Source organism: Medicago sativa, chromosome 4 (assembly GCF_051527215.1).
Source record: "Medicago sativa cultivar Bolivia chromosome 4, Bolivia_mono, whole genome shotgun sequence".
NCBI lineage: Eukaryota > Viridiplantae > Streptophyta > Magnoliopsida > Fabales > Fabaceae > Medicago > Medicago sativa.
This window is the reverse complement of record NC_140752.1, coordinates 27,811,071-27,883,159: the sequence shown is the minus strand read 5'-3', so window position 1 is coordinate 27,883,159 and position 72,089 is coordinate 27,811,071. Positions and strand designations below refer to the sequence as shown.

Here is a 72,089-nt window from a genome sequence, read left to right as displayed (position 1 = left end):
AGAGAGAATTTGGAAATACAGAAAAAGAAACTGAAATACAGAAAAAGAAGAAGAATTAGCGTGAGGGAAGAGGGAAGAGGGCTTTCGTAATATTATCTGTTTGGGAAATAGTAATTGGGGAATAGTAATTGTCAAATAAAAAATTAATAGGAAAGTAATGAAATTGATGCGATGCATTTTTTTAGATGTAATTTGTTACGGGTTAAATATGAAATAGTTGTTTCGGAAAACAGAAGAGATAAATATGAAATAGTTGTAGGGCCAATTTGTTTCGGAAGTAGAGATAAATATGAAATAGTTGTTTCGGAAAATAGAAGAGATAAATACGAAATAGTTGTTTCGGAAAATAGAAGAGATAAATATAATATGATCAATGGCTAAAATTGAATGGCGCCTAAATGCGCAAGATCCAATGGCTTAGAAAAGTGGAGGAAAAAATGGGGGGAAAAATTAGGTTTAGGGTTAGCTTTACGGGTTAAGCTTTAGTAAATAAGATATATATTAATGAAATATATAATTTCAGTTTGTTCATAAACACTTAGGGACAGGTGCCAAAAAGAAATTAGGGTTTCAAATCGCTGATGTCATGTAATATTAAAAAATTGATCATTCAAGAAACTTAACATGGTCTCATTAAAAGTGAAACCATGTTATCTATTATTCAAGATTGTAAGAGGGAGAGAGAAGGGTAGAACACAGAACCTTCCTTATTTCCTAGTTTTGTGTCGAGTATATAGGGAATGAATGCCACAAACTAACAATGATTAAAGAAAAAGAAAACAGTTTTGGGAGAGAAGACAAAATAAAAGGAGAAGGAAGGCACCCTCTCTTTCTCTCTTTTTTTTTTCCTGTATTTTTTCCTCTCCTCACTTTGTATGTTACATGCTTTGTATATGGATATGAGAGTATCGATATATATATAGGATGCCAATTTTTTTGTTTTGTTTCGGTGTTAGTTTTATTCTTCAAAATAAAATAAAAATAAAAAATAAAATAGGATATGCCAAACCAAACTGCTGTTGTCTTTTTTATTTTTAGCTATATGCATGTACTTTGGCACGAGCAACTAACGAAGAAACAAAAATATGTGAGAGCACAATGTACATGGATTCTCAAACAAACCACAGCAGCATAGGATGCCAAACTATGAAATGTACATTTGTTTGTTGTTTTTAAGTGGTCAAAGCCTAGCTGTATTCTTTGCTGGAAAAATGAGAGGGTAGTGGGAACGGGGAAGGTTATTTGGTCGCATACTCCTAAAGAAAATATACTTGTTTTCCAATTATTAATTTTTTCATTTGCACAGCCTGTTGAATAGCTCCATAAAGCTATGACAGTTAGATGTGGCATCAACATGAATTTCAAGTTAGGTAGTTGTTTCGTAGTAAGTGTAATAGGGAGTATCATTTAGTGCAGATTGCACAGATCACACTCTATAGTTTAGTCTCTAGGCATCAGTTTTTGAGAAATAGGGAGTATACGCTGGTGCAGGTCTTATGAGCCGTTTTTGGGTGAATTTCTGTTACTATACAGGTCTTATGCATTGTCTTCTTTGATGTAACTATCATTCTCCTTAACTTTAAATCAACAAATTTATGCAAATTGCACTTAAGAAAAATGACCCTTAAACGTTGTTTTTTTCATAGATCAATATGAAAGGGCTTGATGGTAGAAGTCAGCAACAGATCAAAAAGGAAGTCTTTGTAGTAGATTGTACAAGAAGAAGAAAATGGAGGGAAAAGATTATGTTAGAAAAGGGTCTGGTTCCATGGCTGGAGATCATGTCATCAAGCTACTTGTACTTGGTAGGTATGGGTTTTAATCATATTTACTGTTTATAAATATTTGCAACATAGACAATGCATTATCAAATCTTGGTAATTTTTTTACAAAATCAGAGTTATATGGTCAAACATGCTAATTGCCAATGTGGAAAAGACATAGTGTAGTGGGTTAATGCTAAGGGTGACCCCTTGTGGCTCGCAATGAGTGTGTGTTGTTCTTGTTGAGCAAGAGTTTAACATGATCCTTGTTGTCCTGTTCAACAGGATTTTGTTGCTTGCTTCATCTTTAGTAAAGGTAAATTCTACTCTATCTTTATATCTCAATTTTTTTAGTGATTATTGGATTTGGTTCAGTCATTTATACCTAAAATTTACTTTTACTTTGTTTTTGTTCTCACATTCCTTCTAAATACTTGCAACTAGAAGATGTTTGTTGCTTCAAGCGAAGCTATGAAAGATGGTGTTGCAAGCCAAAAAGATTTTTGCTGCAGTAGCTTGCTTAAATCCCCTCATGGCTAGTTTTTTTTTTTTTTTTTTTTAGATTTTGGTGGAAAAAGTGATTACTAGGTTTAGTTAGGATATTTTATTTCATTGTAATGTTATCCAAAATTGTGGATCAACATGTTGATCCAAATATAGTACTGTGATTTGCTTGGATGATGTAAAGACACTTGTTAGTGATTTCTAGATTTAATGTGGTGGATTGAGTACAAAAACTCATAGATAATCCACATTTTCTATTCTATTCCAATCAGTAACATTTTTTAGTAGATCCACAATTTTTTAGCCTAGATAATTTTGCGACACTTTTTACAACTTCTCAAAAATGATAAATGCAACATTTTTTTAATTTTACCGGTGTTACAAAAAGTGTTACATAATGTAACATTTGCGACACTTTTTGATTGTTACAGATGTACTATAAAATGTAACTAAAACACTTTAGTAACACGAGTTTTGCCTAACAATTGTTCAAGTGTTACTAAATTTAATTAGTAACATTTTTCTTGATTTAGTTACAATATTCAAGTGTTACTAAATGTCATTATTGTAGTAGTGTCACTTCTTAAAAGCCACAAAGTTATTGACTATTTCCAATTAAATAAAACAAAAAAAACTTGTCTGTCCAAGACGATGCAAATCAGTACATAGGCAAATCTCTATATAGTATAATGAAAATGCTTCCCACTTGTCCATCTTAAAGGAACCTTATGATAATTACTAATTACACATTTCTCAAACTTCAGCACAATAACCAAACTTGAACTCATTTTCTCTGCTCTTGACATGCTCAAAAGCGACTTTTCTCTAAAATAAAAAGGAAAAAATAGTAAGAAACAAAGAAAGTATAAAGAACATACAACCCTGTTAGCATAATATAAATCAAGTTAAAATCATCCCATTCTGATGTTCTCCAAATGATTATATAGAAGTCACATATTTGCTAAGAATTGCACAATAGACTTTCCGCCTCATAATTGTTTTTTTAAGCCAATCTTTGGATTCCTTTTAATGTAAAAGATTGATTTTCAAAACCATGCACGAATAGCAACTTTAACAAAGGGAAAAATGGTTAGGTTGAAGAACCTGTTATGTTTGTCTCTCTCTCTCTCACTCTTATCTTCCTCAGTGGCAAATTATAGATGACTGTTTTTCACATGTTAGTTTTGAATGATCTCGGTATGAACAAATCATTGACCAAACTATTTATTGTTGCATCGTAACTTTTCCTTGATTGTCCAATCATAGTGGATATGAGAGGGAAAATATTCTTCAAAAGTAAAGATGAAGAAATAGTTTGGTTTCATCATAATACCCAAATGATTTAGGATCTTTGTTATAAAGAAGGGGAGTTGATAACTCCAATGACATGACCACCAAATTCCTTATTTCACAGAAACACTTTTTCGAAACATTTTCTATTTGCACTATTTCTTGAAATACTTTCAAACTTAATTAGTTCAAAGATTATCGTATAACTTTGACAAATCTGAGTAAAATCACACTTTTTTTGAAAACTATTTTTAAAGACATTTTCGTCAAACCTTATCAAAGAAGATATTTGTCTTAAGCCTCCAACGACCTTTAAAGTTAACAAAATAATTCACATAAAAATCTTTTCCCACAAATACATTTTGAGAAACATTTTCCATTTTGACCATTTTCTCAAAATAGTTCAAAATGCTAAGTTAAAATATTTCTAGCAAAATTTTGACAGTGTCCTTTGTTTATACAACGTTTATCACATCTTTAATCAACCTGTATAAATTTGCTGATAATATTTTCTTAAAATCAATCAGTGCATTCAAGCACTCAAAACAATTAACATAAACTTTCAGAAGTCAAACCTTGAGTTCGATTCTGACACCTTTTGATAAATTGAGTAACAAGAAAGTGTGTACCCTCCCATATATTTGGGATACTAAATCCCCAAACCTCCTAAAAACATTAAGCCTATATAGCATATAGATAGATATGAAGTCTTACCAATTGATGATCTAGCAAATGGTTTGTTCAACCCATCAAAGCTGCACTTAACTCTAATTTTTTTTTTTCCTATCAAAATATGTGGGAAGGAATATAGGGTATGTATTTCATCAATGATATTCCCTCAAAAAAAAATCATCAATGATATACATGTTTGCTTATTTATTAAAAATTAAATATTACAAATGAATGATAATATATCGCTTCAGATATACTCTGATCATCAGATCACTATCTTCGACAAAGTTCCATGATTTAAGTCAAAGTTAACCTATTACATATAGAAAAGACAAAGCATGAAATCAGCTACTTGGTGAATAATCGTTGGGTAAAATCCTTTGGAAACAAATGATTTTTTTAAATGGAATAAACACATTTGAGATTGTCACAAACAATAGGTACCCAATAATATCCATGTAAGTATTTTAATTGTTAAGCTAAATTACTGATTTCTGTTAGACTTTGAAATGATGAAAACTATAAACTAAACATAAACTTTTTATGTAATCTAAAAAATGTTTGTTTGTATTTGGTTGTTTAAAAGGGTTTCTCTCTATTGTTTCCAATCATCGTACAATCTCTTCCAATGACCTTGCATATATTATGCATTGTCTCTACCAACTAAGTTAAGCTCACGAGAGCTTTTAATTTGTAACATCATTCTCACCGAATGAAACGATAAAAGACTCTCTTTAGTTACCTTAGAAGGTCTATTTTTTTCTTATAGCTTATAACCTTAAGAATCAAATAAAAATAAATATTTTAGCTTAACAAACCAAATACGTTTACCTGGATATTATTGTATACCCACCATGCCAGTCCTTAATGTGTTTATTCCACTTTTCATTAAAAAAAATAAAATAAATTGTTTCCAAGGGATTTTCCCATCGCTTCTTCACCAAACAATAGTTGGTAACATGATATTTTTACTTTTCAATGTTAGATTGAGTACTTCATGATCGGTTAACTTCGTCATTAAATCGATGACACTTTGGTGAAAATATTGTTCCATGATTGGAATACACTTAACATGTATGAATTATGAAATACATATTCAATCTTTCTTCAACCAATCTTAGCCAAAATTTTATTTTCCAAAGTTAACTGCAACTTTGATGGATTGAATAGGAACCCTTAACATGATTTTGTACGCATCAACCAATATGCTTTCATATCCATATACATAAGTTTTTATGAGGGATATGCCTTTAATATCCCAAATACGAGTACACTTTCTTTGTATATCTACCCGTTTATTAATATGCATTTTTTTTAAAGAGACTAAAAGAATTAGAAATATATTAACAAACCTTCTTTCGTAGCACAATGCGCATCAAAAAGAGATCTTTAAATGTAATCTAATATGATATTAAAATGTAATCGAATACGATATTAGCTCAAGTATTTTGAATTTGAAATCTTCAAAGAAGAATGTAACATAATAAAAGAAAATGAAGAAAAAACATACTATATTTTTCCTATTTATACAATGATATAAACAAACACATATGTAAGGCAATGATATAGACAAACACCATCATAATCATAAAAAAGAAAAACACAATTGCAAAGGGACATACACTCTTTTAAATTTAAACTGTTAAATTATAAATGTTAGACATTTTAATTTCTTAAATTTTAAATGTTAGATACTTCGATACCTTAGTTGTAAACAACAGAAACAATCGAAAGTATCTACATTTGTATTTTAAGAGACAAAAAATATTTGTAATTTAAGTGACCAAAATAGAAGCGAAATTTTTTAAAGTGGCCAAACAATTAATGTAGTGTGTATGTAACTAACAAATTAAAATAAAATAAAATAAAAAATAAACTTAGCGATCTGAAATCTAAAAATAACTTAAAGGATCAAATATAAAATTCAGCCATTTTTTGCTTGAGTTTTTTATACTAATTCTTATTTTTGTAGAAAAATCTTGCTGAAACTTAACCAAATTTATTAACATAATTCCAACAAAAATTAGCATCATGAGATAAGAGCTCGACAACAAATTCAAAAGTTAGCATCATGGTATACAACATTATAACACATATAATTTCAGTTTGTTCATAAATACTTACTTAGGGACATGTGCCAAAATGAAGGGGTTTCAAATCACTAATGTCATGCACTATTAAGAAATTGAATAATCAAGAAATTTAATATGGTCTCATCAAGAGAGAAGCTACGTTATCTAATCAATCAAGAAAATCAAGCAGCAATTATAAGATGGGGAGAGCAATTATAAAACACACACCTTCCTTATTTCCTAGTATTGTGTTGAGTATATAGGAAAAGAATACCACGAAACTACAATGTTTTAAAAAAAAAATATAGTTTTAGGTTTTGAGTGAAAAGACAAAATAAAAGGAGAAGGAAAGCTCGCTCTCTTTTTTCTCTACATTTTTTATTCTTTGTTCTTGTATGTTTTTCCTCTCCTCACTTTGTATAGTGAACTCCTATTTATTGCTGTTCTCTTCTGCCTTTTATAAGAATATGAGAGTAGCATAGGATGCCAATGTTTTTCGTGTTAGTTTGATTTTTAAAACAATAAATAATAGGATGCAAAACCAAGCTGCTGTTGTCTTATTTGTTTTTAGTTTTCAACATTGAAATATCTATACGCATGTGAGTAACCAACGATGAAACAAAAGCATGTGAGAGCAAAATGTACATTTTTATTTTTAAGTGGTCAAAATCTAGCTGTATTCTTTGCTTGGAATTGGAAAAAAGAGTTGGTAGTGAGAAGATTATTTAGTTGCATACTCCAAAAGAAAATATACAGTATTTGTTTTCCAATTATTAAATTTGTCATTTCCATTTATTTCTCTTCCAATATTGTGTTTGCAAATATTTTAAGATTCAATTGCAAATTGGTTCATCAACACACAAACTAACAATTTCAGTACCATGCATTCAGTTGACTTGCTAAGCAACACTTAGCATGTAAATGAATGGATCCATGGTCCCTCCAAGTATTAAGAACATATTCTAAGTCATTAATCTCTTTCTCTTGCAGCACATATGATACAATGAAACAAGATGTATAACTTTTAATTCGTGATAATGAGAAATATGTCAGCATATACCACTATAGTGTTATTTTTATGTGAACTACAATGTTGTCAAAATCAGGATTTTGCTTCAGGTCAAAAGAGAAGAGCAAAATCGACAATCGTAAAATTACAACCAAAATCGATGGATTTTACTCAATTACTTTTGTAGAATCGATATAAGAAATTTTAAAATCGCAATCAAAATCGATGGAATTTACCCAAAAAAATAATGCTAAATATATGTTATAAATGGTATATAGTCATAAATGACTTAGTTTATAAGAAAGTGTAAAATCGCAATCAAAATCGATGGATTTTTCCTATTTTGAAATTATACTATAGATTTTAGTCGTTGAAGGTGAAGAAAGTTGCAAAATCCTGGATTTTAGGATTTAAGTCGGGATTTTGACAACAATGGTGAATTATATGATATAAATATGGTACATGGAGATGAAGAGAGTAGAGATATGGAGTTAGTTAAAAAGAAGTGAGGGGTATTGTTTGTTTGTAGATGAAGAGTCATATCTTATAAGCCAAACTTATTAACTAAACAAGTAGAATTTAATAATGACTAATGAGGTATAATCAAGCTCAATTATCTTCCGCGTGAGAGTTGATGTGCTCACAAAACACTATTTTGTTACAAACTGATGCTCCTTGAACATCTAGCATCAATCTGAACAAGATGAGTTACTGTACAATTCTCATTCATTTTATATAGACGATTTTTATTTAATTTGATTTGTGGTAAATCCAAGTTTTATATATTTGATAGGAAAATACAGTTGGATTGCATAAGTACGATCTTAAAAAAATTATACAAGATCAGCATGAACAACTGAGTTTGCAGCCTCCAGAAGTTTTCATGTTCGAGTGCACATTTTATTACATGACTGATCTCCTGTAAAATCAGATGCATATATCCATATGATTGCAGAGGAAAAGTATTGATAGAAAACAAAAACATGTGTTCAACTTTTGCATAAGATAGAAAATCTTCTTTAATTAATATTGTGACTAGATTATTTCTATTTATAAACATGTTATAGCTTTTTTGTTGATGTTTAGCTAAGTAACTTTAAAATTTTCCATTGAACTAAACATGTTTTACCTTTATTTTCTCAACTTGTTTCTCCATAGACTGCAAATTTTCGGAAACTAAATATGTTTTTTTTTATATATATACAACATGTGAAAGGCTTATTTTCACAATAATATAACATTTTTTCTTGATCCAAGCCTGTTCCACAGCTAAACACCAACAATAATAAAAGGCTTATTTTCATTATGGTAAGTACATTTTTTTCAAACAAAATAGGGTGGAAAAGCAACATGTGAAAGTATCGACTTTTGTGGCAGGTAAATCCTCCACAAACAATTAAGTAGAAAAATATTAAAAATAATACTAAGAAAACTGGTTAAATATGAAGGTGAAACAGACTCTCACCCCAATCACTTAAGCACACGATACCACACTTGACCTAAAAAGGAACATCTAACAAGAAGGTGACAAGCTGATTCTACAGACTCATTACATAAAATACAAGAAATACCGTCAAGGTCAACTATGATTCTCCTTAAAAAGAGATTCTAACGAGTTGAAGTCATATCCTAAAGCAGCTTCCAAGAGAAAACAACTAACAAGTTTGATCTGATTATGAAGCTCTATCTACGCCTAAATACCATTGATTTAAGGAAAAATTAATTGATCATGAAGGACTCATAATCGACTACGGAGAAGAAAAAGGATTTACCAACTACTTGATCAGTGAAGAACCGTTGAATAAATTCTTTTTAAAGAAAAGATTTTTTAATAAACAAAAGAGGAATAAATACATTTGGGATTGTCACCTATAGCGATTCCAATAATATCCACGTAAATGTACTTCCATTTTTTAGTTAAAACACTTATCTATGTTAGACTCCAAGCTAAAATTTAAGCTAAAAATATACCTTTTAAGTCGGTTAAAGAGAGTTTTTTCATGTTTTGGTTCAAGAATGATGTTGAAAAATTAAAATGAGTTTTCTCCGTTGTTTCCATTTAACAAATTAAAAAAAAAAACATTAGTGAATGTTATCTTCCAATTAAAATGTCTTTGGTTTGAAAATTGGAAACAGAAAACCCTTTCAATTTTCAGCATCATTTTCACCAAAACAAACACCAAAAAACTCTCTTTAGTTGCTTAAAAGGTTACTTTTAACTTATAGTATTTAGTCTTAAAATATAATATAAATAAGTATTTTAGATTAACAAACTAAAACACTTATTTGGATGTTATTGGGTGTCAATAGTAGGTGACAATTCTAAATGTGCTTATTCCTCTTATGATTTTAGAAAATTCATTTGTTTCCAAATAATTTTCTCCCTCAATTCTTCACTAACGAGTAGTTTGTACCATCCTTTTTCTTTCTCTGATTATGAGTACCGGTGAGTACTTCATGATAGGTTAACTTCAACTTCAATTGACATAACTTTGGCGAGGATAGTTTTCCATAACCGAACTAAATATGTTATCATTCATTCATAATAATTTTATTTATAATATACAAATAAAATATATGAACTATAAAATACATATATTTTTTTTGTTTTGAATCATATAAAATATGTATCTTATCTCCCTCTCACCCATATTTTGGCCAAAGTATTTTTTTTTTTTTTTTGAAGAAATTTTGGCCAAAGTATTATTTTTTCAAAATTATCCACAGCTTTATCAGATTGAATAGAAAGTTTTACCGTATCATGTACTCATCAACCAAGCTTTCATATCGATCAATATGATAGGACTAAGTTTTTAGGCTGGTTGGTGCCTTGGGCCATGACTGACATCTCAAATATAATTTCTCTATTGTTAATTCATTTGTTAAAATGCAATTCAATATGATATTATCCTAAGTACCTTAGAATTTGAAACCCTCACCGAAGAATGTAACATACTAAAAAAAATGAGGAAAAACTTATAATAATTTAACTATCCAAGAGGAGAGTCAGGTTAAAAGAGGTAGAGGAAGACCTAAGAAAACTATTAGAGAAACCATTAGAAAAGATTTAGAGGTCAATGAGTTGGATCCAAATATGGTCTTTGATAGAACATTATGGCGGCATTTGATCCATGTAGCCGACCCCACTTAGTGGGATAAGGCGTTGTTGTTGTTGTTGTTGTTGTATCCAAATAATATAAATACAATTGAAATTATAATTACTATCTTTTTCTACATGTGAAAGGAAATGAGAAACAATTGTCAAACACTCCTCTAATCAATAAAACAATTGCACTGCAAGGGCACATGCACTCTTATTAAAATTATAATTTCAATTTAGTTCATTAAATAAGAAATGTTAGACATTTAGTTCCTTAAATTTTAAATGTTAAACACTTTTATTGCTAAGTTACAAATGACGGAAAGACCATAAGTGTCTAGTGTTTGTAGCTATTTAAGAGATCAAAATGTACAAAATTTGTAATTTAAGGAACCAAAATAGAAAGAATGTTTTTTAAACTGACCAAAACATGTAGTGTTTGTAACTTAAGGAATCAAAATGAAACAAAAACTTAGAGAAACAAAGTGAAACTTCAAAATAACTTAAAGGGTTAAGAATAAAATTTAACCTATTTTTGTTTGTGATTTTTCTAAGTCTTATTGTTAAAGAAAAATCGTATTATAATTTCTACTCTTTTTCTTGCAAATGCACCATCTACATTCCTAACATAGCAAACCTTGTGGAAACTTAACTATATTTAGGCATTATCTCAACAAAAATCAGCATCATTAGATAAGAGTTTGACAACAAATTCTAAAATTATTTATTCTATAAGAAACCTTGTTCAATTTTAATGAAATATGGTAAACAACATCAGCACACATATAATTTCAGTTTGTTCAGAAACACTTCCTAAGTAGCAAGGACCAAAGGGTTTCAAATCCCTAATGTCATGCAATGTTTAAAAATTGAGTAATCAAGAAACTTAAGCTTTGGTGCCCTTAAAATATAGAAACTTGGTTACCTAAATAATTAAGAAAAAACAAAGTTGTTTTCTTAGAGAGAGAGAGAGAGAGAGAGAGAGAGAGAGAGAGAGAGAGAGAGAGAGAGAGAGAGAGAGAGAGAGAGAGAGAGGAGAGCAAATTAAGCACACATCTTTGAGTTTTTTAGTTTTGTGTTGAGTAATGAAAGAATACTTCAACCTAACAATGAGAGTAGCATATATAGGATCCCAAACCAAACTGCTCCTGTCTTTTTTGTTTTTAGTTTTCTATGTTGAAATAGCTTTAGACATGTGCTTTGGCATGTGAGAGTAACTAACGAAGAAACAAAAGCATGTGAGAGCAAAATGTACATGGAATCTAAAACAAACTAAATCAGCAAAGGATGTCAAACTATGATGTACATTTTGTTTTAAGTGGTCAAAGCCTAGCTGTATTCTTTGCTTGGAAATGGAAAAGGAGAGAGGGTAGTGAGAAGGTTATTTGGTCAAAATAATGGATAGAGGAGAAATGATATGGATTTTAGGTACCGTTTCATAAATCCATGAACTATTCTCGAACACCAATTTCAATGTCCATTAGACGGGATCCAATTAAAGTTAGAACAAAGTTATGTATAGACTAACTTACAGAAATTGACACCGTCGAAAAGATTCAAATTTAAGACCTTGATATAAACATACTCGGTATCCCAAGTCACTACAATTATATATTTTGGTTAAATTCTTCCTCAAATGTGTTTTCTTTTAATTTGGTTTATAATCAAAGATTCCTTTCTTAAGGATGACCGATATTATCATCATGTTGATTAGAAATTATTTTAGTTACATCTACAATTAAAAAAAAAATACATTATTTCAATAATAACCTTCAAAATTGGATGAGTTAATACCTTCTCTGTTTTCGGATAACTTAGATAGTTGACTAACTGCCAGACATAATATGACACGTTAAACAATCAATCTTGTCAAGTTTTAAAAGTGTTTTTATTTTTTTAGATAAACAATAACCCACAAAAACAAGTGGAAAGACTAGAGTTTGAACCCTAACCATGACATATGATCTTGCAATTTTGGTATTTTTATCATTTAATTTTTTTTTTGGTTACTTTTATCATTTAATTTAAGACTTGTGGACGTTTCAAAAGTGTCTTCACTCAATTTTACGCAAAATGTTTTAGATTTTAATTTTAGTAAATAAAACACAAGTAAATCCTTGTTTTTTAGTCCATTTTTCTTGATCCTACAATGTGAGTCAGTCAAAATTTCAATGGTATTTTGTTAAAAAGTTAATGAATATCCAAAAATTACATATAAAAAAAAAACTACTAATTAATTTAACAAGGGTTGATCTGTACAACGAAAATTAAATACTAAAAAAAAAAAAAAAAATCTTCCATCGCAAAATCAAATAGGGAGAAACAACGACAAAACATCAACAGATAAATCTCTTTTGGCTCTGTTTGGTAAAAATAGCGGATAGCTGATAAGCTAGTTGATAGCTTTTAGCTGATAGCTTTTAGCTGATAAGCTAGCTGATGACTGATAAGCTAGTTGAAGTGTTTGGTAAAATTAGCGGTTTAACTAGCTGATAAATGTAAAATGACATAAAAGGGTATTATTAATTCAAAATATAAAGTTTATATAACTTGATATTTAAATATTCAGGAATTCTTAATTCAATTTTGTTTTTTAAAAAGTAATTGAAATTTATAAATTTAATATATCTTTTATATTGTAAATTAAATTTTATTCACTAAAAAATTTATTTAAGTATAATGAGGTATATATACTTTTTTGTCAACGGAGGTATATATATTTTTTGTCAACAACATAAGGCAAGAGAGATAAATGGAGGTATTTTGTCAAAAAAAAAAAGATAAATGGAGGTATATATTGTCAGCAACATAAGGCAAAAGATAAATGGAGGTATATATATTGTCAGCAACATAAGACAAGTGAGATAAATAATAACGAGGGATGTATTTGTCAAAAAAAAAAATAATGAGGGATGTATATTTATTAGGGAAAAAAACGAGGGATGTATATTAGGGAATTGTAGGTTTGAATTAAATTATAATAAAAGGGTAAAAATGGATTTTCGATAAAACAATTGGGGTAAAAGTGGAAGAAAATATGAGAAGCTATAAGCTATAAGCTCAAACGCTACTTGAAATAGCTTCTGAAAAATAGCTTATAAGCTCGTGAAATAAGCTATAAGCTCATGGTCAAAAAGTGTTACCAAACAGAGCTTTTTTTGTCAAATGAGCTTATAAGCTAGAAGCTAAGAGCTAAAAGCTCTTTTTTAGTGTTTACCAAGCAGACCCTTAGATCAGCGGTCATGTTTGAGAATAGATCTTCTCATATGTAATTTGAATAGATCATTCAAATTCACCCAATCTAAACTTGTCACGTGAGTCTCTTTTATTTTTATTTTAAATTTCGACTTAATGCACTTCACTTGTGAAAATTGCAAATAAGATTTCCTAGTCAAAGTTTCATAATAATCTTACACAATAAATATTTGAATTGGAAAGAACCTTTGTCTAATCCTATTATGAGTTTACTCTTTTATGTATTAACCTAGACCTAAAAGGTGCAAAAATGCATTACATTTCCAGAATCCAAGCATAGCACTCCCATCATTGCTACAGAATATTAAAAACAGCCTCTTTTTGGTAAAGCTCATCTCTTGGTTTTGTCAAAAACTTCAATAAATCTCTTTGGAACTCCATATTGTTCAACCAAATGCCTTCCCAGGTCATCAATAACTCCACCTTGAACCATAACCTCAAACCCCTTCTTACCTGCAAATAAATATTTTCAAATTTTAGAGAGACAATACAATAAACACATCATTTTATCATATGCAGCCTATGGAGCACTGACACGAACACCGAAAGTAATATGAGAACATGGCATAATTGAATTTAATTACATGTGTAGGTGTCGTGTCGTGCGGGGTCGGACACACAAAAGTGTCCGTGCTACAGAGTATGCAACTAGAGAATCAAACTTTACAAGTCATAACCCTGAATGTCATAAGGGGGTGTGCGGTGTCTGGCCATCATCCTAAAGTCGTTCAAACAAAATATTGAATGAAAAAGCAATTGTTGTTGGTTCACTTCATCCTTACTCACAGATGGAGTGAAATACATTGAAGACTAAATAAATAAATAAATAAAATAAAGAAAAAAATAAATCAGGTCTCTGCTTGGTTTCAGAAACTAGTTTCGGTTTCATGTTTTCACTTTTAACTACAAAAATAGCCACATCGTTTTTACTCTGTTTCAGTTTTTTAATAGTTGTACAGAAAACAACAATTTTTTTTTTAATATTTTCACTGTTCAGGTACAAAGATTTGGGGGAAAAAAATGAGAACAAGGTAACAGTTTTATAATAAGAAGCAAAAAATGGAAATAAAAGCAACTTTTTTTCTCAAACTTAACAAACCCCTAACTTTTTGTTAGAAATCACAAACACAGCAGTATAGAAATAAAAGAGAATAATGGGAGAATTGAGATGCAAATGTGAATATTATTTATGAAGAAAAGGAAACAAGCAGAGGGATGAATATCCCTTCTACTCCAGAGATTGGCTCCTTCAGAAAATAGACTATTCCTTGCCTCTAACAGAATGTTCCTTCAATACCCTCTCTCATGAACACCACTGCACCCTTAACTCCATATAACAGAAAAATCAGTTCACACACTCTCCCACTCTTCTCTATCTCTGCCACCTCATCACTCCACTATTTCTTATTTTTCGGAACATACACACTGCAGTCTTTAGGCTTACCCTGCTCGTTCCCAACTACTCATCTAAGGGCCCGTCGCTTTCACATGCATGTAAGCAGCATCCTTGGTTTCGTTCAATTACATTCATAAGGAAATCAATAATTTTTTATCAAAATAAATATGTAGTAGCCTCTGTCTATGTACATATAAAGGACACCAGAGTTCCACACTTACCGCTTATGCTCCCAAAAATGTCTTTTATTAAATCAGCTTAATATTTAAAGCAGCCTCGTACCCTCTAAATACTGATACTAAGAAATAAAATACCATGCAACTACTAGTCTAGTGTCATTTATGCAGAAAAAAAATTTACAGCCCATCACACTCTCAATACTAAAACTGAGAAATCAAATGTCATGTGTGCAACTGGGACTAATCTTAGTGTGATTAATGCAAACAAAATCAAACACAACATGATGTAGTTGAATTTAAACAAAGGGAAGCAGCATCTAACAAATATCTGGTAGACAATCCCACATTCCTTAACGATAACATCATAACAAGATTGGTTAAAAAATAAATAATCATAACAAGTTTTCTAAAGAAAAAAAAAAATAACAAGCGCACACTAATATATAAAACTTCCAATTTTAATATGGCTAAGAAATACCTGGTAATTCTCCAACAGTGGTACTGCAAGCAAACTTCTTCTGAAGCTCTGATGCTAATGCGTCAGCATCTATAAGAAATGATTCCATGCCGGATAGTTTGGTTACCTTCTTGTTGCCTTGCCGCCTTTCTGTCAGTATCTGAATTGTTTTTAGTGCACCTTTACGAACTACAGATTCGTTCCCTCGTGTCACAACATGATGAGGTTGCATTCGGTTCACAAATGTTTGCCCTATATCTTTCTTGTGAATTTCTGTAGGATATGTAGTTCCTTTTTTAATAGCCCCCTTGAATAGTGCATCACATAACATTGCATCTAGAATCACAAGAGATTTATTTGTTGGTTTCACAAGATTTTCTTTTTCAACGTATGCGAAGACAATATCAGTGGCTTCAGAAGCAGTATAAAGTTTGCCCGTATCAGCTCCTACAGACGAAAAGATGGGATTGACATGTACACTTGGCTTGTAGATTTCAGCCACTTCCAGAGTTTTGGATGAACGGGTTTCATTGACAGATTGGCCACTGGACTGATCAGGTTTCTCCGCTGGCCTTTTTTCAGGCTTAAAGGATGAATAATCAACGTGTTTTCGGTTAACTGAAAATAGCACGACTTCTCTTTTATGCTTGTCTTCTTTCACAGATATCTGTTCAAAATCCAAATCTACGTTAAGAAAGAACCCAGAAATTACATTGCAAATAAGTTCAATGCAAGAAGCTTTACTAGAAGAGAACAGATAATAAAACAAATTTAAAACATCCATAAATTTTGCACACAACGTACACAAAACGGAGATGCGTTTTAAACCTATTTTTATGATTCATTTGTGGTCTGATGCAAATTATATTTACAGCATAATAATAGGACCCCAAACAGAAATGAAAAATTATATTGAATTGGAAGATACAACTCCTTACAACCAGAGAATAGTTTTTGTTGATTCACTAAACTGAACCGGTAAAGAGGAAAACTGGCGACGAAATAAAGCTGTGCTCCTTGGAAGATGATGAACAATATCGAAACAGTAAAAGATAAAGCCAGAGAGAACCAACAGTTCTACACGTCCCCAAAATCACCCAAATCACATGTTAATTCTTACAAGTTACATGCCTACCGAAGTCCATTACAACCCCAATTAAACTCTCTTTGATTGCCGAATCAATTCCCACCTATGAAGCACGGCCACTTCTCGGATTAGGTGTGTCCCAAAGTCGGACATGTGTCGTGTCCGACACCAACACATATAATTACACTGAATTATGTGATTTTCTCAAATTATTAGCGGTGTCGGTGTGTCGGTGTCCGTGCCGTGTCCGCGTCCGTATCAGTTCTTCATAGATTCCCACCCACTCCCCCTATGCCGTGTGTCCTACTCTGTTATATTGCATTCCATTTTGAGTGAGTAGTTTTCAATATTTCTCATCCTATCCTCCTGAAGGTATGTCTAACAGAGCAATCTATGGACATGGATAGACTTCAAAATATCCAACTAATAGAGACTATTTTCAAGATTTCATCAACCCCTAATATACTAAAGGAAATATGAGAAATAAACATCCCAAATTGAATCACTTATAAGTTGATTTCAGCTATCATAACAGATATCTCATCAACAATATCGAAAGCTGGGAATAATTAGAATTCAATCACGAGTTTGCTATTCATTTTCTTTCATTGCTACGAAGATAATACTCTGTTATAAAAATCCAATTGATGCTTTTCACATTGAATTAATGGAGCACATATTTATTCCAATTCTTCATGACATATTCTAAAGAAGCAAAATGTTGCAAAAATTATTTCTTTTATAATTGTGGCCTGGCTTACATATCTTAAATCTAACATGCTGAGGAAGTTATTTCATGAATTGTTTCAAGCTCCTATCTCAATACTATAGCAGAAAAATGTTATTCCTTTAACCATAGGAGCTTAGCTTACATATCTAACATGCTAAAGAAATGATAATTTACAATGTTCCCAAAAGCTACAGTTTAGTTCATCCTAACAGAAGCAAATATCAGTTGTTAAGCATACAAGGAAAATGGGACAAATCAACAAATTCAGAGACTAGGAGAAACCTAAGACAACAATTTTGATATCAAAATTATTAGGTCAAGAATAAAAAAATATTCAAAGCAACAGAGTTTGCCGAGCAAGATCCAATTTACAAAGACTACAAGTTGGAAGAGACCTGTCTCAGCTCAGCACATTCTAGATTTTAAGTTCATACACATAAAAAATTATCCAGTCATTATTTGCGAGCTTCTACTTACCATGGTTATCAAATCAAGATTCAAAACATTAACAAAATGGCATTTTTTCTTAATTGTGAATCGAATTTTATTACGAATCGTAAGATACATTGACAATAAAAATACGTCATTATTACGAATCGTAAGATACATTGACAATAAAAATACGTCACCAAGTAAAAAAGCAGGTAACATAACAAATTGTAAAGTTGACCAAAAAAGTGATTGGCTGCACTAAGTTTAGGTGGTGATTGATTAGAATGAATTGAATGAATCTGGATTCATCATAGTGAATCGTGATTCACCATACTGAATCGTGATTAAAGATGGAATTCATTTATGTCCAAAATCCAAATAGATACACACTAGAGAATTGTATCGAATGAGTTCAATTTAGTATCAAATAGAGATACAACGTGCATGTATCATAAGATACTAAATACCATGCTATTTACAATTCTACTATCCTAGAAAATAGAAGTAGATGACATACCAATCCAGAGGAGGCTTTTGCCTGTAACCACTTAGCTAACTTCTTGTAGGATGACTTCTTGATGTCTAAAGTTATTCCTGAAGGTCTACATGGCAATACATGGTTTGACCTACAATGCCCAAAAATAAATAACTGTTATATTATCAGTGGACGTAAATTTGAAGGTCAGCACTTACTAACTACTCCCTCCGTCCCTTAATGTAACCCCCCTTTGCATTTTTCACATTTCTTAAGAAAGGTTGTCAATGTAATTAATGTGTCTGTTTTATGTATTAATATTACTAAATTGTCCTTTGTTTGTATGTGTATTAAATTTGACTATTCATATTTGAAGACAAGTTAGTAGTATTAATTAAGGGTATGTTTAGGAAAAAAGTAATAAATGCATCTAGTAATTTGAAAAGGGGGTTACATTTAGGGACAAAAATAAAATCAAATGGGTGGTTACATTAAGGGACGGAGGGAGTACAAGTGAATGTACAATACAATCTGAAATGAATTTAAGTGGAAGAAAAAAAATGCTAATTACACTAATGCACATTAGTAGGCACTGAATGTAATATGCAGCAAGTATTCCTTACTTATCATCAAATGACAATAACTTCCTTTTACATGATATTTATAATTATAGTCAAAGGCTAACAGGTACACCTACGACGCTTTTGAAGAATACAAAAATGGAAATTACTAAATAAGAATTACAGCTTTGTATTTTTCTCATGTATAACTGCCGTACATTCCATTACATACTACTCCCTCTGTCCCATTATAAGTGAGCTTTTTGCTCATTTCACACATATTAAGAAAAAGTGTACAAGTGAAAGAGAGAAAAATAGTTGAGTGTCTTGTCAAGTATTCGTGCATTTTCCATTATCATAAATGCAAAGTAGAATGTATTGAATTGAGAGTGATGAATGTAGTATCAATTAGAGGTATAATTGGAAAAATAATTAATGTTGTATTGAAAAGTGAAATGGGTCAATTTTTTTGGGACAATTTTTTTTTGCAAATGACTCACTTATTATGGGACGGAGTATTAATTTTTAAATTACTTAACAATGCCTTAAAACACTCATTAGCAAAACCCTTCATTATATTCAATGGTAATAGTTTTCTACTTTTCTTAATATACTAATACTTTTAAGCACTTAAAACTAAACTCATTTCATACAACAATTTAATGTTTGTTCAGCCATACTATCCAACTGTTTCTCAGTATAAGCATAAACAACTTGAATAATCACTAGTTCACTACCAAAGCTCCCATGACCTCATTCAATTAAAAGTGTGCTGCACTGTTGTCATATTATGGTGAATTGTGTTACTGAACCAAATTTTGAAAGAAAAAAAAATATAAAAACCAAGCCTAACATCAAACAAAATACTGATTTGCAGGATTGCAGAATTTTTAGGTCAGCGAAAATTCCAGAGAGAGGGAGATTTAGTCCTACCATAGAGTGCTTCCAGGAATGGGAAGGAGGTCTTTATCCTTCAATGTTGTATGCAGTGCTTGCAAAAGGCACTTGTCTAGAAGCAAATCTACATCTGAAGTTGATAGAGTATGTTGGTCATTCGGGTCATTAGGCGAACCACTATCAGTTAACTTCAAATCACCCACGCCAGCAGTTGCCTCATCTGCCATATTTTCATTATTGTTTTGTGTTGTCAAAGCATGGCTGGATTCAGCTGATAACTCATTTGCATCAAGAGATCCCTCCGCTTCCTCGCTTTTCGTGTTGTTTTGTTGGTCAGTTGATGTCTCACAAGCAGCCTCAGTCAAATCAGAACCATCAGACGGCGATGATAATAAAGAAGGATGCCCAAACACAACATCTTCCAAAAAACCTGCATTAGGTACATAGCGGCCCTCAACTGATTCCCTACAAATTCATCCAACAGTAAAAATAAATAAATTAATAATTTGAATTTCTGAAAGATTTGTAACACTGTCTAATTGAACAATGTTATCGATTGCAGATGGCGGACCATGGTTGAAAACCATATTTCCTTAAAATAAAATTTAGGCAGCCTTATTTGTTATAAAACACCATGGCGCCACCATCCTTGACAAATTTGCCATGGTGTTTATAAAAAAATCTGCTACCGCAGTCTGCCATGGCCAATATTTGACACCTCCATTTTTTGAACAATTAAGATCTAGTAATACTTGCCAAAGCAAATCACGATAATGATGAGTTATTCTCAATGCTTTTCCACGCAATCCGGCTTTCAATGCTTCAGCGCTGCTCATCGTGGTACTCCCAACCTTGACAAGAATAAATGCAACTTTAACATACTTCCAGCTTTCAAGCATCAATTTACAGGAAACAATCAATGTAAATAATTAATACCGCAATGGGAGCAGGATTTTCGGGCACTTTCACCGCCCATGTTTCCCCAGCCGCAAATGATGGAAGACCTTCAGGAGGCACAAGTATACCAGGGAACATCAAATCAGCTCCACCTATAACATATCGAGAAACCTCGCCACCCTTGAGTATGAAAGCCGGCAGCAGCTCAGGGACCATCCATAGAGCATAAACTACAATGACACATTTGAATTGATGAGTTTAGTTCTTAACCTATCTATCCACTCTATGAAAAAATCTTGCCCTAGAGCATAAACTACAATGGTGCCATTCGAATTCAATATTGAGTTTAGTTGCATTCGGTTATGAATCTTAGGACAATTAGAGAGTTTGTTACTTTCTAGGAGCCATAATTTGCTGTATATATAGATATAGATGGTAGATATAAACTACCACAGAGAGAAATGAGAGAACTCTCATATTGAATTTCATTACCCTGAGCAAAAAGAATGACTCGGTTAAAATGAGGTTTATATCTACCATCTATATCTATATATACAACAAACCGTGCTACTACGAAATAAAAAAATATAAAAAAAAAAAAAAAAAACTCTTAACAATCATAACCAAATGCACATCTAACTCTTACATCCGTACTAAACACATGGCGAAATTTTCATACATCTGTTTCTCACCATTTTCTCAACCGCAAGGATCTTTATTACTTTAATATTTAAACATAAAGGAATTCTATTCATTTTCATTTCCAAAAATAAAAAATACAAAAGCCAAAGCTACCTGTTGGAAAAATATCTGAACCGCGACCATCAATGTCGAAAAACACAGGAAAACCTCCCTCAACAGCATACACATGAACCCGGGTTTGAAACTTGGCCACTGTTATCTCCGTCTGGTATATCAGCGTTGATTAATTAATACAAAACACGAAAAGACAAGATCTATGTAATATTGCCATAAGCATCCAAGCACTTCTAAAACACTCCTCTATAAGTCATTTAGTCAGCTATCAAAAAAGACGAACTGAATCACTTAAATACTCAATTAGCTATCACATTAACACTTCAGATTGAAAGCGCGTCCAGTGTCAAACACGTGTTAATGGTTGACACTAAAACGACAACAACACATGTGGTTACATTCAATTGCTTTCATTTTCATAAAATATTTATGTCATCTCCATGTCTTTGTCGTCTCCACTGTCTATGTCCGACAACACCGACCGACATAAGTAGGTAAATAGTCATTTGGTCTCTAAATGTGTGACGCGTTGTCACCATAATCTCATAATGTATGAAAATTACGAACACATCCCCAAGTGTCTCTTTTGATAATAATTTTATGGACTAAATTAACTAAATATAATACACATTGAGAACCAAAATGAGTAACTAACCATACACACATTTAGGTATATTTTTTCAATCCTAACACATTCAAGTACTATTATTGGGTAAAATTGATGTGGGTCCTACACTTTGAAAATGAGTTTGCAATAGCACTCATAAGTTTCACCAAAAGGGTACCAATATAACTCATTCTTACAAAATCGGCTTGTAGCAGCTACGTGGCACTTGGGATTCACCCAATACTATACTACGTGGCGTGCATCAAAGCTCACGATTATGATTATGATTATGAGCGATTAGGTTAGAAAAAAAATGGAAATGAAAGAGAAAAGTAAGAGGATACCTTAGGAGGAAGTAAAATATCTAGGTCAGAATCAGAAGCTCTTGGGAATTTGTCTTTAACGGTTCGTTTAAGCTTTTTTCTGTCGGCACCGGAAAGTCTCTGTTGAGATTTTGCTTCCACCGCCTTCTTGAACATCTTCTTCAATATTCTCAATTCTTCCAGTCACACTCTCTGCGTTTGTGATGATGATGCTGGTACGAAGAATACGATACACGAGGAATATTGCCAATACGTGCGTGCCTTTAACCCCGAGAACAATCTAGATGTTTTCCTTGTATTGTCAAATAAACAAATTGAAAAATAAAAAATAATAAAGGTTAATATGTCTTTACCCCGTAATTTAGACGAGTTCCGGATTATCCTGTAAAATCAAAATTTAGATTCCAACTCAGTAATTTAATATTTTTTCGTTTCAGACCCTGAGGCAATCTGACTGGACAAAATGCTGACATGGTATGCTGAGTGGCGCGCTGACTTTGCATATCTGATTATGTGACTAGCTGACTATATAATTAATTTTGTTTTATATTTTTTTAAGAGCACACGTGGCATTTTGCCTATTTTTTTAAATAAAAAATATAAAAGAAATTATATTAATTTAAAAATAAAAAATAATTTTAAAAATCTGAAAATTAATTTTCGAAAATAAAAAATCGTAAAAAACAATATATTTTCTAGAAAAAACCCGAATTTTCTAAAAAAATTAAAAATTCTGGAATTTAATTTTTAAAATAAAAAAAACAAAATTTAGAAAAACAAATTTGAAATTAAAAAAAAGTTCAGATTATTTTCGAAATAAAAAAGTTTTTTAAAATTTTTTCTACCAAAAATAAAAATTTTGGAATTTTTTATTATTTTTTATAATTCAAATTAAAATATGAAAATAAAATTTTGAAAATTATATTTTTTTTTGTTGTGACCGGGATTTGAACCCCGGACCTTGCATATTGTATGCATTGTCCAAACCAACTGCGCTAAGTTCACGAGGACAAAATTATATAATCTGAAGAAAAAAAATCGATTTTATTTTAATTTTCAAAATCTTAATTTCAGATTTTTATTTATTTTTTGAAAATAATTCTGATTTTTCGAATTTTTAAAATTTCAAAAAAAAAATCTGATTTTTTTTCTGATTTTTTCAATTTTGAAAAAAAGAATCTGAATTTTTTTCTATTTTTAAATTAATATAAATGAAAATAAAAAAATTAAAAACAAAATTAATTATATAGTCAACGCGCTACATCATCCAAAAATGCTGACTCGGCGTGCCAAGTCATCATGTTTGCACAGTGACATGACCTCGGGTCTAAAACGAAAGAATCTTCAAATTACAGTGTCTATTTCGAAAAAATCTTCAAATTACAGGGTTGGAATCTAAACTTTTTTTTTTTACATAGGGTAAAGCAGAACTCGCCCAAATTACAGTAGATAAAGACATATTAACCCTAATAATAATCTACCCGAATGAATTAGGAGTGTGCACTATAGTTCAATTTTGATTCTAAAAGTTGCAATAAAAAAACACGTGATTTGGTTTGGTTGACTTTTAAAATAAAATATAAACCAACCTAAATTAATTGCGTTGAATTAGTTGGTTCAGTTTTGATCAAGAAAATAAAGTTTTTTGTTTCTAACGTTAAACTCAATTTAAAAAGTTAATGCAAACCATATTTTCAACAAAGTTTTAAATTTCATTCAATATTACCTTTTCATTTCCATCCAACAATATAGACCAAATTATAAACACGGACAGAACATAATCATGTTCTCTAAAAAATACAAAAGACCGACTTGTTATAATTAAATAATTTAAAGAACTTTTGTTGTAATTTAACCAAAAATATTTTATGTTAGTTTAAACTCGTGAGCACAATAGATTATTGAAAAAGTATATTTTTCTTTTGAAGGGATTATTGAAAAAGTATATTATTAAACATATAAATTGAATACTATAAGCTCAAAATTTTGTTCTCTCAAAATAAAAAAGCTCAAAATTTTGTATTGTTAAACGGTGACTAAATATTTACTGATACGTGAGTCGATCAAGAGATTGGCTCAATAGATGACATCAAGCAACATGAAAATTGTTGTTGACACATTGCATAAGGCTGTGTCACACATGTAAAATACGTTTTTGCCCCTTCGGCAGTTAACTGCCGAATTATGAAACCGGCTGCAGTTAACTACCGAGGAAAACTTCGGCAGTTAACTACCGAGGAAAATTGAAAACTTCGGCAGTTAACTGCCGAGGAATCCTCAAACCCCCGTTTTTTTTTTTTACAAAAACCATTAATTTTTTTTATTCTTTAAACCTAAATTTTCCTTAATTAAATTTAATTCTTTAATCCTTTTAAGGAATTAAACACAATTTTTTTTATGATTTCATTCATGTGATTTTGTTGCCATAAATGTAGAAATATGAGAGATGAATAATATCTGCAATCGGTAGTTAATGGACCTAAAATGATAATTCAATAAAAAAAAATGCAACAACAGAAAACGTTACAAATGATAGAATAATTATATTTGTAATTATTAGTAATTAATTATAATATTTAAGATATTTTTTTGTTGTTCACAGATTATAATATTTCAGATATTATTCATCTCTCTTTCAAATAATTATATTTGTAATTATTCTATCAATAATACCTTTTTTTTTTGTACAAATAAAACCACTTTTCTATTTTTTTTAAAAAAAAACATTTTTTTAATTAATAAACGTGATTGAATATGTAGTAATTCTAGGATCTCATATTTTTTTATTTATGGCAACAAAATCATATGAATGAAATTAACAACTTTATAAAAAGAATCGTGTATTTAATGGCAACAAAATCCATATTTCTTCATTTATGACAACAAAATCACATGAATGAAATCATGAAAAGAATTATGTTTAATTCCTTAAAAGGATTAAAGAATTAAATTTAATTAAGAAAAATTTAGGTTTAAAGGATAAAAAGAATTAATGGTTTTTGTAAAAAAAAAAAAAAAAAAAAGGGGTTTGAGGATTCCTCGGCAGTTAACTGCCGAAGTTTTCAATTTTACTCGGTAGTTAACTGCCGAAGTTTTCCTCGGTAGTTAACTGCAGCCGGTTTCATAATTCGGCAGTTAACTGCCGAGGGGGCAAAAACGTATTTTACATGTGTGACACAGCCTTATGCAATGTGTCAACAGCAATTTTCAAGCAACATTGCATTTGAGTTGAAATGAGTGGTACATATAAACACTCTATCGTCTACATAAATAATCAAATTGGAAGAGTAAGAGGTAAATCATGTGATAATTGTGTTTCTTCTCCTCTATTAGTCGTTGTTGGCTTGATGAAGAAGTTTTGATCATACTTTAACTTTCGATTGGGTTGAGTTAATAATTGATTTAATTTGGGCCTAGCTAAGAACACTATGATTATTGACCTTGAAAATTGCTTTTCTGACAATGAAAACTTCCTATTGACACAAATAAAATACTAAAATGCCTCCAGCGGTTGTTAAGAACCGCTCAATGATACGCCGACAGTCAACAACCGCTGGCCACCAGCGGCAGTTAACTGCCGTTCACACCAGTAAACTAGATCAGTGTTGTCTGCACTCTGCACTGGTTATCCAGTAGAATTTTTCCTGTTTTTGCATCCAATTGCAAATTAAAGTAAAAAACCAGGATATGTCGGGAAATTAAAACGTACGTATAAACTAATATTTAACAGATAAAATTAAAACGCAAGAAATAATATAAAGGTATGTCGGAAAATGTCATAGAAATACCAAAATGTACGGAACATGTCATAATTATACATCACATTCAAAAAGTACATAAAAAAAGTCTAATCATAATCAACCCTGCTGCCTAGCATGCCTCGGCCCCCTGCGTCGCCTGGCAGTCTGATACGTAAGGGCAGGGCGACCATTATCGGCTATCCGCATCACCTCATGGACAATCTCCTCTTTAGTCATCTCGGCTTGCCTGGCCACAATATCATCAGCTATATGCACCACATCCCGAATGATCGTCGGTGTGTCAGGCATCTCCCTGGCATGCTCCTCCTCTATGATCTGCTCCACGTTAGCCGGCCTGGGAGGAGATCCTTCATCAGGTGGGAGAATACGAGGGTGAGAGACTTTGGCATACCAAGCCATGTAGCCAGGCGCATGATGCCATGCTCTCTCACACCCATCTCCCCAAGCAGTGAATAACCACACCTGAGCGTCCATCAACACAGTGGTCAGCAACTGCGTAGGCACCTGAACGACAGAAGACGAATGTCTGGGAACGTCCTGTGTTATACCCTAATTTTGTACCTAAAAATACTAGCTCAATTCTTCTTTTCTTGCCTTTTAAGTCATTTGAAATTGTCTCTGATCAATTGCATCTTTCGATGCATCTTATTTCAATATTGTTTGCAAAATTCATGAAAAAGGGCATTATAGTCATTTCCTATGTTAGAATTTCTTTCAATCTTTGAAAAGTTGTCCCTGAGTCCTTTCAATTGGTTTGAATGGATTTTTGTTCAATTCCATGTCAAAAATCATTTTAAAATTGCATCTGAGTCATTATAAGTCAGTTTAGCCCCTAGGGGCATTTCAGTCATTTCATGTGTTGAAACCCTGTGTAATTTCCAAAATTTGTCTCTGAGTCTTTTAATTTTGCTTGCATAAACTCTTGCTTTAATTCCATGTCAAAAAACCATTTTAAAATTGCAGTTGAGTCGTTTTGAGTCGTTTTAGTCCCTAGGGGCATTTTGGTCATTTCACACAAAATTTCGACAGAGAGAGGTTACTTTGAAGTACCTCATTTAAGTAATTGGTTCATTTTAGTCCGTTTTGTTATTTTTAATCGTTTCACTTTACGTTTAGTCAAATTTACCAATTTTTAGTCCAATTTTATTTTTAATTTTTTCAAAGTCCTCAAATTTCTTATAATTGCATCCAAGTCCTTTTTTGTTTCGAATTTATTTTTAAGTTCTTTTAAATAATTGCAGAACAGTCCATATTTTGTCCCATTTTATTTTTAGTTTTTTTATTATTATTTGCAAGATGGTCCTTTCAAGTTTTCCAGAATTGCAGAATGGTCCTTTTGTCCAAGTCATCAGTCCAGTCCACGTGGCAGTCACACACAGGTCCAAGTGTCAATCTATAAAAGGGGAGCAGTTATTGCACAGTGCCAACACGAATCATTACATGCCAAATCACCAAAAACAATTCCCAATTTCTCTCTCTGATCATCAAAGATCAAACACCAGAAAATTCCAGAAATCACACGAACACCATGAATGTTCATCCCCTTTTAAACCCTAACTGAATTTCCTGAACTCAATTCGACCTCAATTCTTCACCAATTCGTGTCAGTTTCACCACAAACAGATTAAATCCAACAACAAATTCACAAGATCGGTTCAAATTCTCAGAGATTCTCAGAGATTCTATAGAGAATCATCATCACCGAATCATCACCTTCGCAATTCAAGCAAAGATTCGTCAAAGACGAATTTGCAATCACGAAGGATTTGGTGAGGGAAGAGAAGAAGAGGATCGAAGCAGAAACGAAGAAGAATCAAACACCAGAAATGTTCGAGAAACGAAGAGTGAGAAGACGAAGAGAACTTCGATTTATTTTCGAAGTTCGAATCAAGAAGTTCACCAGAGGCAAGAAGAAAACATTAGATCATCTTCTCACCGTCCTTTTACTCGAATCTCCAAATTCCAGCAGGTAAATCTTCAGACTCTTCTTTCTCTTTCAAAATCCCATACTCTATCGTTTACGAATGCTTTTCATGCTTGAATCAGTGTAGATCGAAGCATTTCAAACCGTTTTCCTCAAAAAAGTTTCAAAAAAACCGAAACGTTTCGAGACCGTAAAAGTTTAAAACCAAATCTGTTCGAATCAGTGTAGATCGAAACGTTTCGAACAATTTTCTTCAAAAAGCATCGAGATCGAAACGTTTCGAACAATTTTCTTCAAAAAATATCAAGATCGAAACATTTCGAACAATTCTCTTCAAAAAATATCAAGATCCAAAACGTTTGGTGTCCGATCTACACTAATTTGTGGTTTATTTGTGATTTATGGCTTGAATCCATGTTCGTTGTGAAAAAGAACGAGTGAAAAAACATAGGAAGACGAGAAAGGATGAGAGAGTCTGAAGAGAAGAGAGAGAAATTAGGGTTAGAAATGATTTAGACTGGTCTCCCTTACTTTTATATTGGAGTGAACCGAATTGGTTCATTCGAACCGGTCTGGTTCACTCCTGGACCATGTGTGTGCGCCGTTGGATCTAGGGTTTGGGTCTTTGGATCAATCTTGTGGCTCTTGTGGCTTCCAAAGACCCGAATCCAGTTTGGGCTTGGGCTTAGGTCTGCGTAGGCTTTAGTTTTTTTGCTATTTCTACACTGTTTCTTGCTTTATGCACCACTGCCTTGCCTAAAATTGTTGTAAAAATTCCTAAAAGTACTATGTGTTTTTCAATGTGTTTCTTGATGAATTTGTGACCTTATTTTTACATGTTAAAATTGATGAAAATATGTGTGATGATTCCTTGATTGATATCTTGTTTTTTTGTTAAATTTGTGTGAAATTTTACTATGATTTGGCCACAATACTTTGACATATGATATGAGTACTTGATGTGTGGCTTTGTGATGAATGTGCCTCTGAACTTGTGTTTGTCTTACTATCTTGTGAAATGATTGGTGGATTTCTTGTTTTACAAGTCATGCAATCACTTTAGTGTATGAATAAAGTGTCAAATATGCCTAAGACATATCATAACTCTCGACTTGAGTGTGTTCTTCTAGTCCTCATATTATTGAGGGGGATAAAATCTTTAGAAAAGTTGACATGATGTGAGGATCATGGGTCATACACTCGTCTTGATATTGTGTTAAGTTTTAGGAATATTTTGCCACTTCTAGGTTAAAATTTTCATTAACTTTTGTCAAGTTTTTTTTTAGTAATTCTTGTGCTTATAATTTTCATGCTATAATACCCTATGCTACTAACCACTTTACTTCATGTCTCATACACTCTATAAGCATACTTCATTCTTCCATTTTAATTTCATTTCTTGCACTTTAAATTCCCATATTAATACTTAGAATGTAAAAACTTAGGAATTTTGTATTTTGCTTCATACAATTTTAAATTCTTGCAAGACCATAGAATGTAAACTAGGGCATGATGTAAAGGACAATGGACTATAATGATGTACACCGACACAAGCACCGACACATGCACACACATCACATAGATATTTTTAGATGTATGGCTAGGATATGCATGTTTAGATGTATGTTTAGGATTGAATGTTTAGATGAATGCTTAGGCTTTACACTTAGAAAAAATCATTTTTTAAATAAACATGAACAATATCACTCAAATCATTTTCTAAATAAACTTTGGGATCAAAATCCCATTGATTTTCCTTTCATTTTCTTAAACAAAAATCTTAACAAATTCTTAATCATACTTAGACTTTTCTTTGCAAATAACTAATTCAACCCCACAATTCCACAATCTTATGCCCTTGAGGCCTCTCTCTCATTCTTCAAATTCCAATTTTCAAATTTAAAATCAACCAACAAAAACAAAAACTTTTTTGAAGAGAACTACGGTGGATTTGATCCCTTAAAAGGGTACGTAGGCAAGGAATCAAAATTCCTTCAATTCAACTAAAATAAAAATTCAAACACATTCTTCTCCCCCCAATTCTTCGCTTAGAAAACTCTTAGGTTTAAATAAACACTTTCAAAATAGCATTTAAAAATAAAGCGCGCGCGTAGAAAATAAAGACGGTTCCTATAGGATACTATAGTCGTTATGGGTGCCTAACACCTTCCCGTAGCGAAAACAACTCCCGGACCTCGATTCTCAAGGGTTTTGCTTATTTTTTCCCTTCCCAAGAAAAAATGAGATATCAAAGGTTAAAAAGGTTCAAACGTAATCAATGTTTGACACCCGAAAACCAAGATAAAACAGCTGGCGACTTCACTGGGGAGATTCGAGAGTTACGCCTAGTCTTTAGTTCCACGCTTGCGCTTTCGTTTTTACTTGCGTCATTTACTTGCTTTCTTATGTGAATAAATGTTTAAATTCTTGCAAACGTGTGGGGTGAAAAAATCAAAAGTCCTACACCCGGACTGAGTGAACTTAGGATTTAGGAGGGATATAATCGACAATTCATTCCGGGGGTTGCCTCGTGTTTTGGATTATGCGATCAATCCCACATAGCTGAGGCATTTTTGGGGTGATGTTGTCGGCGCGTGTTATCGCGTTTAGGCACTTTACTTCTAATTGTTCTATGACGCTATGAACCGTAGATAACCAAACCCATCCATGGCCATTTTTAGGATGTAGTGCGGAGGCTAAACCGAGTGTTTGTCTCGAGTTTTAGTCGTCACGCATACTACACTCAAGTTAGACCTTCTCACGGATAATCATGGAGCGAGTGTTGTCTCGTGACACCATGATATACGCAAGAGAGGTTGCAACTTGGGAACCTTTTTAGAACCCGGTTACTATTTCCTAAAGCCCTAGTTTCACCTGACACCGTGTCCACCCATGACTCCTTGACTTTGAATTTCAACCCACCATGTTTTCCCCGTACTTGAACATAATCATGCATACATGCATACATGCATAAACTTTTTCCATGCATTTTATCGAAGGGCTTAGACAATTTGAATTTGTAAACATTGTAGGAATGGGGAAGACTAAGTCCTACAAGTTCAAGGAAGTGGATTTGGCTAGTTTGAGAGATTTGGCACTCAAGATCGAGGATCTGACTGGTTTCCGACACCGTTACGGGGCTTTACTTACTCTTCTCCAGACTAATGTGGATGAGAAGCTTGTGCACACTCTAGTGCAATTCTATGATCGGGAGTATCGGTGCTTCACCTTCCCCGACTTTCAGTTGGTGCCTACTTTAGAGGCTTATTCTTGCTTGATGGGTCTATCTATTGCTAAGGGGGTACCCTTCGCGGGACTTGAGAATCCTCCTACTCCATTGGTTATTGCTAAAGATCTCTATCTCAAGACCACCGATGTCTCCAAGAATCTTGTCACTAAGGCTCACATCCGAGGGTTCACTTCGAAGTATCTACTTGAGAAAGCCAACCTCAAGACCACTTGTCAGGACACTCTTGAAGCTATTCTTGCACTCCTCGTCTATGGGCTTATTCTCTTTCCAAATCTTGATGACTTCGTGGACATGAACGCTATTATGATCTTCCACTCCAAGAATCTGGTTCCTACTTTGCTAGCTGACACATACCATGTTATTCACGATCGATCCAGCAAGGGTCGTGGATACATTCTTTGTTGTGTACCTCTCCTCTATAGGTGGTTTATTTCGCACCTTCCGAAGTCTTTCTATGATAATCCGAAAAATTGGTCTATTTCACAGAGGATCATGGCTCTCGCTCCTAATGACGTGGTCTGGCTCACTCCGGCTTCTAGAGTCAAGGAAATCATCATCGGTGGTGGGAAGTTTCTTAATGTACCTCTTCTTGGTACCCGGGGTGGAATCAACTATAACCCGGAGCTCGCCTTGCGACAATTTGGTTTCCCGATGAAAGAAAAGCCCATCAATCTTGCTACATCTCCTTACTTCTTTCACTACTTCAATGCACCCACGGGAATAAGAGAAGATTTCATAGAGGCTTGGTCCAAGCTTCGGAAGAAAGAGGTGAAGCATATGGGTGTAAGGTCCGGTGTTGCTCATGAGGCCTATACACAATGGGTAATAAACCAAGCTGGGAAGATTGGCATGCCTTACCCTTCCATGAGATATGTGTCGGCATCTATTCCAACCATGCCTTTGCCTCTACTTCCACCTACTCAGGAGATGTATCAGGTGCATCTAGCTATGGAGAGTCGAGAGAAGCATCAGTGGAGGACTAGATACTATGAGGCTGAGCACTTGATTATGACTTTGGATGGAAAGGATGAGCAGAAGACTCATGAGGTGTTGACACTGAAGAAAGAGTTGGCTAAAGCTAGGAAAGAAATTGAAGAAAAGGATAAGATGCTTATGAGGGACTCCAAGAGGGCTAGGGGTGCCCGTAACTTCTATGCACGATACTCCAGCTATGAGTCTGGGTCTGAGTCTGAGGATGATGCTTCCACTTCTTATGCTTGAGGATTTCCATTTCCTGTTGTTATTTCCAGTTGTTTATGTTGTTTTACGTTTCAAAGTCTATCCCTTGGCTTAGTATTTCAAAGGGAATTATCTTGTGCGACTCTGTGATGTTTGATTGTTTGGTTTTAATGTTTCAACTGTTTAGTAATGTTTACAACTTTCTAATTTGTCTAAAACCCTTCGATAACACAAAAAAGAGTCTTTTCGCATATGCATTAACACATCTCATGCATCATATGCATTCATTGGTCACAAAAGACTTCTCTCGTGCTCATTGCCTCCTGGTTTTGTCCGCCGCAGTCTGAAAAGTGGCTCGTGCTCGTAAAGTTTACCAACCAGATAGAGTTCATCAAACAAGATTGTACAAGAGAAGAAACATGGCTAACTTTGAAGAAGAAAATGCTCAGCTCCGTGTCGAATTGGCTGCTATGAAAGAAGACTTGGCTAAGGCTCATGACGCTATGTCCACTATGATGGCTGCACAAGAACAACCAGCCACATCTGTTCCAGCTTCTACTGAGGTGATTCCATCTATCCCACTATCTACTGTGATGTCTGATGCTCGGTTTGTTATGCCCAATGGACATCCTTATGGACTCCCAGCTTTCTATGCTCCTAATACTGCGGCTGGTATTTCTGGTATTGGCAATCAAGGACAGATTCCTGTGACAACTTTTGCTACTACGCCTACTTCCATGCCTCAAGTGACTACTGTTGTTACCGACCCTGTGGTACACACTGTGCAACAGGTAATTGATGTTGATACTCCGCGTGGACAAGATCCTATAATGGAAGCTATGAGGAGACAGTTAAGAGAATTGGCTAGAGAACTCCGTGAGGTCAAAGCTAGTCGTGGGAACGGTGTTTCTGCTAAGGCTCGTGATCTATGCCTGGTGTCCCGATTTGAGGTTCCTAAGAAGTTCAAAGTGCCAGATTTTAACAAATACAATGGAACTTCTTGTCCACATAGCCATGTCATTCTGTACGTCCGAAAGATGGCCAACTACGCAGATAATGATGCACTGATGATCCACTGCTTCCAGGATAGCTTGATGGAAGATGCGGCAGACTGGTACACTGGCTTGAGCAAAGACAATATCCATACTTTTGAGGAACTTGCTGCTGCTTTTGAAAATCACTATGAGTTTAATACTCGCTTGAAGCCGAATAGAGATTCTCTTAAATCTTTGTCTCAAAAGTCAGATGAAACCTTCCGTGAATATGCTCAGAGATGGAGAGGGGCAGCTGCCCGTGTGTCTCCTCGGCTTGATGAGGAAGAATTAACACAAACGTTCCTGAAGACTTTGAAGAAGGAATATGTTGAAAGAATGATAGTCTCTGCTCCGAATAACTTCTCCGACATGGTTACTATGGGAACTCGTCTAGAGGAGGCTGTCAGAGAGGGTATCATTGTTCTTGAAAAGGGTGAATCTTCAGCTAGCGCACCTAAGAAGTACGGTAATGGCCACCATAAGAGGAAAGATTCCGAAGTAGGGATGGTATCTGGTAATCAGTCTACACCTGCTAATGCTACTCAGGTACCTTTGCCCTATCAATACATGTAGTACTCTCAACATCCCTTCTTCCCACCATTCTACCAGCAATACCCTCTGCCACCGGGTCAACCACCAGTGCCTGTTAATGCCATTGCTCAACAAGTACAACAGCAGCCTCCTGCTCAACAGCAGCAACAACAACAGGGTCCTCGGCCCAAGACTTATTTTCCACCAATACCAATGCAGTATGCTGATCTGCTCCCGACTCTACTTGCTAAGGGCCACTGTGTCACCAGACCAGGCAAGCCTCCGCCTACACCATTGCCTCCCAGGTTCCGACAGGATCTCACATGTGAATTCCATCAGGGTGCTCAAGGCCACGATGTTGAGGGTTGCTATGCTCTGAAATATATTGTGAAAGACCTGATGGACAGAGGACGGTTGACTTTTGAAAATAGTATTCCTTATGTTCTTGACAATCCACTTCCAAATCATGCTGTTGTTAACATGATTGAAGCTTTCGAAAGAGTTCCTGTTCCTCAAGAGGACCCCATGTTGGATGTCCGCAATGTTGTTACTCCCTTAGTGCCATTACATGTCAAACTTTGCCAAGCTTCTTTGTTCAATCACGATCACGCTTCTTGCTCAGAATGTCTTCAAAATCCTATGGGCTGTTGTGTGGTGCAAGATGATATACAGAGCCTAATGGATAGCAAGCACTTGATTGCCAGTGATGTTTGCGTGATTGTGCCAGTGTTTCATGATTCCCCGGTTGAAATTGCATCTCAGACAAAGAATGTTGAACCTTTGGTGATCAGGTTACCTGGTCCGGTATCTTATGCCTCTACAAAAGCAATCCCTTACAAGTACGATGCAACCATGATTGAGAATGGAGTGGAAGTACCTCTGGTATCCCCAGCTGCGGTTGATAATGTTGCCGGAGAAATTACAGCTCTGAGAAGCGGAAAAGTCCGTCCACCCTTGTTCCAAAAGAAGGTGGTTACACCTGTTGCTACAATAACTCCACCAGTTGCTCCTCCTGTTGACAAGAACGCTGGCCCATCAGGCCAATCTATTGAAGAGTCTAATCTGGACGAAATTCTGAGGCTCATCAAAAAGAGCGATTATAAGATTGTAGACCAGCTGCTGCAAACTCCGTCAAAAATATCCATCTTATCTCTGCTCTTGAGCTCAGAAGCCCACAGGAAAGTGTTGATGAAAGTACTGGAACAGGCTTATGTTGATCATGAAGTCTCTGTGGATCAGTTCGATGGAATAGTGGGTAACATTACTGCTTGCAATAACTTGGGGTTTGGTGATGATGAGCTCCCTGAAGCAGGGAAACACCACAACTTAGCTTTGCATATCTCGGTGCACTGTAAGTCTGACATGATATCCAATGTGTTGGTGGACACTGGATCATCCTTGAACGTAATGCCTGAGTCTACACTAAGACAGTTGAGTCATCATGGAATTTCTCTGAGGGGAAGTAGCTATCTGGTTAAAGCTTTTGACGGATCTCGCAAGGATGTTCTTGGGGAAGTAGACTTGCCAATTACCATTGGTCCCGAGACATTTCAGATTATTTTCCAGGTCATGGACATCAATGCTTCTTACAGTTGTCTCCTCGGAAGACCGTGGATTCACGACGCTGGGGCAGTAACTTCTACTCTACATCAAAAGCTCAAGTTTGTAAAGAATGGTAAGCTCGTCACTATACACGGTGAAGAAGCGTATCTGGTTAGCCAAGTGTCATCTTTCTCTTGTGTTGAAGCAGGGTCTGCTGTAGGGACATCATTTCAAGGCTTGACTGTTGAAGGTGCAGAACCCCGGAGGGCTAGTGCTAGTATGGCTTCATTGAAAGACGCCCAGAAGGCTGTTCAAGAAGGGCAAGCTGCCGGCTGGGGCAAAGTGATACAGATTTTGGAAAACAAGCGTAAAGAAGGCCTTGGGTTCTCTCCAACCTCAGGTGTTTCAACAGGAACTTGCTACAGTGCTGGGTTTATCAATGCTGTTGCTGAAGATGCTGCCGAAAGTAGTTATGTGCCTACATTTGTTGTACCAGGAGGCACTGTGAGAAATTGGGAGGCCATTGATGTTCCTTTAATCATGCATGCTTCCATGTAATGTGTCTTGTTGCTCATGGTTTTCTTTGTTTTCAAAATAACAATCCTTTCGCTCTGCCCAAGGCGAAAGTGATATCCTTGTAAGGGCATGTTTGTTTCGGCATTGTCGTTATCAATAAAAGTTGTCGTCTTTTTCGCGACTCTTTGTTTTTATACTTTTTAGTGCCTTTTTCTTGGAAATAATGGTAATGCCAGAAAAAACCAAAACGTCTGTATTTTCTTATTAATTTCAAAAATCTGCATGAAAAAACATTTTTCTAAAATCATCCCAATCATATTATGCAGATTGAACCACAATAAACCAGTTGAACACAGTGACCCTATGGTTCCTCCAAATTTTGAATTCCTTGTATATGAAGCTGAAGATGAGGAAGATGATGAAGAGATACCGTATGAGATCACTCGACTGCTTGAGCAAGAAAGAAGAGCCATTCAGCCTCACCAGGAAAAGATTGAACTTATCAACCTGGGTACTGAAGAGAACAAGCGAGAGATCAAGATCGGTGCTGCACTTGAGCCAGAAGTGAAAAAGAAGATCACTCAGCTTCTCCATGATTATCCAGATGTCTTTGCACGGTCCTATGAAGATATGCCGGGTCTAGATCCCAAGATTGTGGAACATCGGATACCGACAAGACTTAAATGTCCTCCTGTCAAACAGAAATTGAGAAGGTCTCGTCCAGACATGGCTCTTAAGATCAAGGCTGAGGTGCAGAAGCAAATTGATGCGGGTTTCCTCATGACTGCTGAATATCCTGAGTGGATTGCCAACATCGTGCCAGTACCAAAGAAAGATGGGAAAGTTCGAATGTGTGTTGATTACAGAGATTTGAATAAAGCCAGTCCGAAAGATAATTTCCCATTGCCTCATATTGATGTGCTTGTTGACAGTACTGCTCAATCCAAAGTGTTCTCCTTTATGGATGGTTTCTCTGGCTATAACCAGATACGAATGTCACCTGAAGATAGAGAAAAGACGTCCTTCATTACTCCATGGGGAACGTTCTGTTATAAAGTGATGCCGTTATGCTTGATAAATGCTGGTGCTACCTATCAAAGAGGTATGACAACTCTGTTTCATGATATGATTCACAAAGAGATTGAAGTATATGTTGATGATATGATTGTGAAATCAAGTGATGAAGAGCAGCATGTTGTGTATTTGAAAAAGATGTTTGAAAGACTAAGAAAGTACAAGCTGCGGTTGAATCCTAACAAGTGCACATTTGGTGTAAGATCTGGAAAGTTGCTAGGCTTCATTGTCAGTCAAAGAGGCATTGAAGTTGATCCTGACAAAGTCTGGGCCATCAGAGAGATGCCGGCCCCTCGAACTGAAAAGCAAGTCAGAGGTTTCCTCGGGCGCCTGAATTATATTTCAAGATTCATATCTCACACGACTACTACCTGCGGACCAATTTTCAAATTACTCAGAAAGAATCAGCCTGTTGTATGGAATGATGAATGTCAGGAAGCTTTTGATAGCATTAAAGAATACTTGTTGGAACCACCTATCCTTGTCCCACCAGTGGAAGGAAGGCCTTTGATTATGTATCTGTCAGTGTTAGATGATTCTGTGGGTTGTGTCCTCGGTCAACAAGACGAGACTGGAAAGAAAGAACATGATATCTACTATCCGAGCAAGAAGTTCACCGACTGTGAGACTCGGTATACAATGCTTGAAAAGACTTGTTGTGCTTTAGCCTGGGCTGCCAAACGCCTGCGTCATTATATGGTGAATCATACAACTTGGTTGATATCCCGAATGGATCCAATCAAGTACATCTTTGAGAAGCCTGCTGTTACTGGAAAGATTGCACGTTGGCAAATGTTGTTGTCTGAATATGATATTGTGTACAAAGCTCAGAAAGCAATCAAAGGAAGCATCCTTGCTGAGCATCTTGCTTGTCAACCTCTTAACGATTACCAGCCAATTAAGTTTGACTTCCCTGATGAAGAGATTATGTATCTGAAAGCAAAAGACTGTGAAGAGCCATTGATCAATGAGGGGCCAGATCCCAATAGCAAATGGGGATTGGTGTTTGATGGTGCTGTTAATGCTTATGGTAAAGGAATTGGAGCCATTATTGTAACTCCGCACGGGCACCACATTCCTTTCACTGCTTGAATAACTTTTGAATGTACGAACAACATAGCTGAATATGAAGCATGCATCTTGGGCATTGAAGAAACCATTGATCTGATAATTAAGCACCTTGACATCTATGGAGATTCTGCGCTTGTCATTAATCAGATAAAGGGTGAATGGGAGACTCATCATGAGAAGCTGATCCCTTACCGTGACTACGCAAGACGTCTGTTGACATACTTTACCAAGGTTGAGCTGCACCATATCCCTCGAGATGAAAATCAGATGGCTGATGCTCTTGCTACTTTATCTTCCATGTTTCGTGTGAACCACTGGAATGACGTGCCCGTAATCAAAGTACAACGTCTTGACAGACCCGCTCATGTGTTTACTATTGAAAATATGCCAAGTCAGGCTGATGAAGATGTGAACGATAAAAAGCCTTGGTATTACAACATCAAACAATTCTTGCAGAATCATGAATATCCACCTGGTGCTTCCAACAGGGATAAAAAGACCATGAGACGATGGGCTGGCAAATTCCTTCTGGACGGAGAAATCCTATACAAGAGGAACTATGACATGGTCTTGTTGAGGTGTGTTGATAAACAAGAAGCTGAGAAATTGATGCATGATGTACATGATGGTACTTTTGGGACCCATGCTTCGGGTCACACTATGTCGAGGAAACTATTAAGAGCCGGCTATTACTGGATAACTATGGAGCGTGACTGCCACAAACATGCTAAGAGATGCCACAAGTGTCAAATTTATGCTGACAAGATTCATGTGCCTCCACATGCCCTCAATGTTATCTCTTCCCCATGGCCTTTCTCTATGTGGGGCATTGATATGATCGGAAGAATTGAACCAAAAGCTTCCAATGGACATCGTTTCATTCTAGTGGCAATTGACTACTTCACCAAGTGGGTTGAAGCTGCCTCCTATGCAAATGTGACCAAGCAAGTGGTAGTAAAGTTTATCAAGAATAACATCATCTGTTGATATGGTGTTCCCAACAAGATCATCACTGACAATGGTTCCAATCTGAACAATAGCATGATGCAAGCTTTATGTGAAGAATTCAAGATTGAACATCACAACTCTTCTCCTTATAGACCTCAGATGAATGGTGCAGTTGAGGCCGCTAACAAGAATATCAAGAAGATTGTTCAGAAGATGGTCACTACTTACAAAGACTGGCATGAAATGCTACCGTTTGCCCTGCATGGTTACCGTACTACAGTACGCAGTTCAACCGGGGCAACCCCTTTCTCTTTGGTATATGGCATGGAAGCAGTTCTCCCTCTGGAAGTGGAGATTCCATCTCTTCGAGTGATCATGGAAGCAAAACTAACTGAGGCTGAGTGGTGTCAAAGTCGGTATGATCAGTTAAATTTGATCGAAGAGAAACGTATGGATGCTATGGCTCATGGACAGTTGTATCAAGTGCGAATGAAGGATGCTTTTGACAAAAAAGTCCGACCTCGAGAATTCAAGGAAGGCGAACTTGTATTGAAAAGAAGAATAAGTCAGCAACCCGACCCAAGGGGCAAGTGGACACCTAACTATGAAGGTCCTTATGTTGTCAAGAAGGCTTTCTCTGGTGGTGCTTTGATTTTTACACACATGGATGATGTTGAACTCCCAAATCCTGTTAATGCCGATATAGTCAAGAAATACTTTGTCTAAAAAGAAAAGAACAGCGTGGTAGGTCGAAAACCCGAAAGGGCGGCCTAGGCAAAAATGCGCTTCCCGGTGGATCGAAAAACCCGAAAGGGCGATCCAGGCAAAAGTTAAGGACAAAAAAAAAGAATATGAAGAAGCTCGCTGAGATTGTACGCAACTCAGGCAAGAATGAGCGCCTCGATGAGCCGAAAACCCGAAAGGGCGGTTCATGCAAAAATGAGGTTGACAATAAAAGACAAGTAACTATATCTGGCAAACCACCATCACCCCTTGGGGCATCTGCAACTGTCAATGATCATCTTCATCAGAAGCTTCTGTACTTGTGAATTCAAAATTTCTATGAAATGTAGCGGTCATCGTGTTCAATGTATCACCAACCAATAAAATTACCATTTTCCAAGCTTTGTAAATCCGTGGAGTCATGCCTTTGGCTGACCCTCACTCTTCTACATCAATTTGAGCCTGTGCTATTGTTTGAAACTCTATTTTCTTTCTACTTTCAATGCTATATACAAAATATTTTCTTTCTATTTGATAATGTCAATGTATGAAACAAACATTTTTGAAAATTGAAAAATCTTCTTCTGTCTATTTTGAAAGCAAACCCGAGCAATAGGGTACATTTCAATAAAACATGCATGAATAAATGAATGTCAATGTCTATTTCAATACATGTTACGAGCAGGTTACTCCCCAGGATGATCTGTGGTCAATGGCAAGAATGAAAAAAATAAAATGGAAGTTTGAAAAAATACAAATGAAAAGCTCGCTAAGTTGAAAACCCGAAAGGGCGGCTTAGGCAAAAATGAGCACCCCGCTGATTGACAACCTATGAAGGCAATTCAGGCAAAAATGGGGCAATGAAAAGAATTTATTCCCGGTGAATCGAAAACCCGAAAGGGCGGTTCAGGCAAAATGGGATTGAAAATGAAAAATGAAAGAACGAAAGAATGATATAAAAGCATTGACCACAGATGCGAACATCCAACGTTTACCCAGCACTGACACGCCTAACAACGACGACTTGTATCAAAGAATCTCCCAAGGTTCCCTCCTCTACAAGTTTTATTGCCCTCAGCCATAGTTTTGATACGTCTTTCAACGACGGTCTCTCCAAAGAGGATTTCAATGTGAATATGTTATAGCACGAGCCACTACGTGCCCAATCTTCCAATGCTTTGTCTGTCTCTGTGAAATTTCTCTGTCAAACTACAAACCAATCATGCATTTCAAGCATTCATACATGAATAATCATGCATTTTATGTGCTCATACATTCAATAATCTTGTTATACCATACATACATGTTGCATTCCCAACCTCCACTTTCAAATTCAACCCAATCTCCAATTTCAATCCAACCTCAATTTCAATTCAATTCAATTTCGAATGTCAAATTCAATTTAATCTCAGCTTTCAATCCTATGTCAATGTCAATTTAACTCAATTTCAATCTCCAATTTCAATCCAATCTCAATTTCAATTCAACTGTCAAATTCAATTTAATCTCAACTTTCAATCCAATCTCAATGTCAATTTAACTCAATCTCAATCTCCAATTCAATTCAATTTCAACTTTCCAATTCAATGTCTATGTCTATGTCTCTGATTAATCTCAATTTTCAATCTCAAACTTTCAATTCAATGTCTTTGTCAATGTTAATCCACTCTCAATTTGCTTTTGGGCCAACAAAAATGGTCATGTCTATTTTCAAGTCAAGTCAATATCAACTTACTCTCAATTTGTATCTTTCCAAATCAAGTTTCCAATCTGTATCTTGTTATTGGTCAAGTGGCTAGTTCGATCCAAAGAACAGCTTGTACCTGCTTATATGCATATGTTTCTGGTCAAACAGCAAGTTCGAGCCAAAAGAACAGTTTGTACCCTGCTTATGTTTGTTATCGGTCAAACGACAAGTTCGATCCAAAGAACAGTTTGCACCAACCTGCATGTTGTAATACTGATCAAGCCGCAAGTTCGATCCAAAGAACAACTTGTATCAGTCTTTTGTCTATATTTCTAGGTCAAACAGCAAGTTCGATCCCAAGAATAGTTTGTACCTGCCTATCTGTTTGTATCTTCAATCAAGCGACTAGTTCGATCCAAAGAGCAGCTTGTATTCTCCTTTGCGTCCATGTTTCCGGTCAAGCGACAAGTTCGATCCAAAGAACAGCTTGTACCTGTCTTGTACTTCTATTCCCGGTCAAGTAGCAAGTTCGATCCAAAGAATAGCTTGTACCCATCTCTTGTTTGTATCTCTCGGTCAAGTGGCAAGTTCGATCCAAAGAACAGCTCGTACCTATCTTTTGTCCCCTGGATTACCTACCCTGTCAATATCTATCTAAGTCCCCAGTGATATGGCATGCCCTGTAGACTCCAGTTTGTTTGTCTCACATTCATAATCAAAATGTTGCATGGCATTCATATCTCGAAAACCTGAGAGCGTATTTTTATGTCCAAAAACAGTGCAAATGTTAATATTTAAGTATCTTCGTCCCGTCAAATCAAGGACTTCGTCTCTTGACTCTCCGGACAAAGAAACTTAAATAGGGGCAGCTGTTATACCCTAATTTTGGACCTAAAAATACTAGCTCAATTCTTCTTTTCTTGCCTTTTAAGTCATTTGAAATTGTCTCTGATCAATTGCATCTTTCTCTGCATCTTATTTCAATATTGTTTGCAAAATTCATGAAAAAGGGCATTATAGTCATTTCCTATGTTAGAATTTCTTTCAATCTTTGAAAAGTTGTCCCTGAGTCCTTTCAATTGGTTTGAATGGATTTTTGTTCAATTCCATGTCAAAAATCATTTTAAAATTGCATCTGAGTCATTATAAGTCAGTTTAGCCCCTAGGGGCATTTCAGTCATTTCATGTGTTGAAACCCTGTGTAATTTCCAAAATTTGTCTCTGAGTCTTTTAATTTTGCTTGCATAAACTCTTGCTTTAATTCCATGTCAAAAAACCATTTTAAAATTGCAGTTGAGTCGTTTTGAGTCGTTTTAGTCCCTAGGGGCATTTTGGTCATTTCACACAAAATTTCGACAGAGAGAGGTTACTTTGAAGTACCTCATTTAAGTAATTGGTTCATTTTAGTCCGTTTTGTTATTTTTAATCGTTTCACTTTACGTTTAGTCAAATTTACCAATTTTTAGTCCAATTTTATTTTTAATTTTTTCAAAGTCCTCAAATTTCTTATAATTGCATCCAAGTCCTTTTTTGTTTCGAATTTATTTTTAAGTTCTTTTAAATAATTGCAGAACAGTCCATATTTTGTCCCATTTTATTTTTAGTTTTTTTATTATTATTTGCAAGATGGTCCTTTCAAGTTTTCCAGAATTGCAGAATGGTCCTTTTGTCCAAGTCATCAGTCCAGTCCACGTGGCAGTCACACACAGGTCCAAGTGTCAGTCTATAAAAGGGGAGCAGTTATTGCACAGTGCCAACACGAATCATTACATGCCAAATCACCAAAAACAATTCCCAATTTCTCTCTCTGATCATCAAAGATCAAACACCAGAAAATTCCAGAAATCACACGAACACCATGAATGTTCATCCCCTTTCAAACCCTAACTGAATTTCCTGAACTCAATTCGACCTCAATTCTTCACCAATTCGTGTCAGTTTCACCACAAACAGATTAAATCCAACAACAAATTCACAAGATCGGTTCAAATTCTCAGAGATTCTCAGAGATTCTATAGAGAATCATCATCACCGAATCATCACCTTCGCAATTCAAGCAAAGATTCGTCAAAGACGAATTTGCAATCACGAAGGATTTGGTGAGGGAAGAGAAGAAGAGGATCGAAGCAGAAACGAAGAAGAATCAAACACCAGAAAAGTTTGAGAAACGAAGAGTGAGAAGACGAAGAGAACTTCGATTTATTTTCGAAGTTCGAATCAATAAGTTCACCAGAGGCAAGAAGAAAACATTAGATCATCTTCTCACCGTCCTTTTACTCGAATCTCCAAATTCCAGCAGGTAAATCTTCAGACTCTTCTTTCTCTTTCAAAATCCCATACTCTATCGTTTACGAATGCTTTTCATGCTTGAATCAGTGTAGATCGAAGCATTTCAAACCGTTTTCCTCAAAAAAGTTTCAAAAAAACCGAAACGTTTCGAGACCGTAAAAGTTTAAAACCAAATCTGTTCGAATCAGTGTAGATCGAAACGTTTCGAACAATTTTCTTCAAAAAGCATCGAGATCGAAACGTTTCGAACAATTTTCTTCAAAAAATATCAAGATCGAAACATTTCGAACAATTCTCTTCAAAAAATATCAAGATCCAAAACGTTTGGTGTCCGATCTACACTAATTTGTGGTTTATTTGTGATTTATGGCTTGAATCCATGTTCGTTGTGAAAAAGAACGAGTGAAAAAACATAGGAAGACGAGAGAGGATGAGAGAGTCTGAAGAGAAGAGAGAGAAATTAGGGTTAGAAATGATTTAGACTGGTCTCCCTTACTTTTATATTGGAGTGAACCGAATTGGTTCATTCGAACCGGTCTGGTTCACTCCTGGACCATGTGTGTGCGCCGTTGGATCTAGGGTTTGGGTCTTTGGATCAATCTTGTGGCTCTTGTGGCTTCCAAAGACCCGAATCCAGTTGGTGTTTGGGCTTGGGCTTAGGTCTGCGTAGGCTTTAGTTTTTTTGCTATTTCTACACTGTTTCTTGCTTTATGCACCACTGCCTTGCCTAAAATTGTTGTAAAAATTCCTAAAAGTACTATGTGTTTTTCAATGTGTTTCTTGATGAATTTGTGACCTTATTTTTACATGTTAAAATTGATGAAAATATGTGTGATGATTCCTTGATTGATATCTTGTTTTTTTGTTAAATTTGTGTGAAATTTTACTATGATTTGGCCACAATACTTTGACATATGATATGAGTACTTGATGTGTGGCTTTGTGATGAATGTGCCTCTGAACTTGTGTTTGTCTTACTATCTTGTGAAATGATTGGTGGATTTCTTGTTTTACAAGTCATGCAATCACTTTAGTGTATGAATAAAGTGTCAAATATGCCTAAGACATATCATAACTCTCGACTTGAGTGTGTTCTTCTAGTCCTCATATTATTGAGGGGGATAAAATCTTTAGAAAAGTTGACATGATGTGAGGATTATGGGTCATACACTCGTCTTGATATTGTGTTAAGTTTTAGGAATATTTTGCCACTTCTAGGTTAAAATTTTCATTAACTTTTGTCAAGTTTTTTTTTAGTAATTCTTGTGCTTATAATTTTCATGCTATAATACCCTATGCTACTAACCACTTTACTTCATGTCTCATACACTCTATAAGCATACTTCATTCTTCCATTTTAATTTCATTTCTTGCACTTTAAATTCCCATATTAATACTTAGAATGTAAAAACTTAGGAATTTTGTATTTTGCTTCATACAATTTTAAATTCTTGCAAGACCATAGAATGTAAACTAGGGCATGATGTAAAGGACAATGGACTATAATGATGTACACCGACACAAGCACCGACACATGCACACACATCACATAGATATTTTTAGATGTATGGCTAGGATATGCATGTTTAGATGTATGTTTAGGATTGAATGTTTAGATGAATGCTTAGGCTTTACACTTAGAAAAAATCATTTTTTAAATAAACATGAACAATATCACTCAAATCATTTTCTAAATAAACTTTGGGATCAAAATCCCATTGATTTTCCTTTCATTTTCTTAAACAAAAATCTTAACAAATTCTTAATCATACTTAGACTTTTCTTTGCAAATAACTAATTCAACCCCACAATTCCACAATCTTATGCCCTTGAGGCCTCTCTCTCATTCTTCAAATTCCAATTTTCAAATTTAAAATCAACCAACAAAAACAAAAACTTTTTTGAAGAGAACTACGGTGGATTTGATCCCTTAAAAGGGTACGTAGGCAAGGAATCAAAATTCCTTCAATTCAACTAAAATAAAAATTCAAACACATTCTTCTCCCCCCAATTCTTCGCTTAGAAAACTCTTAGGTTTAAATAAACACTTTCAAAATAGCATTTAAAAATAAAGCGCGCGCGTAGAAAATAAAGACGGTTCCTATAGGATACTATAGTCGTTATGGGTGCCTAACACCTTCCCGTAGCGAAAACAACTCCCGGACCTCGATTCTCAAGGGTTTTGCTTATTTTTTCCCTTCCCAAGAAAAAATGAGATATCAAAGGTTAAAAAGGTTCAAACGTAATCAATGTTTGACACCCGAAAACCAAGATAAAACAGCTGGCGACTTCACTGGGGAGATTCGAGAGTTACGCCTAGTCTTTAGTTCCACGCTTGCGCTTTCGTTTTTACTTGCGTCATTTACTTGCTTTCTTATGTGAATAAATGTTTAAATTCTTGCAAACGTGTGGGGTGAAAAAATCAAAAGTCCTACACCCGGACTGAGTGAACTTAGGATTTAGGAGGGATATAATCGACAATTCATTCCGGGGGTTTCCTCGTGTTTTGGATTATGCGATCAATCCCACATAGCTGAGGCATTTTTGGGGTGATGTTGTCGGCGCGTGTTGTCGCGTTTAGGCACTTTACTTCTAATTGTTCTATGACGCTATGAACCGTAGATAACCAAACCCATCCATGGCCATTTTTAGGATGTAGTGCGGAGGCTAAACCGAGTGTTTGTCTCGAGTTTTAGTCGTCACGCATACTACACTCAAGTTAGACCTTCTCACGGATAATCATGGAGCGAGTGTTGTCTCGTGACACCATGATATACGCAAGAGAGGTTGCAACTTGGGAACCTTTTTAGAACCCGGTTACTATTTCCTAAAGCCCTAGTTTCACCTGACACCGTGTCCACCCATGACTCCTTGACTTTGAATTTCAACCCACCATGTTTTCCCCGTACTTGAACATAATCATGCATACATGCATACATGCATAAACTTTTTCCATGCATTTTATCGAAGGGCTTAGACAATTTGAATTTGTAAACATTGTAGGAATGGGGAAGACTAAGTCCTACAAGTTCAAGGAAGTGGATTTGGCTAGTTTGAGAGATTTGGCACTCAAGATCGAGGATCTGACTGGTTTCCGACACCGTTACGGGGCTTTACTTACTCTTCTCCAGACTAATGTGGATGAGAAGCTTGTGCACACTCTAGTGCAATTCTATGATCGGGAGTATCGGTGCTTCACCTTCCCCGACTTTCAGTTGGTGCCTACTTTAGAGGCTTATTCTTGCTTGATGGGTCTATCTATTGCTAAGGGGGTACCCTTCGCGGGACTTGAGAATCCTCCTACTCCATTGGTTATTGCTAAAGATCTCTATCTCAAGACCACCGATGTCTCCAAGAATCTTGTCACTAAGGCTCACATCCGAGGGTTCACTTCGAAGTATCTACTTGAGAAAGCCAACCTCAAGACCACTTGTCAGGACACTCTTGAAGCTATTCTTGCACTCCTCGTCTATGGGCTTATTCTCTTTCCAAATCTTGATGACTTCGTGGACATGAACGCTATTATGATCTTCCACTCCAAGAATCTGGTTCCTACTTTGCTAGCTGACACATACCATGCTATTCACGATCGATCCAGCAAGGGTCGTGGATACATTCTTTGTTGTGTACCTCTCCTCTATAGGTGGTTTATTTCGCACCTTCCGAAGTCTTTCTATGATAATCCGAAAAATTGGTCTATTTCACAGAGGATCATGGCTCTCGCTCCTAATGACGTGGTCTGGCTCACTCCGGCTTCTAGAGTCAAGGAAATCATCATCGGTGGTGGGAAGTTTCTTAATGTACCTCTTCTTGGTACCCGGGGTGGAATCAACTATAACCCGGAGCTCGCCTTGCGACAATTTGGTTTCCCGATGAAAGAAAAGCCCATCAATCTTGCTACATCTCCTTACTTCTTTCACTACTTCAATGCACCCACGGGAATAAGAGAAGATTTCATAGAGGCTTGGTCCAAGCTTCGGAAGAAAGAGGTGAAGCATATGGGTGTAAGGTCCGGTGTTGCTCATGAGGCCTATACACAATGGGTAATAAACCAAGCTGGGAAGATTGGCATGCCTTACCCTTCCATGAGATATGTGTCGGCATCTATTCCAACCATGCCTTTGCCTCTACTTCCACCTACTCAGGAGATGTATCAGGTGCATCTAGCTATGGAGAGTCGAGAGAAGCATCAGTGGAGGACTAGATACTATGAGGCTGAGCACTTGATTATGACTTTGGATGGAAAGGATGAGCAGAAGACTCATGAGGTGTTGACACTGAAGAAAGAGTTGGCTAAAGCTAGGAAAGAAATTGAAGAAAAGGATAAGATGCTTATGAGGGACTCCAAGAGGGCTAGGGGTGCCCGTAACTTCTATGCACGATACTCCAGCTATGAGTCTGGGTCTGAGTCTGAGGATGATGCTTCCACTTCTTATGCTTGAGGATTTCCATTTCCTGTTGTTATTTCCAGTTGTTTATGTTGTTTTACGTTTCAAAGTCTATCCCTTGGCTTAGTATTTCAAAGGGAATTATCTTGTGAGACTCTGTGATGTTTGATTGTTTGGTTTTAATGTTTCAACTGTTTAGTAATGTTTACAACTTTCTAATTTGTCTAAAACCCTTCGATAACACAAAAAAGAGTCTTTTCGCATATGCATTAACACATCTCATGCATCATATGCATTCATTGGTCACAAAAGACTTCTCTCGTGCTCATTGCCTCCTGGTTTTGTCTGCCGCAGTCTGAAAAGTGGCTCGTGCTCGTAAAGTTTACCAACCAGATAGAGTTCATCAAACAAGATTGTACAAGAGAAGAAACATGGCTAACTTTGAAGAAGAAAATGCTCAGCTCCGTGCCGAATTGGCTGCTATGAAAGAAGACTTGGCTAAGGCTCATGACGCTATGTCCACTATGATGGCTGCACAAGAACAACCAGCCACATCTGTTCCAGATTCTACTGAGGTGATTCCATCTATCCCACTATCTACTGTGATGTCTGATGCTCGGTTTGTTATGCCCAATGGACATCCTTATGGACTCCCAGCTTTCTATGCTCCTAATACTGCGGCTGGTATTTCTGGTATTGGCAATCAAGGACAGATTCCTGTGACAACTTTTGCTACTACGCCTACTTCCATGCCTCAAGTGACTACTGTTGTTACCGACCCTGTGGTACACACTGTGCAACAGGTAATTGATGTTGATACTCCGCGTGGACAAGATCCTATAATGGAAGCTATGAGGAGACAGTTAAGAGAATTGGCTAGAGAACTCCGTGAGGTCAAAGCTAGTCGTGGGAACGGTGTTTCTGCTAAGGCTCGTGATCTATGCCTGGTGTCCCGATTTGAGGTTCCTAAGAAGTTCAAAGTGCCAGATTTTAACAAATACAATGGAACTTCTTGTCCACATAGCCATGTCATTCGGTACGTCCGAAAGATGGCCAACTACGCAGATAATGATGCACTGATGATCCACTGCTTCCAGGATAGCTTGATGGAAGATGCGGCAGACTGGTACACTGGCTTGAGCAAAGACAATATCCATACTTTTGAGGAACTTGCTGCTGCTTTTGAAAATCACTATGAGTTTAATACTCACTTGAAGTCGAATAGAGATTCTCTTAAATCTTTGTCTCAAAAGTCAGATGAAACCTTCCGTGAATATGCTCAGAGATGGAGAGGGGCAGCTGCCCGTGTGTCTCCTCGGCTTGATGAGGAAGAATTAACACAAACGTTCCTGAAGACTTTGAAGAAGGAATATGTTGAAAGAATGATAGTCTCTGCTCCGAATAACTTCTCCGACATGGTTACTATGGGAACTCGTCTAGAGGAGGCTGTCAGAGAGGGTATCATTGTTCTTGAAAAGGGTGAATCTTCAGCTAGCGCACCTAAGAAGTACGGTAATGGCCACCATAAGAGGAAAGATTCCGAAGTAGGGATGGTATCTGGTAATCAGTCTACACCTGCTAATGCTACTCAGGTACCTTTGCCCTATCAATACATGTAGTACTCTCAACATCCCTTCTTCCCACCATTCTACCAGCAATACCCTCTGCCACCGGGTCAACCACCAGTGCCTGTTAATGCCATTGCTCAACAAGTACAACAGCAGCCTCCTTCTCAACAGCAGCAACAACAACAGGGTCCTCGGCCCAAGACTTATTTTCCACCAATACCAATGCGGTATGCTGATCTGCTCCCGACTCTACTTGCTAAGGGCCACTGTGTCACCAGACCAGGCAAGCCTCCGCCTACACCATTGCCTCCCAGGTTCCGACAGGATCTCACATGTGAATTCCATCAGGGTGCTCAAGGCCACGATGTTGAGGGTTGCTATGCTCTGAAATATATTGTGAAAGACCTGATGGACAGAGGACGGTTGACTTTTGAAAATAGTATTCCTTATGTTCTTGACAATCCACTTCCAAATCATGCTGTTGTTAACATGATTGAAGCTTTCGAAAGAGTTCCTGTTCCTCAAGAGGACCCCATGTTGGATGTCCGCAATGTTGTTACTCCCTTAGTGCCATTACATGTCAAACTTTGCCAAGCTTCTTTGTTCAATCACGATCACGCTTCTTGCTCAGAATGTCTTCAAAATCCTATGGGCTGTTGTGTGGTGCAAGATGATATACAGAGCCTAATGGATAGCAAGCACTTGATTGCCAGTGATGTTTGCATGATTGTGCCAGTGTTTCATGATTCCCCGGTTGAAATTGCATCTCAGACAAAGAATGTTGAACCTTTGGTGATCAGGTTACCTGGTCCGGTATCTTATGCCTCTACAAAAGCAATCCCTTACAAGTACGATGCAACCATGATTGAGAATGGAGTGGAAGTACCTCTGGTATCCCCAGCTGCGGTTGATAATGTTGCCGGAGAAATTACAGCTCTGAGAAGCGGAAAAGTCCGTCCACCCTTGTTCCAAAAGAAGGTGGTTACACCTGTTGCTACAATAACTCCACCAGTTGCTCCTCCTGTTGACAAGAACGCTGGCCCATCAGGCCAATCTATTGAAGAGTCTAATCTGGACGAAATTCTGAGGCTCATCAAAAAGAGCGATTATAAGATTGTAGACCAGCTGCTGCAAACTCCGTCAAAAATATCCATCTTATCTCTGCTCTTGAGCTCAGAAGCCCACAGGAAAGTGTTGATGAAAGTACTGGAACAGGCTTATGTTGATCATGAAGTCTCTGTGGATCAGTTCGATGGAATAGTGGGTAACATTACTGCTTGCAATAACTTGGGGTTTGGTGATGATGAGCTCCCCGAAGCAGGGAAACACCACAACTTAGCTTTGCATATCTCGGTGCACTGTAAGTCTGACATGATATCCAATGTGTTGGTGGACACTGGATCATCCTTGAACGTAATGCCTGAGTCTACACTAAGACAGTTGAGTCATCATGGAATTTCTCTGAGGGGAAGTAGCTATCTGGTTAAAGCTTTTGACGGATCTCGCAAGGATGTTCTTGGGGAAGTAGACTTGCCAATTACCATTGGTCCCGAGACATTTCAGATTATTTTCCAGGTCATGGACATCAATGCTTCTTACAGTTGTCTCCTCGGAAGACCGTGGATTCACGACGCTGGGGCAGTAACTTCTACTCTACATCAAAAGCTCAAGTTTGTAAAGAATGGTAAGCTCGTCACTATACACGGTGAAGAAGCGTATCTGGTTAGCCAAGTGTCATCTTTCTCTTGTGTTGAAGCAGGGTCTGCTGTAGGGACATCATTTCAAGGCTTGACTGTTGAAGGTGCAGAACCCCGGAGGGCTAGTGCTAGTATGGCTTCATTGAAAGACGCCCAGAAGGCTGTTCAAGAAGGGCAAGCTGCCGGCTGGGGCAAAGTGATACAGATTTTGGAAAACAAGCGTAAAGAAGGCCTTGGGTTCTCTCCAACCTCAGGTGTTTCAACAGGAACTTGCTACAGTGCTGGGTTTATCAATGCTGTTGCTGAAGATGCTGCCGAAAGTAGTTATGTGCCTACATTTGTTGTACCAGGAGGCACTGTGAGAAGTTGGGAGGCCATTGATGTTCCTTTAATCATGCATGCTTCCATGTAATGTGTCTTGTTGCTCATGGTTTTCTTTGTTTTCAAAATAACAATCCTTTCGCTCTGCCCAAGGCGAAAGTGATATCCTTGTAAGGGCATGTTTGTTTCGGCATTGTCGTTATCAATAAAAGTTGTCGTCTTTTTCGCGACTCTTTGTTTTTATACTTTTTAGTGCCTTTTTCTTGGAAATAATGGTAATGCCAGAAAAAACCAAAACGTCTGTATTTTCTTATTAATTTCAAAAATCTGCATGAAAAAACATTTTTCTAAAATCATCCCAATCATATTATGCAGATTGAACCACAATAAACCAGTTGAACACAGTGACCCTATGGTTCCTCCAAATTTTGAATTCCCTGTATATGAAGCTGAAGATGAGGAAGATGATGAAGAGATACCGTATGAGATCACTCGACTGCTTGAGCAAGAAAGAAGAGCCATTCAGCCTCACCAGGAAAAGATTGAACTTATCAACCTGGGTACTGAAGAGAACAAGCGAGAGATCAAGATCGGTGCTGCACTTGAGCCAGAAGTGAAAAAGAAGATCACTCAGCTTCTCCATGATTATCCAGATGTCTTTGCACGGTCCTATGAAGATATGCCGGGTCTAGATCCCAAGATTGTGGAACATCGGATACCGACAAGACCTGAATGTCCTCCTGTCAAACAGAAATTGAGAAGGTCTCGTCCAGACATGGCTCTTAAGATCAAGGCTGAGGTGCAGAAGCAAATTGATGCGGGTTTCCTCATGACTGCTGAATATCCTGAGTGGATTGCCAACATCGTGCCAGTACCAAAGAAAGATGGGAAAGTTCGAATGTGTATTGATTACAGAGATTTGAATAAAGCCAGTCCGAAAGATAATTTCCCATTGCCTCATATTGATGTGCTTGTTGACAGTACTGCTCAATCCAAAGTGTTCTCCTTTATGGATGGTTTCTCTGGCTATAACCAGATACGAATGTCACCTGAAGATAGAGAAAAGACGTCCTTCATTACTCCATGGGGAACGTTCTGTTATAAAGTGATGCCGTTATGCTTGATAAATGCTGGTGCTACCTATCAAAGAGGTATGACAACTCTGTTTCATGATATGATTCACAAAGAGATTGAAGTATATGTTGATGATATGATTGTGAAATCAAGTGATGAAGAGCAGCATGTTGTGTATTTGAAAAAGATGTTTGAAAGACTAAGAAAGTACAAGCTGCGGTTGAATCCTAACAAGTGCACATTTGGTGTAAGATCTGGAAAGTTGCTAGGCTTCATTGTCAGTCAAAGAGGCATTGAAGTTGATCCTGACAAAGTCTGGGCCATCAGAGAGATGCCGGCCCCTCGAACTGAAAAGCAAGTCAGAGGTTTCCTCGGGCGCCTGAATTATATTTCAAGATTCATATCTCACACGACTACTACCTGCGGACCAATTTTCAAATTACTCAGAAAGAATCAGCCTGTTGTATGGAATGATGAATGTCAGGAAGCTTTTGATAGCATTAAAGAATACTTGTTGGAACCACCTATCCTTGTCCCACCAGTGGAAGGAAGGCCTTTGATTATGTATCTGTCAGTGTTAGATGATTCTGTGGGTTGTGTCCTCGGTCAACAAGACGAGACTGGAAAGAAAGAACATGATATCTACTATCCGAGCAAGAAGTTCACCGACTGTGAGACTCGGTATACAATGCTTGAAAAGACTTGTTGTGCTTTAGCCTGGGCTGCCAAACGCCTGCGTCATTATATGGTGAATCATACAACTTGGTTGATATCCCGAATGGATCCAATCAAGTACATCTTTGAGAAGCCTGCTGTTACTGGAAAGATTGCACGTTGGCAAATGTTGTTGTCTGAATATGATATTGTGTACAAAGCTCAGAAAGCAATCAAAGGAAGCATCCTTGCTGAGCATCTTGCTTGTCAACCTCTTAACGATTACCAGCCAATTAAGTTTGACTTCCCTGATGAAGAGATTATGTATCTGAAAGCAAAAGACTGTGAAGAGCCATTGATCAATGAGGGGCCAGATCCCAATAGCAAATGGGGATTGGTGTTTGATGGTGCTGTTAATGCTTATGGTAAAGGAATTGGAGCCATTATTGTAACTCCGCACGGGCACCACATTCCTTTCACTGCTCGAATAACTTTTGAATGTACGAACAACATAGCTGAATATGAAGCATGCATCTTGGGCATTGAAGAAACCATTGATCTGAGAATTAAGCACCTTGACATCTATGGAGATTCTGCGCTTGTCATTAATCAGATAAAGGGTGAATGGGAGACTCATCATGAGAAGCTGATCCCTTACCGTGACTACGCAAGACGTCTGTTGACATACTTTACCAAGGTTGAGCTGCACCATATCCCTCGAGATGAAAATCAGATGGCTGATGCTCTTGCTACTTTATCTTCCATGTTTCGTGTGAACCACTGGAATGACGTGCCCGTAATCAAAGTACAACGTCTTGACAGACCCGCTCATGTGTTTACTATTGAAAATATGCCAAGTCAGGCTGATGAAGATGTGAACGATAAAAAGCCTTGGTATTACAACATCAAACAATTCTTGCAGAATCATGAATATCCACCTGGTGCTTCCAACAGGGATAAAAAGACCATGAGACGATGGGCTGGCAAATTCCTTCTGGACGGAGAAATCCTATACAAGAGGAACTATGACATGGTCTTGTTGAGGTGTGTTGATAAACAAGAAGCTGAGAAATTGATGCATGATGTACATGATGGTACTTTTGGGACCCATGCTTCGGGTCACACTATGTCGAGGAAACTATTAAGAGCCGGCTATTACTGGATAACTATGGAGCGTGACTGCCACAAACATGCTAAGAGATGCCACAAGTGTCAAATTTATGCTGACAAGATTCATGTGCCTCCACATGCCCTCAATGTTATCTCTTCCCCATGGCCTTTCTCTATGTGGGGCATTGATATGATCGGAAGAATTGAACCAAAAGCTTCCAATGGACATCGTTTCATTCTAGTGGCAATTGACTACTTCACCAAGTGGGTTGAAGCTGCCTCCTATGCAAATGTGACCAAGCAAGTGGTAGTAAAGTTTATCAAGAATAACATCATCTGTTGATATGGTGTTCCCAACAAGATCATCACTGACAATGGTTCCAATCTGAACAATAGCATGATGCAAGCTTTATGTGAAGAATTCAAGATTGAACATCACAACTCTTCTCCTTATAGACCTCAGATGAATGGTGCAGTTGAGGCCGCTAACAAGAATATCAAGAAGATTGTTCAGAAGATGGTCACTACTTACAAAGACTGGCATGAAATGCTACCGTTTGCCCTGCATGGTTACCGTACTACAGTACGCAGTTCAACCGGGGCAACCCCTTTCTCTTTGGTATATGGCATGGAAGCAGTTCTCCCTCTGGAAGTGGAGATTCCATCTCTTCGAGTGATCATGGAAGCAAAACTAACTGAGGCTGAGTGGTGTCAAAGTCGGTATGATCAGTTAAATTTGATCGAAGAGAAACGTATGGATGCTATGGCTCATGGACAGTTGTATCAAGTGCGAATGAAGGATGCTTTTGACAAAAAAGTCCGACCTCGAGAATTCAAGGAAGGCGAACTTGTATTGAAAAGAAGAATAAGTCAGCAACCCGACCCAAGGGGCAAGTGGACACCTAACTATGAAGGTCCTTATGTTGTCAAGAAGGCTTTCTCTGGTGGTGCTTTGATTTTTACACACATGGATGATGTTGAACTCCCAAATCCTGTTAATGCCGATATAGTCAAGAAATACTTTGTCTAAAAAGAAAAGAACAGCGTGGTAGGTCGAAAACCCGAAAGGGCGGCCTAGGCAAAAATGCGCTTCCCGGTGGATCGAAAAACCCGAAAGGGCGATCCAGGCAAAAGTTAAGGACAAAAAAAAAGAATATGAAGAAGCTCGCTGAGATTGTACGCAACTCAGGCAAGAATGAGCGCCTCGATGAGCCGAAAACCCGAAAGGGCGGTTCATGCAAAAATGAGGTTGACAATAAAAGACAAGTAACTATATCTGGCAAACCACCATCACCCCTTGGGGCATCTGCAACTGTCAATGATCATCTTCATCAGAAGCTTCTGTACTTGTGAATTCAAAATTTCTATGAAATGTAGCGGTCATCGTGTTCAATGTATCACCAACCAATAAAATTACCATTTTCCAAGCTTTGTAAATCCGTGGAGTCATGCCTTTGGCTGACCCTCACTCTTCTACATCAATTTGAGCCTGTGCTATTGTTTGAAACTCTATTTTCTTTCTACTTTCAATGCTATATACAAAATATTTTCTTTCTATTTGATAATGTCAATGTATGAAACAAACATTTTTGAAAATTGAAAAATCTTCTTCTGTCTATTTTGAAAGCAAACCCGAGCAATAGGGTACATTTCAATAAAACATGCATGAATAAATGAATGTCAATGTCTATTTCAATACATGTTACGAGCAGGTTACTCCCCAGGATGATCTGTGGTCAATGGCAAGAATGAAAAAAATAAAATGGAAGTTTGAAAAAATACAAATGAAAAGCTCGCTAAGTTGAAAACCCGAAAGGGCGGCTTAGGCAAAAATGAGCACCCCGCTGATTGACAACCTATGAAGGCAATTCAGGCAAAAATGGGGCAATGAAAAGAATTTATTCCCGGTGAATCGAAAACCCGAAAGGGCGGTTCAGGCAAAATGGGATTGAAAATGAAAAATGAAAGAACGAAAGAATGATATAAAAGCATTGACCACAGATGCGAACATCCAACGTTTACCCAGCACTGACACGCCTAACAACGACGACTTGTATCAAAGAATCTCCCAAGGTTCCCTCCTCTACAAGTTTTATTGCCCTCAGCCATAGTTTTGATACGTCTTTCAACGACGGTCTCTCCAAAGAGGATTTCAATGTGAATATGTTATAGCACGAGCCACTACGTGCCCAATCTTCCAATGCTTTGTCTGTCTCTGTGAAATTTCTCTGTCAAACTACGAACCAATCATGCATTTCAAGCATTCATACATGAATAATCATGCATTTTATGTGCTCATACATTCAATAATCTTGTTATACCATACATACATGTTGCATTCCCAACCTCCACTTTCAAATTCAACCCAATCTCCAATTTCAATCCAACCTCAATTTCAATTCAATTCAATTTCGAATGTCAAATTCAATTTAATCTCAGCTTTCAATCCTATGTCAATGTCAATTTAACTCAATTTCAATCTCCAATTTCAATCCAATCTCAATTTCAATTCAACTGTCAAATTCAATTTAATCTCAACTTTCAATCCAATCTCAATGTCAATTTAACTCAATCTCAATCTCCAATTCAATTCAATTTCAACTTTCCAATTCAATGTCTATGTCTATGTCTCTGATTAATCTCAATTTTCAATCTCAAACTTTCAATTCAATGTCTTTGTCAATGTTAATCCACTCTCAATTTGCTTTTGGGCCAACAAAAATGGTCATGTCTATTTTCAAGTCAAGTCAATATCAACTTACTCTCAATTTGTATCTTTCCAAATCAAGTTTCCAATCTGTATCTTGTTATTGGTCAAGTGGCTAGTTCGATCCAAAGAACAGCTTGTACCTGCTTATATGCATATGTTTCTGGTCAAACAGCAAGTTCGAGCCAAAAGAACAGTTTGTACCCTGCTTATGTTTGTTATCGGTCAAACGACAAGTTCGATCCAAAGAACAGTTTGCACCAACCTGCATGTTGTAATACTGATCAAGCCGCAAGTTCGATCCAAAGAACAACTTGTATCAGTCTTTTGTCTATATTTCTAGGTCAAACAGCAAGTTCAATCCCAAGAATAGTTTGTACCTGCCTATCTGTTTGTATCTTCAATCAAGCGACTAGTTCGATCCAAAGAGCAGCTTGTATTCTCCTTTGCGTCCATGTTTCCGGTCAAGCGACAAGTTCGATCCAAAGAACAGCTTGTACCTGTCTTGTACTTCTATTCCCGGTCAAGTAGCAAGTTCGATCCAAAGAATAGCTTGTACCCATCTCTTGTTTGTATCTATCGGTCAAGTGGCAAGTTCGATCCAAAGAACAGCTCGTACCTATCTTTTGTCCCCTGGATTACCTACCCTGTCAATATCTATCTAAGTCCCCAGTGATATGGCATGCCCTGTAGACTCCAGTTTGTTTGTCTCACATTCATAATCAAAATGTTGCATGGCATTCATATCTCGAAAACCTGAGAGCGTATTTTTATGTCCAAAAACAGTGCAAATGTTAATATTTAAGTATCTTCGTCCCGTCAAATCAAGGACTTCGTCTCTTGACTCTCCGGACAAAGAAACTTAAATAGGGGCAGCTGTTATACCCTAATTTTGGACCTAAAAATACTAGCTCAATTCTTCTTTTCTTGCCTTTTAAGTCATTTGAAATTGTCTCTGATCAATTGCATCTTTCTCTGCATCTTATTTCAATATTGTTTGCAAAATTCATGAAAAAGGGCATTATAGTCATTTCCTATGTTAGAATTTCTTTCAATCTTTGAAAAGTTGTCCCTGAGTCCTTTCAATTGGTTTGAATGGATTTTTGTTCAATTCCATGTCAAAAATCATTTTAAAATTGCATCTGAGTCATTATAAGTCAGTTTAGCCCCTAGGGGCATTTCAGTCATTTCATGTGTTGAAACCCTGTGTAATTTCCAAAATTTGTCTCTGAGTCTTTTAATTTTGCTTGCATAAACTCTTGCTTTAATTCCATGTCAAAAAACCATTTTAAAATTGCAGTTGAGTCGTTTTGAGTCGTTTTAGTCCCTAGGGGCATTTTGGTCATTTCACACAAAATTTCGACAGAGAGAGGTTACTTTGAAGTACCTCATTTAAGTAATTGGTTCATTTTAGTCCGTTTTGTTATTTTTAATCGTTTCACTTTACGTTTAGTCAAATTTACCAATTTTTAGTCCAATTTTATTTTTAATTTTTTCAAAGTCCTCAAATTTCTTATAATTGCATCCAAGTCCTTTTTTGTTTCGAATTTATTTTTAAGTTCTTTTAAATAATTGCAGAACAGTCCATATTTTGTCCCATTTTATTTTTAGTTTTTTTATTATTATTTGCAAGATGGCCCTTTCAAGTTTTCCAGAATTGCAGAATGGTCCTTTTGTCCAAGTCATCAGTCCAATCCACGTGGCAGTCACACACAGGTCCAAGTGTCAGTCTATAAAAGGGGAGCAGTTATTGCACAGTGCCAACACGAATCATTACATGCCAAATCACCAAAAACAATTCCCAATTTCTCTCTCTGATCATCAAAGATCAAACACCAGAAAATTCCAGAAATCACACGAACACCATGAATGTTCATCCCCTTTCAAACCCTAACTGAATTTCCTGAACTCAATTCGACCTCAATTCTTCACCAATTCGTGTCAGTTTCACCACAAACAGATTAAATCCAACAACAAATTCACAAGATCGGTTCAAATTCTCAGAGATTCTCAGAGATTCTATAGAGAATCATCATCACCGAATCATCACCTTCGCAATTCAAGCAAAGATTCGTCAAAGACGAATTTGCGATCACGAAGGATTTGGTGAGGGAAGAGAAGAAGAGGATCGAAGCAGAAACGAAGAAGAATCAAACACCAGAAAAGTTCGAGAAACGAAGAGTGAGAAGACGAAGAGAACTTCGATTTATTTTCGAAGTTCGAATCAAGAAGTTCACCAGAGGCAAGAAGAAAACATTAGATCATCTTCTCACCGTCCTTTTACTTGAATCTCCAAATTCCAGCAGGTAAATCTTCAGACTCTTCTTTCTCTTTCAAAATCCCATACTCTATCGTTTACGAATGCTTTTCATGCTTGAATCAGTGTAGATCGAAGCATTTCAAACCGTTTTCCTCAAAAAAGTTTCAAAAAAACCGAAACGTTTCGAGACCGTAAAAGTTTAAAACCAAATCTGTTCGAATCAGTGTAGATCGAAACGTTTCGAACAATTTTCTTCAAAAAGCATCAAGATCGAAACGTTTCGAACAATTTTCTTCAAAAAATATCAAGATCGAAACATTTCGAATAATTCTCTTCAAAAAATATCAAGATCCAAAACGTTTGGTGTCCGATCTACACTAATTTGTGGTTTATTTGTGATTTATGGCTTGAATCCATGTTCGTTGTGAAAAAGAACGAGTGAAAAAACATAGGAAGACGAGAGAGGATGAGAGAGTCTGAAGAGAAGAGAGAGAAATTAGGGTTAGAAATGATTTAGACCGGTCTCCCTTACTTTTATATTGGAGTGAACCGAATTGGTTCATTCGAACCGGTCTGGTTCACTCCTGGACCATGTGTGTGCGCCGTTGGATCTAGGGTTTGGGTCTTTGGATCAATCTTGTGGCTCTTGTGGCTTCCAGAGACCCGAATCCAGTTGGTGTTTGGGCTTGGGCTTAGGTCTGCGTAGGCTTTAGTTTTTTTGCTATTTCTACACTGTTTCTTGCTTTATGCACCACTGCCTTGCCTAAAATTGTTGTAAAAATTCCTAAAAGTACTATGTGTTTTTCAATGTGTTTCTTGATGAATTTGTGACCTTATTTTTACATGTTAAAATTGATGAAAATATGTGTGATGATTCCTTGATTGATATCTTGTTTTTTTGTTAAATTTGTGTGAAATTTTACTATGATTTGGCCACAATACTTTGACATATGATATGAGTACTTGATGTGTGGCTTTGTGATGAATGTGCCTCTGAACTTGTGTTTGTCTTACTATCTTGTGAAATGATTGGTGGATTTCTTGTTTTACAAGTCATGCAATCACTTTAGTGTATGAATAAAGTGTCAAATATGCCTAAGACATATCATAACTCTCGACTTGAGTGTGTTCTTCTAGTCCTCATATTATTGAGGGGGATAAAATCTTTAGAAAAGTTGACATGATGTGAGGATTATAGGTCATACACTCGTCTTGATATTGTGTTAAGTTTTAGGAATATTTTGCCACTTCTAGGTTAAAATTTTCATTAACTTTTGTCAAGTTTTTTTTTAGTAATTCTTGTGCTTATAATTTTCATGCTATAATACCCTATGCTACTAACCACTTTACTTCATGTCTCATACACTCTATAAGCATACTTCATTCTTCCATTTTAATTTCATTTCTTGCACTTTAAATTCCCATATTAATACTTAGAATGTAAAAACTTAGAAATTTTGTATTTTGCTTCATACAATTTTAAATTCTTGCAAGACCATAGAATGTAAATTAGGGCATGATGTAAAGGACAATGGACTCTAATGATGTACACCGACACAAGCACCGACACATGCACACACATCACATAGATATTTTTAGATGTATGGCTAGGATATGCATGTTTAGATGTATGTTTAGGATTGAATGTTTAGATGAATGCTTAGGCTTTACACTTAGAAAAAATCATTTTTTAAATAAACATGAACAATATCACTCACATCATTTTCTAAATAAACTTTGGGATCAAATTCCCATTGATTTTCCTTTCATTTTCTTAAACAAAAATCTTAACAAATTCTTAATCATACTTAGACTTTTCTTTGCAAATAACTAATTCAACCCCACAATTCCACAATCTTATGCCCTTGAGGCCTCTCTCTCATTCTTCAAATTCCAATTTTCAAATTTAAAATCAACCAACAAAAACAAAAACTTTTTTGAAGAGAACTACGGTGGATTTGATCCCTTAAAAGGGTACGTACGCAAGGAATCAAAATTCCTTCAATTCAACTAAAATAAAAATTCAAACACATTCTTCTCCCCCCAATTCTTCGCTTAGAAAACTCTTAGGTTTAAATAAACACTTTCAAAATAGCATTTAAAAATAAAGCGCGCGCGTAGAAAATAAAGACGGTTCCTATAGGATACTATAGTCGTTATGGGTGCCTAACACCTTCCCGTAGCGAAAACAACTCCCGGACCTCGATTCTCAAGGGTTTTGCTTATTTTTTCCCTTCCCAAGAAAAAATGAGATATCAAAGGTTAAAAAGGTTCAAACGTAATCAATGTTTGACACCCGAAAACCAAGATAAAACATCCTGTACAAAGGATAATTGCCTCTTTACCCGCTCAGGTAAATGACGGTACACCCTCTCCTTCCCGCACATCAGCTGTAATATCCCGCTAAATTATAAATAGACTGATGTATTAGTTGAGCATGTCAGAACCGAAATTATTTCTGAAGAGTTAATTATTTATTGAGAAATGCGAGGATATTCGGTATATATCTCACACATTATCCCAACAGACTTGTGAAATTATATGGTTACGGGTAATGGAAGGTAATTGTGTCTTTTCCCTTGAAGGGCATTTTGGTCATTTGGGACTTAAGATTATTTTTTAAGAAAGTTGGACCCATTTTCCCCACTCATTTTCTTCCAACTTCTTTCTCTCAAAATCTAGAATCCTCTTTCCCCTTCTCCTTACCAAATACGGCCCTCACCATGAGCCACCCTATCATCCAATTTTTCATCAATTCTTCATGGAAATCATGTTGTAAATAGTTCAAGTGAGTTCTTTAGAGTGAAATAAGCAAGAAATAAGCTTCAAAATTCATCCTCCCTCCTTAATTCCTCATGACCGCCCCTATCAACTTTCCAATTCTACATTTTTCTTTCAAATTCCATGGGAAGCAACTTATAAGCATGTTTTTGGAGCAACCAAGAGTGGAATAACCCTAGGTAAGCATCACAATTCCTTTCCCTCTTCAATTCTTGTGGTGGCTGAACCACACCACACCTATGCTATCACTTTTGTTGAAATTGTCTAATTCAATGTTTTAGGAATGTAATTTATGTTGTGGTGATTCTGATAGTGACTTGGTTGATACATAAGGAGCTAGGGAATTTCATTCAAGGTGAGTTGTTAGTAAGTTGAAATTTTGGAGAATGGATTGGAATTATAGTTTGGAAATTAAGAAATGATTATGGAAAAGTGATTTAACAACTTTGATGAATTGTTAATGTATTTTGAATGGTAAATATAGATATAAGTGATTACACTTGAAATACATCATTTTGAGATGAAATTCGTATGGTCTTCATTGGCTCATATATGTTGTTGTGTAACCTATAATTGAATAACTATTGGATTTTTGGATTCTACGCTTAATTCCCTTCAGGTTTGATATAAATTTTGTATGTTTCGGATTAGGAACGGACTCAGAAAACGCATTTAAAGTTGTAAAATTCTGCTGAAAAATGGCTTACGGGTTTGACATGTATTTTTCCGGAATGAGCTACAACGTGAATTTAAATTAGTTATAAATGATTTGAGGTTGATTATGGATACTTACATGGTTGAGCGTGAGTTTGGTCGAAGTTAGAAATGCAAAAGTAAGAAGCAAAAGCCAAAAGATGCGGTTAAGCTGTTTTGAGGAAGTGATTATAGAACGTAGAGGTTTGACAGAAATGGACAAGCGATTGATAAGTCGAATGTGAGACGAGCCTATGCTATTTCAAGTGATTTAAGGTGAGTTCCTTTAGTTAGTAAACCTCCCTTTGGGTAGTGAATTATATCATTAGAATGCTATTATGAGATTTTGAACCATTAGAACATAGTTAGCATAATTATGACATGCTAGATTTCCCATTACTTTGTTCTAAAAATTTCTTAAGTTAATGTGTAATATTATTTTTAGTCCTAATGTTGGAGGATATGATTTAAAAATTGAAGTTTGATATGCATATACATATATACATAGTTTAGAAAATTGAATTGTCACATGTTTTGATTACTAGTTTATTCTAAATCCTCTTTCATGTTATGAATATGTTTATGTTAGTGTAGATGTTGGAGGAAAATGTTAGACAAGGCAAATATTATATTTACTTGTATAAATGGTTGAGAAAAATGTTGGAATTTAACATTTGCCTTGGTTACTAGAAATGGTTACATTTTCTTAAATAATTTTACAAGAAAGTTTATCATGCATAAATATAGTCATTGTTCGGCTAGAATTTGAAACATTCATTTTTATTCAATTATGTAACCATGAATGTTTTAAGATACTCCAACATGGATAGTAACATAAACATGTTCAAATTGACATTAATGCATATTTACTTACTATGTGAGAAAGAATATTTAGCAATCCTCTAACTTAGGTGCCATTACATAATTATTGCACATTGACATAAGAGATGTATTTAGAACGAATATGTCATGTAAACAATTCATGGGTAGATTTCCAATCATTGGAAGTAAAGAATCCTAGTTATGGAGTTCGGCTTAATTAGTCGAATTTAGTTTATCAGGATATGGGGAAAATCTTATGACCTTTTAGGAATGGAATATGACAACGATATGCCTAGAACCTGAATAGGTTAGTATCAGAATTAATTTTAGAATAAAGACGGAATCACTACGTCTTTATTATCAGTTTCATGATGTTATTATTATAAGAAATCAATTAAGTTAAGGTATTCCTCTCTTTAACTCCCCGTTAGTAGTGGAGTTGAGGGTTATTTTAGTTGTCAGAAAATCAGTTCAGTCTACAATATTAAATAATTTATAAGTCGTGGCTTTTGCTATCCTCGCCAGTTAGGATACAAAAGGTTCCCGCCAGTTGAAACGGGCACTATCCGTGAGGATGACCCCACGATAATCAGAGGAGTCCGGTATCCCCGTCAGTTGGGTTCCCGCCAGTTGGAATTATTACCGGTTAGCAGTGGAATAAATTTCGGGGTTACTCCACCTGGGTTTATTCCGTAAATTCAATTCAGATAATATTGTTTGTTCAACGCTAGCATTTCTAACATAATATGACAGACATTATGACTATAATTGTGAGTATGATTTCAGCATTAGTATCAGGATTGAATCAGTATTTCAGATAGCGATCCTAGTTTTCCCCCGATCGCTCAGTTATGCATGGCAAAACTGTATAAACCCAAAAAGGGTTGAGTTTAGAGACAGATGGCGATCTTAGGTTCCTTGAGATTGCCTACAGCCTAGGATAGGTGGAACTCACTGAGACATCCCGTCTCACCCCAATCCCTTTTATTTTATTTCAGAGACACAGATGGTTCGCAAACAGGGCAGATCGTGATGTAGCAGAAGAAGCTGGACAATTATGTTTACTTGTCATTGCATGTATATTGTACATGTCAGTGCTACTATTTCAAATGTATAGACAAGTAGTTTTATAATATGTTCGAAAGAAATTTTTATTATTGTAATTTTAATGTATCCAATGCCAAGTTTAACGAGCATACTAGATATCCTAGGTAATTTCTAGTATGGGTGTTACAATTTGGTATTAGAGCAAGTCGATTCAGATCGTGCCTTGGGTCATTAGAATTCTATAAAATGCAGTGGGACCACTGGGTTCTGGATGTTTATTCTAAATGTCATATCTACCTGGGCCTGATCAACTCAAACTAGTATATGACAGTTAGAACAAATGTCTGAGAGCTGAGTAGGACCTAGGAGGAATGAAGCATAAGAAGAAGGAAGTCAGGGTGTCAGATTTTATAGAAAATTTTGATAAGGAAGTATTTGACGTCAAATGGTGGCTGGTAAACTGTGCAGCTGAATATTCTTCAAGGACACAAGGGAAATGTTAAGATTAAGACAGAGGACGCCGATATCGTTGAACGACTCTTCCTATATGGATACTCGAGAAGTAAGAGATTCAGGATGATAAAAGGATGATTATAACCTTAACAGGAGCCGCAACATAAGAAGTATAAGTAAGGTATGAAGAAATAATTCTGAGTGCGAATTTAAGATTTCATGATTAGAAAGAAGAACTTGATATGAGGAAATGATCAGATGATTACGAAATTTATGAGCTCTCAGGAGAAGTAGAGGATGTAAGAACCACTCAGGACGAGCAAGATTGTTAAGTGAATTGATTTGAAATTAAGCAAATTATTTTGGAGCAGCCAAAGGTGATCCCTCTACGCAGTCGTAGAATGGACAACACAAGCCAGATAAATTATGTCAGATTAGTCGCATCTTCTGAATCTTAAGTGCCAAATTTATGAATCATGAAGTGAAGATGCTATGCAACCTAGAGGTTAAGAACGGACATAAGCCTCAAATTGTCAAATACATTCCAGTATATAAGAGATGTGAATGTGAGAATCATTCAAAGAACACCTCGTGAGAATAGTTATATAACTTGTATTTATTGAAGGGAGCAATACTTGGAAATAGTCCGTCGATGATATGGGACAGAGCCCGAAGCAGCAAGAAGTGTAAAGTTATCTTTTGTTCATGATATGGGACACCTTGGAACCGTTTGAGAATTCTTGTTTGTTCATGCTTAATTCTAATCTTCAAATTCACTAAGGAATTAGGTTTTTATTTTAGGATTAAAGGTTCTGTCACTAAGGAATTAGGGCACGAATATTGTAGAGAATTCGGTAACAATTAAATAAGTCGATTCAATTGTGATAATCAGGTTAATAGGTCTAGGTAATAATCCGGTGAATCTCATCCCCAACGCTTTTCTCTTATTAATTTGAACCACTTTACTTTGTTTAATTTTCAATATTGCGATAAAACAAACCAACTTCGTAACCTTTTGTTCGATTAAGTTATAAATACAATTCAATAGTATAACGCGATCCTCAAGTTCGACACTTGGTCTTACCGATTTAAATTTACTACTTGAACGATTTCGTACACTTGCGAAATACGTCATCAAGTTTTTGGCGCCGTTGCCGGGGATTGCCAAATCACTGTTGAATTTTATTTTTGCTTAATTGAAATTTTTTGCTCTGCAATAAAATCTTTGTTTTTGTTTTTGTTTTATTTTTATTTGTTAAGTTTTCTAATGTCGAGTTCTAGTGGTGTTTTTCTTCTTTGTTGAGATAATTAACCACCGTATAGTATGGAAGAATTTAATGATTATCTTCTTCTACAACTTTCGGAAGAAACTGAAACTTGTCTTCTATCTGCACAATGTCGTATACTTGAGGGGCAGATCATGAGAGATACATTTGAAAAGGACCTCCTTCGGTTTTTACCTCATAGATTTGATTTTTGTATAGAAGGACATAAGAGTGACACTTTTGATTATTATGTCCAACCACCAGAAGGTGAAGATCTATTGGTTTTGGAAGCACAAGATGAGTTTCTCATGGAAAAAAATTAATTGGGAGCAAATGCTACCTATTCAAATTCTTCCCAACGAATCATATGACAGGAAATTTCACATCAAGAATGTTTTGATTGAATTCATGAATAATAATCAAGGTTCAATTGAAAGATTTGAGAGTCAATGTGAAAGGTTATTTGAGCAAATGGTTGAGTTTAAGAAGCTGAAGATTGAAGATAAATTCAGTGTTGTGGAAAAGAAAGAAGATGAGGGGGAATCAATAAACATTAAGGATGGTCTAGTTGGTAAGGAAACTCAAAAGTCCCAACTTTGGAGAGATTTAGATATCCAACCAAAAATTCCTCAACAAAACATTTCTCCAATTTTTTTTAGCAACAAGGCAGGGAAAAAGGAAGAGATTGATGAAGTCCTAGATGCCATTTATGCCTTGTTCATTGTTCTCCACTTGAAAATGATATGGAAGCAACATCATCTATTGCTCACGTTCATGGAGTTCTTACCCAACAAAAGGAAGAAGGATGATGTGTTCTTTGTATCATATATGCCATCTTAACAGTGGTTGATGCGTCAAGCTAATGACATTAAAAAAGCGCTTCGTGGGAGGCAACCCACGTCAGTAAGCAATTTTCTAGTATTTTTTTTTGTCATGTCAGTTATTTGCTTTTGTACTTTGCTTCAGTTGTATTTGAGTCAAACTTGAGTAGTGTCTTGGTGCTTATGGATTTGTTCCCCTATTTTGTAATGCATCTGCGTTTGTTTATTATTAATGAATTCACTTTTCTTGAAATATACCAGTTTAGTAACAAAGATTCCGCCAATGGTTTGTCAAAAGTTCAAAGGAGGTGGTTGCTTGATTGGATCTTTCAATGGAAAGTGTACGGCCGGACGGAATGCTTAAGTAGACACAACTTCCAGAAACCTCATCTTGTAAGGTCATAGCCAAATTTTATTTTTCAATTTTTACAAATATGAGTTTTTCCATGTGAATGCTATTTCTAGGGCTTTCGATTTTTCTCTGCTATTGATTGGTTATGTTGTGTGCACACTAAGGCAAATTGCTTGTACCTTGAGCCTTTGAAGCCAACCTGAGTTTATATTGAATTATTCCTTTGTTTAAGCCAAGTTGAGCCATTAGGATTAGACCCCTTGTTTCGGTGACGAACCACATTACAAGCCTAGAGACCATAGGATTGTCCCAATAATTTTGTTGGAGTTATGCATAATTTGTGTTTCAATGTTACAAAAATTCAAGTTTGGGGTTGCTCATGGAACTAGCAACACTCTAAGTTTGGGGTAGGGGTACTAGAGAATTGAAGATCATCTTGTGTTGTCTTATAAAAAAAAATTGCAAAAAACATGTTGAAAATAAGCTGGAACGTCAAAAATTCAGCTCAAAAAAAAAATGAATGAATGCATAATGGCAACAAGTGATCAGTTGTTTTTATTTAATGTTGATGATCTCTAGTCCCTGAAAATTGTTGTGGTATAAACTTTGTTTTTCAATTTTTAGAACCGTAGGATGATGCTTAACTCCAAGTCATTTTTCTTAAGCCTACTTTCCAAATTATCCCACCTCGAACCTAAGCCCCGTTATAACCGAAAAAGTCCTTAAAAGTGTGTGCATGATATTGACTTTGATTGATGCTTAGAAACTTTTCAAGTCTTGGTAATATAGTAGTTTGCATGTCGACTGTGTGAACCTTGTTTCAATATTGTTGCGAGAAGTTGTGGATTGGATGTGTTGCCAAGCAAGTTAGCTCATCAATTGCTAACTAAGGAGTGAACTTTTGACATGACCCTTGGTGGAGTAAGTGTTATTTTACTGTTATTTTTCATTTTTAGTGTGTTCCTTGAGGACAAGCAACGATGCAAGTTTGGGGTTGTGATGACACTATGTCATGACTAGTTTTGTAGACACTTTTTCATGTATTTGTAAGGTAATTCATCAAGGTATTCAAGCCAAAAGCACAAGAAATTGAAGATTTCAAGTCATTGGGTTTCTGGAAAAATACCACATTCGGGCGCCGATTTCAGCAAGAATGGGAGGAACAACTTTCTGGAAAAATCGGGCCCCGATTTACCACAATCGGGCGCCGATTTGCTGTTTCCAGGGTGACGAAAATTCAGTTCGGGGGCCGATTTTAATGATTCGGGGGCCGATTTTGGCCTGCTTATAAATATAAAACTCCGTTTCTGAATTAAGGGTTCACGTTTTTGGAGATCAAAAGGCATAGAAACACATAAGAAGAGATCTAGAGCATCACTGGAGGAGATATTCATCAAGAATCATTCATGAATTGTTCTTGTAATATCTCTTTTATCCCTTTCTCTTGTTTAATTGCTATGTGTAACTAAACCTTCCATTGTTGGGGATGAGTAAACCTAGATGAATACCTTTGCCATGTAATTTGATTATGACTTTTGATGAAACTTATTGAATTGTTTTTCTTATCTCCATGCTTAATGCTTTTATTGATTGATCACCTTTAAATTGATTTACGGTTTATATTTTGAAACGGAAGTGGAATATATAAACGCTTGAGATAAGAAATCCTTGCCTTTGTAATCTAGGAATAGATGCAAACCCTTGGAACCGTTTGAGAATTCTTGTTTGTTCATGCTTAATTCTAATCTTCAAATTCACTAAGGAATTAAGTTTTTATTTTAGGATTAAAGGTTCTGTCACTAAGGAATTAGGGCACGAATATTGTAGAGAATTCGGTAACAATTAAATAAGTCGATTCAATTGTGATAATCAGGTTAATAGATCTAGGTAATAATCCGGTGAATCTCATCCCCAACGCTTTTCTCTTATTAATTTGAACCACTTTACTTTGTTTAATTTTCAATATTGCGATAAAACAAACCAACTTCGTAACCTTTTGTTCGATGAAGTTATAAATACAATTCAATAGTATAACGCGATCCTCGAGTTCGACACTTGGTCTTACCGATTTAAATTTACTACTTGAACGATTTCGTACACTTGCGAAATACGCCATCATAGGGTCTTGCTAACCAATGCCCTCAGGGCGGCAATGGTTAAGGATTTAAAAATGGAAATAATTTATAAGTTTTATGTAAAAAAAGGTTACTTTTTAAGCTTTCAATGTCTTGAATGCATCATTTCCAAGGCAAAACTTCCTTTTTAGACTTCTTAAGGGCACTTGTTAGCATTTCCCATAATTTTATCATCTTAGGGTATGTTTGATCTGCTAAAAAATGAAGGATATTTAATTTCAGTTGTATAATGTTTGATTTATAAATTTGTTTTTGGGATAAGAAAAACTGGAGGTAAGAGACATGATAAAAACAAAAAAAATTGTCTATAACTAAATCAGATCACAACTTTTTGTCCGAAATACAAATTATCTAAAATACAAAAATAGTTTTTTGTCGACCAAAAATCGTATAAGATCAAAAATTATTCAACATCATGAAAATTTGTCATGTCTATTCTATCTTATGTTATGTTGTTTTATCTTATGTAAGTATTGTTTAACAAATCAATCACACCCTTTATTTTATTTTTCATGTTTCCTACTAATCATCGTGAGAAAGAGAAGAAAACTTATGTTTCTTATGTAAAGTTGTCAACACCCAAAATAAACTTATTTGTTACTTGATGATATCGACAAATAGTCTAAGGTACATAATTCAATAAGGATTAATCGAAAGATAAACTAGTTGATGAGTTAAAATATTATCATAAACAAACAACGAATGAGCCATCTTAGTTTGAAAGTTTTTTTTTCTTTTTCGACAAAGACCATCTTGGTTTGAAAGTTGGGGACTTAAAGGGTGTGCCATTAAATTTCTGAGGTCCAGATGAAGGAAACTTTTATTTTAAATTACTGATGCCAATTAACTTTCTTTTTTTTATGAAATTCTTTTTTTCTTCTTTTACTAGAAGAGACTACTACTATTTTATTTATAATAATTTGTTAAATACATATTTATTTAAACATAAAAAGTTAGACACTATCTTTCAAAAAAAAAAAAAGACACTAATTAAAGATGTGACCGATTTTGCCAAAACATGAGTTGCCTCATTTATTCTAGTTACTCCCAAGTAATCTCATGTCTTTTGCCAAAATGTGTATAAAAAAATGCAATGATAGCACTCCTCCCTTGGTAAATAAATAAAAAATTGTAAATTATTGATTGAAATCCGATTATTAAAAACTTTTAGAGTCATTATTTGACACCACAAATTCTAGCTTAAATAATTGATTCGCGAGAGTCGTAAATTTCAGGATTACGAGTTCAACTATTTTGATTGTACGATCTGATTCAACTATTTTATCTGTAAGATTTGATTCAACTAATGAAATCGTTTGGTTGGAACACGAGATCTCACAATTGTGGATGTGAGATTCGGGTAGCGTTTGCCACTTCGTTTACATATTAAAGAAAAGTCATTGTGTGACTCTAATAAATCCATTTCCATCAATTTACCAATAAATAATATATATTGTTAAAATTTAATCTGATTTTTCAGAATAACGTGATTCTTTTGTTGGTTAAATGGATAATGTGATTCAGACAATGCGTGATCCTTTAATTGTATTATGACTTAAGAAATGCAACTTTTTTGAGAATCACTTAAGCGATTGATCATTTGCAATTCTTATTAACACTTCTAAACTTCAACAGAACAAAACTACACTTTATATCATTGCTCAAAAATAAGATCTTAGATTCACACTTCAAAACCAAGACAAAGTAAAGCTTCAACCAAAAACAACAAACCAAACGAACCTAAATGCATAAAAAACAAGCCCTAGTACAAATATTACATTAAACATAATTTTTGTCTTTTTTCTCTTGTTGATCCATAGTATCACAAAGAGCTTGTCCTTTGGTCTCTGGCAAAGCAAGCAATGTAACACATGACAACATAATAACAACCCCAAACACACCATAAGAGAAGACATCATTTTTCCTCCCAGCAGATATCAAAAAAGGACTA

The 72,089-nt window shown here is 35.8% G+C and overlaps 3 protein-coding genes, 1 long non-coding RNA gene and 3 pseudogenes across 5 annotated transcripts in view; 4 read left to right on the top strand and 3 right to left on the bottom strand.

The window, feature by feature from the left end:
* The first annotated feature begins 1,270 nt into the window (after nt 1–1,270).
* Nucleotides 1,271–2,504, top strand: LOC146927455 (uncharacterized). Its single transcript, XR_015008197.1, has 2 exons — nt 1,271–1,557; nt 1,647–2,504. It is a non-coding gene; the product is annotated as an uncharacterized LOC146927455 (long non-coding RNA).
* Nucleotides 2,505–13,772: 11,268 nt separating this feature from the next.
* LOC146927454 (eukaryotic translation initiation factor SUI1 family protein) lies at nt 13,773–22,694 on the bottom strand. Its single transcript, XM_085700719.1, has 8 exons — nt 22,483–22,694; nt 21,571–21,682; nt 20,815–21,005; nt 20,635–20,729; nt 19,915–20,343; nt 18,464–18,572; nt 15,719–16,364; nt 13,773–14,118 (listed from the first exon to the last, which is right to left on the bottom strand). Exons 1-8 carry the CDS (start codon nt 22,615–22,617, stop codon nt 13,997–13,999), a joined length of 1,839 nt encoding a protein of 612 aa, XP_085556845.1. The 5' UTR covers nt 22,618–22,694; the 3' UTR covers nt 13,773–13,996.
* Nucleotides 22,695–26,318: 3,624 nt separating this feature from the next.
* LOC146927453 (uncharacterized) lies at nt 26,319–26,696 on the bottom strand. The gene has a single exon (XM_085707081.1). It carries the CDS (start codon nt 26,694–26,696, stop codon nt 26,319–26,321), a length of 378 nt encoding a protein of 125 aa, XP_085563207.1.
* Nucleotides 26,697–32,838: 6,142 nt separating this feature from the next.
* On the top strand, nt 32,839–36,377 carry LOC146927452 (uncharacterized; annotated as a pseudogene).
* A 12,290-nt stretch (nt 36,378–48,667) lies between these two features.
* On the top strand, nt 48,668–52,192 carry LOC146927451 (uncharacterized; annotated as a pseudogene).
* A 10,248-nt stretch (nt 52,193–62,440) lies between these two features.
* LOC146927450 (uncharacterized) lies at nt 62,441–69,574 on the top strand (annotated as a pseudogene). The gene is made up of 3 exons (XR_015005675.1): nt 62,441–62,729; nt 62,832–62,905; nt 63,202–69,574. The product of XR_015005675.1 is annotated as an uncharacterized LOC146927450 (transcript).
* A 2,191-nt stretch (nt 69,575–71,765) lies between these two features.
* LOC146927449 (organic cation/carnitine transporter 3-like) overlaps nt 71,766–72,089 on the bottom strand; it is a 5,327-nt gene continuing 5,003 nt past the window's right edge. Inside the window, exon 2 of the mRNA XM_085700718.1 lies at nt 71,766–72,089. This exon is cut by the window's right edge and continues 1,301 nt beyond it. Coding sequence (XP_085556844.1) covers nt 71,918–72,089 — 172 coding nt within the window. The 3' untranslated portion in view covers nt 71,766–71,917.

Bases quoted from the DNA above. Each gene is read 5' to 3' on its own strand.
- LOC146927453 (XM_085707081.1), bottom strand. From the start codon at position 26,696: ATGGACGCTCAGGTGTGGTTATTCACTGCTTGGGGAGATGGGTGTGAG.
- LOC146927454 (XM_085700719.1), bottom strand. From the start codon at position 22,617: ATGTTCAAGAAGGCGGTGGAAGCAAAATCTCAACAGAGACTTTCCGGT. The intron at 21,006-21,570 runs GTAGCTTTGGCT...GTGTCATTGTAG, and splicing joins TTCAGATATTTTTCCAACAG to TTTATGCTCTATGGATGGTC. The intron at 20,730-20,814 runs GTATTAATTATT...ATTCTTGTCAAG, and splicing joins AAAATCCTGCTCCCATTGCG to GTTGGGAGTACCACGATGAG.